Source organism: Argentina silus (genome assembly GCF_951799395.1).
Source record: "Argentina silus genome assembly, chromosome: 22".
Taxonomy (NCBI): domain Eukaryota; kingdom Metazoa; phylum Chordata; class Actinopteri; order Argentiniformes; family Argentinidae; genus Argentina; species Argentina silus.
The window spans coordinates 8,557,875-8,629,963 of record NC_139676.1 but is presented as its reverse complement, the minus strand read 5'-3'; the positions used below and the strand labels follow the sequence as shown (position 1 = coordinate 8,629,963).

The 72,089-nt window shown below is 41.3% G+C and overlaps 1 protein-coding gene across 1 annotated transcript; it reads right to left on the bottom strand.

Moving 5' to 3' along the window:
• Positions 1 to 14,843: 14,843 nt before the first annotated feature.
• Positions 14,844 to 70,133, bottom strand: sorcs3a (sortilin related VPS10 domain containing receptor 3a). The gene is made up of 25 exons (XM_083694209.1): positions 70,050 to 70,133; positions 62,859 to 63,017; positions 47,282 to 47,355; positions 45,861 to 45,925; positions 44,922 to 45,040; positions 41,422 to 41,511; positions 40,801 to 40,980; positions 37,700 to 37,846; positions 36,070 to 36,172; positions 34,811 to 34,887; positions 34,390 to 34,481; positions 33,052 to 33,159; positions 32,546 to 32,663; positions 32,262 to 32,395; positions 30,631 to 30,744; positions 28,768 to 28,939; positions 24,845 to 25,031; positions 23,103 to 23,236; positions 22,784 to 22,907; positions 22,163 to 22,275; positions 18,837 to 18,968; positions 18,440 to 18,539; positions 16,438 to 16,543; positions 15,413 to 15,573; positions 14,844 to 14,951 (listed from the first exon to the last, which is right to left on the bottom strand). Exons 1-25 carry the CDS (start codon positions 70,116 to 70,118, stop codon positions 14,893 to 14,895), a joined length of 2,937 nt encoding a protein of 978 aa, XP_083550335.1. The 5' UTR covers positions 70,119 to 70,133; the 3' UTR covers positions 14,844 to 14,892.
• Between the last annotated feature and the right edge of the window lie 1,956 nt (positions 70,134 to 72,089).

Genomic DNA, 72,089 nt, shown 5'->3' with positions numbered 1-72,089 from the left:
AGCTACCGAAGGGCCCCTGCTGGACCAGAACACCAGTTGTTTCTATAATCAGACGGCCTCTAAGCAGGGGACAGCGGTCCACGTGCGCTGCCAACTGTCAGTCTCCACAGCTGCAGTGTAGAGGCCATGTTGGCTCCCCGCAGGGGGCGGCCATGTCCGCTCAACTTGTGAAATCACATCTGCTAGGACCAGTGGTTGAAACTCCGACTTACACAGCATCTCCCAGCAGGACCCCTGTTGCCCTTTTTTCTCTCGTAATTATGTATATCCATCTATGTTCACTACAGGCACACCAGACTCCAGGCTAGTCGTGGTAATGCTTCGAACGTCGGGGGGAGAAAATCTCGGCTTTGGGCATTTGATTTGAATTAATATGAGGTCATTGGCCCATTGGTCTGAGGGTTTGTGACATAGCATCTGCATCTGATCCCAAGCAATTAGAAGCAAGTGTTCACTGCTGACAAACAATTACTAGTGTTTTTTTTTGTTTTTTTTTTGTTTACCTCTTTATAATGACAAAGTGCAGAGTTAGCCACCTCCACAAGGGGAATCCATGGGGGCAATAGACTAGATATTGAATTCTTCATGGAAGTGTCATGAATGTAGAGTGAGTCGCAGTGCATGCTCAAGTTAATGTGCTATTTGGGGTAATTCCGTCCACATTCTACGACCACCTCGTTAGCAGCTGATGAAGTACTCAATAATCCATAGCTAATCAGCAGCAGAGGGTGAGATGAGAGAATCATGAATGCCAGGATCATATATGGGCAAAGTGTGGTGGTCCTTACAGCAGTGTTGTCATGTCGCTGTTAATATACAGTTTGTCTAGCAATGGGAAGCAAAGTTATAGTTATACTCATTTAAATACCTTTGAGTGCTTTTCTCTTTCCCACAAAAGGGAGATTGGGGTTAACTTTCTTATGATGCTTCCAGCAACTGCAACACTCAACCGCACACACTCTAAATAACCTCTATTGCAGCCTCACACGCAATTAAAACATCCGAAATAACTTTTTGTGTTTATCTTTTTATGCATCTTAATATGTGCCTCCACTCCTCTTTGAAGTAGGTGCTTACCACCTGACGGCCGAGGCTCATTCTCCACTTAATGAATGAATCACCTTGTAAAATATGGTAGACACACTATTGATGAAATGGAAATGGGAATGCTGACCTGGCAGCATCGCTCAACTCCGAGATTAATTACCAATTTGGGACCCTATGTCCCTCTTATCAGTCTATCCCTGGCGATAACTCAAAAGACTAATTAATTTTCATTTAGCACTTTTATTTTGACTCTTAATCACACTGAAATATCACTGACATCAGGGTGTTTCACTCTTTTTCTCAACAGCCAGTGTATTGAAGTTTAGACTTCTGCAGGTAAGAGAAAACTGAATCTGCACAACAATGTGTTGCTGTGGAGGTTGTGGAAATGTGACATCTTTGTAAGTTTTATGAATGGACTGCCTGCATTTTTACATTATCTAATACCATAAATGCGTATGCATTGAAATGATCTAATACATTCAAAAAGAAAGGAGAAAGTTAAACCATACTTTCTGAAAAAATAGGGAACCAATTTCACAATCCAGAATGTATGTCAATAAGCGAACCATGCATGACTTGAGGAAAGCTCAATATAACTGATTAAATGAACTGATTGCTTCCAAAAAAGATAAATGTCCACATGGTATGACTCAACAAATTACCCAACTGCTTTGATGTGCCTTTTGGCGGAAATGGCTGACAGCATGCTTGCTATGCGCAGGTAATAACGATGGGGACATAAAAGTAGATGGGAAAAACAGTAGGTCCCACTGGAGACATTAGTCATACACACAGATGACAAGCCAAACCAAATGAGCTGTGAACAGGGGCAGATGTCCCTGCTGTTGCACAGAGAACTCTGGACTTGGGGATACAAGGGGGCATATTAGTACACTTTAGACTAGATTATGCAAAACTATTAGATGTTCTGCAGTGGGAGAGCAAAGTGGTGCGTCGAGGCAAGGGAGGGTGAATCGGTGAGAGAGTCCTCATTACTTTGTCTCCGACATGACAGATGTGTCTCAGAAATAGCCCGTCCTCTAAGTGCTAGAAAATAGATTTTTTTTTACTCAAAGTTTGTACAGTGTTCCATCCCCGAGACTCTGAAGGAGCATGACAATAACAAAGTGTTGAGAATAGACCTGAAAGTATGTATTGTTCATGACTGGAAGCAATTGAGCGAACACAAAACAAACAAAAAAACAACATTGGAGCGCATAACTACAGGTAAACAAACAACTGTATATCGGGCAGTTTGATCTTGTATCATAAAACACTTCTTATTTTAAGAAAAAAAAGAGAAAAAAAAGAAAAGTGATTTATGCTGGACGCATCCACAGACACTCCACAGAAATTGTAACTGTTGAGATTGAGTCGATTAAATATTTAGCTTCTTTTTTGCTTCAACTGTGAAACATGTATTGTATTCCCTGGTGTCTAGGATTATGCACTGTCAGTTTGCATGTAGTGACAGCCCACCTCGGCCTTTCATCCTGTGGACCCATGATGATGCTCTGTACTCCTGTCATGAAGTGCTTAAAACGTCCACTCACAGCTGTACAAAAAGGGAGCGCCCGCCCTTTGATTCTAGCATAGCCTAATCTCAGATACGGCATAATAGCTTAGAAGTATGACAAAAATTGCATTAGAGTATCGGGACACTACATTATACAGCCTTCAGCATTTCCAGCAGTTCAAGAAACGCACTGTTCAAATGTGCTCATACATATCACTGCATTTAAATAGCATTGACTTTTATTTAAGTTTTTGCCATTCTGAGGCGACGGATTGAGTGAATAACATCTCCCACAGACTCCTGGGGGGGGGGATAATCAATACTGACTCATCCACTTGTCTGTCCAAATATGGCTTTGGCCAAATAGAGTATTTCAGCCAATTCAAGAGGCTGCTAAGTGACTGGACTTTTATAGTCTGTTTCTAGTCAATCAATCCATGAATGAGTTCCATCTGTGAACCCTTTTTGTAATTAATTCAACTGCCCAGTAAGCCCCCGGGAGACGCTATTTTGTCAGAGAGGAAATAAAACTTAATTGACCTTTACGCTGATATTTGGACCGAGCCAGATTGTTCTGTAAGCTTTTAAGCTGTCCTATCCCTGTTGTTTTGTGTCGATTTGAGTAACCGTAAATGAGCAACAGAGACAAAGAGGGACAGAAAGACAGTTCACCGCAGTCATGCAAACAGGTCAACAGTATTTTGGAGAGCTAGCTGTATGGAAAAAGACCTCTCTGTGTGCCTGTGTGTCTCTTGAGTCGCTCAACACTTGAAACATGAAATTTGAAAACTTGAAACTTGAAAGATGAAACAAATGCCATCGCTTCTCCACTCCATGTGCTGTGGAAAGCAAATGATAACCTTAAATACTCTGTTTCCTGAGCAGGGTCACAGTCTAGATCAACAAGGCCTGTGCGCTACTTCAATTGTATGCGATCTCAACTCCACATCAAACTACCCAACCCCTTCAAAAAATACATTTGGCACCCCAGACTTAGCATCCATTTTTTTCAGAGGTGCAAAGCATCAAGGACAAGCATCCATTTCCAAGGGAGGGGAAGGAATACAGCAGGTTGCCTTCTTCCATGAAATTCCAGATGCTTCATTAGAGGGTTGATGTCTTTCATCATCATTATTCTTTCATGTGATTCTGTCGGGCACACAGCATCTGCACTCCGCAAGCTATGTTTGTTATTTATGTAAATCGGTTTACATCAAAAACCAAATAAACAGGTTTTTTTAAATACTCTGGAATATTCAGCCATGGTCAAAGTCATGAGGTGAAAGATAACAGCCTTACTAAAAAAAAAAAAATGTAAAAAACCTTTTATTTTCTGTTGATTAAATCCAGCATAATGCACATTTCCAATTTCAATGATTGTGACAAAATAACTTAATTGCCAATTGTTACTGCCCATAGATATGCCACTGTACCTGTTTGTAATGATGATGATCAATATGATATATGATTTATTGTTTATTGTTGATTACTTAGACAGTTCAAACATGGCTTGCTTGAATATTGATGATATTTGATTATCTGTGTCTTTGAGTATCATCACATAAAAAGTGGTACATTTCAAATAATGCCAAAAGTAAATAATGTTCAACTTGATATGAAGTCAAGCATGATAATGAATCATTGTTGTTGATGCAATCTGGAGCTTTTTCATCTCTTAGCAAATTAACATTTCTATTTTCCATCCATTGTTGATGAGAAGTATGAACAGGTGTCTGAGGGCTGAGATCAAAGGCATATCAGGATGACAACATCTTGACACCTAGTGGCAGATGTATGAGATACTAACCCCCCCCCCAAAAAACACACACACACACACACACACACACACACACACACACACACACACACACACACACACACACCCTGAACAGGTGAGCAGAGTTTGACAGGTGCACAAACTTAAAATACTCAGGGACGACTTAGAGGCTTCTAATACATGCTACACGTCTACTGCTATCAATAGCTTTTGCATCAAAGCTTGCAAATAAACCAACTAAGGCCTTTCCAACAATAGTTATTTCATCACAACACAACTTTTTAGACCTACACTCACCGAACACACACATGTTTGATACCAATCCCTATTCCATTCCATGCATTACAATGAGCCCGTCCTCCGATTGCTACCTCCACGAGCCTCCCATGTTATATACCTATGTAGTATCTAGAATGTGTACTATGTGTAACTCCGAACCCTCTCCCAGGGTATCTGATATAACTGAAGATACTTAATACAGCTTCATTTCTGTGGTTCTTCAAAGCTTTGAGTTTGGGCCTTTACTGTTCTGCACAGGGATTTTGGGAGATCCAGTTTCTCCTGGGCACTACTTTCATCCGTTCTGCAACTAGTTAACTGGATACAGTTAAGCTCAGACTTTGTTGGTAAATAAATATACTCTACAGCAAGTCTTTGAGTAGTTATCTTCAATGGCGCAGGTGCATTGGATTATAATGTACTTCACATACATATTCAAAAGTATCTTTGCTACTGTACTGTGTTTGATGTCTGACACTGGGATATATTTTAATGGCGTAGAAACCAGCCTTAGCGGAAACGCGGACACCTGCGCGGGGTGCTGGCGGTGGCGCTGTGGGGTGTGTGTGATATATTAGTGATACTTTCAAGCTTGCATTTTTCAGCTCACCTGATGATACTTTACCTGCTCATTGTCATGAACATGCCTCAAAATCCACCCACCTGAGTGCAGGCAGGATATCGCTTCAGCACTGTGGTATGTTTACCATTCACCGCCGCCACAAACTGCCAATTTGCCTGCGATTGGACTTGCATCCATTTTGCACTGGATGAAATTAGAGCCTAACATGTTACAACCATCGGCAGAAGTACTCTAGTCTACCCTGTTCACTCCTCTGTGAGGTGAATTTCTACATCTAAAACCTCAATCTTGAATTTTCATCGTGATCAATAAGAACAAGTGGCGTATAACTTAAAGGTGCAACCTTGCATCATTTTTTTTAAGGAGCTCAATGATCTGAATACAGAATGACACAATTGCTTCAGACAGATTCCATATGGTCTTTTTAGAGAGGGCAGAATTGAAAATGAAAGCACAGATGCTGTTTTAATACATTTGGGGATCACACTTCATCACCAAGTTTTAAAACTGCCAAGAAATACCAATACATTGACTGCACTGTTGTTCGGTGCAGGCTGACAACCCCAACTTACATATGGTAACAACCCTGTATAAGGCCCGTTGGCATCACCGACAAGTGATTTAACTCTCGAAGGGCAGTACTGTAGTTTGCGAGGGCGGCTGGCAAACAGAATGTCATGAGTTTGATCCTTGCTTAGGGCAAGCTACTCTACCCCACTGTTTGCTACAATATAGAATCAGTTATGTTCTCTCTCGGAGGTGAGTCAAATCAAACTGTCCTGTGTCCCCATGGTACTGTATGTGCAGCAGGGGAGACTGGTGGAGGAAGAAATCGGCTCATTGTAATGCGTGGAACGGAATAGGAATGGTATCAAACAAACATGTTCCATCCCATGCATTCCAAATTCTACCTCCACCAGCCTCCCCTGATGTGCAGCAATAGTATGCTCTGTATTTGATGTCTACTGCATAATTGTTGCTTGTCACAAGCAGTATAGTATCAGCTCCCTATTTTCTTTCATATTTTAATGAATCTGTTATTACAGTAGCACTTATCGTAGTATTATAGTAACCCTTCAATGAAACATCCTCCATATACTGTTAAAAGAACCATGTTCACTCACTACTTCCACCACTACATCCCTTCCACACATACAGTTAATCCTTAGATTGACCGAACAGGAAATTAACAACTTTAACATGTTTCCCTCAGTTTCCGCCTCCTCTTAAATGATCAAATTATGAATATGCCTCAATATACATACCGTACGGTTATCTTTTAATGGATATTGCTAATCCAAATATCTAAATTAAGATCAGTCAAATCATATTGACAATAATCCCAATATCTCCCTAAAGGATCCTCCATATCTCACGTATTCATCTATTTCCTCAATCTGTCCAGTGATGTTGAACCTTCAGCTCAGCCTTGCATTATTTTGACCCTGGTATTTTGGGGTCAGAAAGTGACTGTCTGACTCGGCCAATTATATAAAAGTAACTTCATCATTTGAAACTGGATTTCGTTTTTTTGTTCATGATTGAATGATAATTGCTCAGAAATGTATCCCCATGTTGGACTGGCGCCATCTTCCCCATCCCTCGCAAAACCAGTAGTAAATCAAGGGAGTGGCATATCTCTGGTGTATACAATATCTGGTGAAACTGCATTAGCATCCGATAGCAGCATATCATAACAACCTGTGATAGCGTGTAAAGGCAAAAAAGTAATCAATCAAATTGATTGAACGGGAATGCCAGAGTGCGACTGATAATCATACCACCACTCTGTCTACAGCGTTAGTGTCAGATAAAAGCGGCAGGAGAGATGTAAGCCTAAGCGAACAGTACCATACCGTACTAAAGTGGTTTCCCAAACACGTCCCCCCTGTGAGTATAAACACCTCAACGGATTGGATGATGATGCAACCTTTTTTTCTGTGAGTTTTACCTAAATATGGTACAATGATAAATATTCAGCCTTTGAATTAGGACAAATAGCCCCCGGCCTGTTGTGCTAACTGATCAAAAATGCCTGCATATCTGACAGCTCCATTTCGACGCAAGGTAGACGATGCATATTTATAATTTCCATCTGCTGAGAGTGTAAAACCATGAATAAATAAACAAGATATTTCAATTGTTTTTCTTTTTATATAAGAGGCGCTGATATACATATATATGATGTATCATAATACAGTTTATAAGCTTTTATGATTTTATGCTAAACTAGAGATATTGTTCAAATGACGTGGACAGTGGATTGTCTCTGTTCAGGCTGTCGGAAGATCCAAGAAGGAATATTGAAGATTCTCACTTTTCATCTTTTTTTTTTTTTTGCAAGATTATCTTTTATCCTGATTTACTGCAGAGCAGGAAAGTTTCAGACGGGAAGCCTCATTTAGTGCGTTTGATGTCAAACTTATTCCAACATGACAGTATTACAAAGGTCAGTGTCCATCCTCCCCCTCTCCTAAGTGTTTGTGAAACTCTTGAGTGAGCGGAATGCTTTTGATCGAGCTAAGTGCCTCTGTTTATATAATGCGCTTTCTAAATGTGATTTTGTGGTATATTTAATAAATGGATTATTATTATAACGATATGCATAATCCTTATGCTAATGGATTCCTCTCTCTATCCAGTCCTGTGGGATGTAAAACAATGGAAAGCTGTCCTCTATCCGTCTTGCTTTATAGCATAGGAAAATAACCCAGAGTCAGAGTCAATTACTGATACTCCAGGAGTTCCTTTTTCTCCCCTGAATCATTTTTTTTTTGCCATGTCTACGTCAGTCCCTTGCCAACTGTGACACAATACATGTGCAGGGTAAGATGATGACCTTGCAATTTCAAGAAAGTTCAAGCCTCATTACATAACTTTTAAAACTGAGCTTCAGGATTCTTAGAGAAGAATGTAGCAGTGGTTTTTCAAGGTGAAACCGGAGGACTATAGTGTAAGCTCCTAGAGCTGATGCCTAACCTTTAGCTCAGGTGGCTAACACAGTGCTACCAAGGTTCAAAACCTGATCAGTAACACTAACCTCAGGGTATTCTTTATTCTTGAATGTCCACACACCTCACCTGGTGAACAAATGATGATTGGTTGCTTGTTAAATTGGAACATTGTTGGATTGTGGCAGCACAGTGGGACCATTTCAACATGCATTGCATTCAGTGTCTGATTGATTGTGAACAAATTTATTTCTCTGAATTTCAAAACATTATTATTATTAGTTCACATGTGGCTGATGATGAAGAACAGATGGGTCGGAGGGTAGCTATTATAAAAATCGTTTACGACAGAAAACGATGTCGACATCAGCATGTTCATTATGCTACCCACAATCAACCACAAGCATCATAAAACCCATTTCTGGGGCCCAGGGTGGTCGTTCAAAATGAACCTCTTCAATCACCATCACACCTCTTCTTTAATGTCATACAAACAAGATGGAGTATCAGCATTCTCTCGTGTTTGAGCTCTAAGCTCAGCTCACACTGGAGTAATGCACGGCACTAGATACAGCCTAGGCCTACGCCTCTTTCCTCCAATCCACCTAGGTCTATCAGTAATACTCACCCAGGGTTAGAGTATGTGTTTGGGGTTCTGAGAGACCTGTAATACATTGTGCCCGGCTCCCAAGGTGAAAGGGAGAGACAGGACACAAGATTAATCCAATCCCTGGTATAATGAGCCTCCTCTCAGCTCTTTCCCTCGTGAATAAAGACAAATGGTTCCTGTGTGTGCCAGGCTTGCCATCCAACATATCCATTCCATGTCCGAACCGCCATCTGCCAACAACAACGCCACAAACAGGCGAAAGTGAAATCAACTGTAATCGAAGGAGGCCCCTATTAAGTGACAGACGACTTTCATAGTCTGCTGAAAGGCAATCCCATGGGCAGGGGGGTTTCTGAGATGACAATGCTGTCGTCGTTTCTGACAAGGGTCTTTTATCAAGCACAACAAAAATATTCTGCTTCTTACAAGCTCGAGAAAGAAGAAGAAAATAAGCACCCCACTTAGACGTTGTTCATTGCTGATGTTGGTACAGTCGTTGTGGAGGTAACACACAGAAGCCATCAAATTAGAGGGAAGTTACCTGTCAGGGACCAGAGAATAGAGAAGGAGCAGATCAGAGTGGTGCTGCCATCGATAATACCGTGAAGTCATCCTGTCGCATTGGTGATAATTAAACCGATGCTCGAGGGAATACCTCTCCCCTATTCTGAATATTAAAGGCCTCAAGTGTCTGACAAACAGTAGTGACTAACAAGAAATATATATTTTGGAATGAGAGGCAATATCTTCGAACTAGCCAAGAATGACTAGTATACATATATGTCATGCAATTTAATATAAAACACCTCTTTCAACTTGTTTACGAGCTCATCCTTATATTAATTAAATGAAAAAAATTATATACGTCTCATTGTAAAGGGAACTCATTGACATATTATATTGTCATAGGGTGGAGCTGAAATACACAAACCGTCTAACCATTTAACACTTCAACATGACAGCAATTGATCACATAAATCACACAAATCATGCAAAAAGCCAACATTTTCTTGCTACATTAGCTTTAGCTGTAGCCACTTTGCTAATAACACAGCCATCACATAAAACATATACTGATACAGTAGGTTATAGGTCCTCTAATGTATTACACACAGTAGGTCCTACATAGCAGACAGGAAAACAGCGGGACATTATTCTCCTGCCTCATGCTGTGCATTGTCTGAATGCCTGCAGCTGTGCTAGGAACTGATGGGTGATTTACACAGGGTGCTGGGGAGTGTATTGTGTACACGTTAGCTGCAAGCTCTGCTTGTGTATAATGCTCACTGTTCAGCCCCAAGCAGGTGTAATGTATCAAGGTTTGTTTAGTCACAGCGAGCTGTCAGACAGTCTGCCGTGATGCGTTAGCTTCCTAACGACTCCAGCAGCTGATGAAGTCGAAGGGACAAACGGTGTAAAGATAAAGGTGTGTAAAGGTGTAAGGGTAAAGGTGAAGGGTAAAGGTGTGTGAGTGAGCTGGACTGTTTTCGTAGCCTCATTCAACATAGCCATGTGACCCTTATGAGTCAGGACCATGTCCTGCGTCCACACTCCAGACAGTCAGCAACATATTTTCACACTTTTTACTATAAATGTACCTGTATGACTGGAACATATCGTATTAACATTGTTAAAAAAGAGGTTTATATGCATTCTGGTTAAAGTGTTTAGAGTATTATTGGTCTGCAACTTGTGTATCAACACATGGTTAGAGAGGGCACTGACTACGTCGTCTTCCTGGTGCTAGGGGACGGAACTACAAGAGATGAATTCCTCAGGTGCCTAATTATGAGGAACACACACACACACACACACACACACACACACACACACACTATGTCATAATAACAGTAGTTTAATATGCAGTGTAGATCACCTCACCTCAACATCCCAGAGTTTATAAGAATTCACTTACAAAAAGAAAAATGCTTTGATGTACAAAAATACATTTATTTGAAACAATTTCAAAATGACAGTTTCTTTACCGTAGAAATATTGAAATAAAGATTAAACGGAACATTACTGATGATGCATGCATTTGGAGGTTTTGTGCAATGATGAGTACTACAACGGTTTGCCCTCAGAAACATAATGTTCTATTCGAATTTAAATTTTTACAATCTTGATCTCCCTTAAGATTTCAGAGACAACCTGTATCTTATTATATTATTATAGAGCTGTCAAAGTTAACGTCTTAATTGCTGCGATTAAAATAAATTCCAAAATGCATGTTTGTTTTTTTTACGTTAACACAATTTCCCCAGTTTGACCCAGTTGGTACCATCGTTTTATTTTCGCTGAGCGCATGCATGCAACAACGGAGAAGGACAGGTGACCAGACACTGATTAAAGTGCCTTTAACCTTATGGAATTTAGTCAAGGGGTTTTCAAAAGCCGCTCTATGTGTTTATGATGATCAATTCAACAAGGCACTGTGCACATTCACTAATATTGATCAACAGTCGGTGGTTATTTCTTGCAGCAGGTGATTTGTAGATTAGTGATTCTGTGCAGTGCCTTGTTCAAAGTGACCATCAAAAGGAAAGGCTGTCTCGGAGGGAAACAGACCTGCAAGCTGTCCCAGGGCAGATGCTCAAAGGACAGTAGTCTTGCTGCAGCAATCACGTTGCGTGTACTGTCTGTGCTCACTATGTGTCTTCTACAGTATGTCCCATTCCTTACATTTTGATATAGGCCTATAGTTTTTGTCATAGGCTCAAGAGATTTGGCAGTTCCTATAGCACATTAATTCAATCCGAAACGTGGGGGACTTACTGTTCCCTTTGAATTTGTGTTGTTGTTGTGACTTAGCTGAGACAATCTCTGCATCCCTTCCCCACAGTAGCTTGCTGTGTTGAAGACCATGGATATGGAGGAGTAGATACAAGTACGATTTTTGTTTTATTTATGTAATTTAACCTTATTCAACCAGTTAGAGGTTCATAGACATCTGATGCAGATTATTGTTGTGTTGTCTCCCCTACAACCCAATGTAGAGGTTGTTTATTTTCAGTGAAAACATCTTTCATTAGGTCTAAATTTGACCAAACGATTAACCTCAGCAAACCATGCGATTAACTCAATTAATTATTTTAATCGTTTGACAGCCCTACCTATTAAACAGTTCAGCATTGTACAAAACAGTCATCAAACCATCTAAATTTAATCAGATGGAGAGCAAACAATTCAAGAAAAAACTCCAAACAGTAAAACAATACACTACTGTATCTACACCAATAAATAAGAACTCAAACTTGATGGTAATACTGTACATCTCCATTACTTAAAAAAATAAAAATAAATCTGCAGCCACACAGTAGAAGAGAACTTTGTTTTAGAGTCACTTTTACTTCTCTGGGGTGTCTAAGGAATTTAACAGTGTTGATGATCAATGACTAGAGGAAAAAAAAAAATGCCAATACGTGTTTCTCTCGCTCATGGAGGTGACAGGAGCTGGAGGCACTACGAATGGGATGGATGTCCGTACTCTTCTCCTATAATGGTCCCACATTCTGTTCTATTTTACCAGAGATCCAGGAGTAATAAGAGAATTATAGATGCAGATGAACTCTACATGACCTTAGCACAGCTTTGTATGGCAGTGTGGATTGCCTTAGGACCCGGTGGTGAGGTGACAACAAAATGCGCTAATGACTTCTTATCTGTCACACCCCGTAATCCCGTCGTCGCTTTAATAAGTATCCGAACAAAGCCTGCATGACATTGAGAACATCGTTGTGAACAAAAACAAAAGGGTGCATAACCATCAGTGACGATGATGCGATTATCACCAACAAAACAAAACGGTTGTTTCGGTATTTAGAGTGATTAGTGAGAAACTAAACCTTTAAAACTATGTCAGTGAGTAGAGTTACGTGCTGAATTCAGTACAGCATGCTGGGTTATCCCAGCATGGGGGCGTTTGGTGCTTAACCATCTGACCGTCTCTGCTCATCGTTAAGACTGGTTACACCTGCTGCCAGGAGAGCATACATTGCATGCCGACTCGGAGCCGCTGGCAGCTTTCGGAGGACGGCAGTATAGGGTGCACAGCAACGAAGGAGAGTGGCATGCAAGGGCTGTTGTGTTGCACAACGTCGGGAAATTGACGCGAATCATGACTCAACAGTTGGGGCTGTAAATGAACCCGACTGCGGAGGGTAAACAGTGAGATAATAGTATTCAAATGGATGCAACCGTCTAAATGACTGTCTTGGGGTATGTTTATTTTGTACCATTGTTACCATAGGAAATCACTGGAAAAAAGCTGACCGGAAAGGTTTTGTTCTTGATTTGAGTGGAGATACTGTATGTGTGAAAGAGAGGTTGAAGAGAGATTATCATGGAACTCTATGAGAGTCAATAGGCTTTACACAGATAAAACACTCTAATACTCCATGAATAGATGCCAGCAACAGGACGTGATGTACAACTCATTGCAACGAAAACAAATACATCAAGCTACGTGTCCTTGTCATACTGATGTCTATTGTACAATGTGCTTAACATCAGTAAATGAAATGACATTAACAGTCATGATATTAGTTTAAATCTTGAGATTTCGACACACAATGGTCATCTAATCATAATTGCAGTCAGAATTGCTCTCTCCTATTCAGATTCCAAGGGCAAACGGTTGAAACACTCTCATTATGTTCATGGCTAATGCTGTCTATTACAAAGAGTTTAACTGTTGGGATGCATTTAAAAATCAGTGTTCATCCCACTTTTGATGTCTTATGTCTTTTATTCAATTTCAAGCAGGTTAACCTGGTTATTTAACCTGGTTATTTAACCTGGTTATGTAGAATATGATACTCATCTTAATATTAAATAAACTCTTGATACAAGACAGCGTTTGCCATAAATCAACGAAATTAAAGGATATGAGAGTCTATATATATACTGTATGTAAAAATGACTAAGCTCTCTTGATGAATTAATAGAAAATAACTATTTACAACACTTGCTTATCTACAACACATAAATTGTGTTCTCGATAATAACATGCACAAGTCAAGGACCTCATTAAAACAAATTAATTTGGAATTTTTAAAGTCAAGTCTTACTTTTTAACACTCTTAAAACTGATAACAGACATGATCAGATGTCCTGTCTTCGCCATTGTACTTTTACTACAAGCATGTGGAAATTAAGTATACATATAGTATATACAGAGATAACAGAACCAAAGATAATATAGTACATTTTGATAATATTCCCTGTCAGATCGAAGACTCAGACATGATGGCCCATATATAGACAATAACAACATACCTTTTAAAAAGCAAACTTTAAAGGCCCACATTTGTCACGTTGACGTTTTTTTAGCTGATATATGACATCCTGGTGGTGCACAATGTTATTGCACAATGATTCAAGTCCAAAAATTGCCATTTAGGTCAAAGTATGTGTATTTTCGCTATACATTCTATTTTCTTAGCTCCTCCTATAACGATTTCCCACATGCTGTGGCGTATGACATTTCTTACAGCTATACAGCTCAGAAGTGTGACGTGGATAGCCTGTTTGTAACATTAACGCCCACTGCACCCAGAGTCAAATATAACCCTCCGAACCCCGTTTACTCTACGCTTTTTTGCGACTAAGTCAAACAACCTTTCAACACATTTGATTGAGAATTGCTCCTAGCTATATCTGGTGCTACTTTCCCAAATAGCTCCTTAAATGACTAGGGTCACCACTCTGTGCTTCCGTTCTTTGAGTATGTTTACAAGAAAAGCCAGGAAGCGAAACTGGCTGGCGTGGGCCTTTAAGAAATGTACATAACTCTCTTCATAGGTTTTGATAAAAGCACAATAAATCAGAAAATTACAGAATTAAAAACAAACATTACTCTGCAAACGAAATTGGGTTTGTACTGTACTGTAGCTTAAACTTTTGTAAAACTTTGGAGGGGGTTTTCTTCATAATTATAAACTGTTTCATTGAGTGGGTTTAGATTTGCAGCATAGATGAAACAAGACACCCATGCAAAGCTGTATAAATGAGGTCCTTAAAAAACTATTAACATCAACTGTGTTTGAGAATTACAAAATAAAAGTAAGATAACCCCCCAAAAATGTCAATACTTCTGTTCTGTACACATTGTAACATTCCCTTGTTTTACACACTAGTACAGTTGGGAATCTCCCTTGTGCTCTCGCAGGCGTTTACGATTCCCCCTGGTGATAGAGAAAAAACAACAGAAGAAGAAAGTGATTTAGTCTAGCATAGACGTTTTCATGATTGTTAAATTAATAACTTTTTTGACATTGACACCTTGTGTTAATTACCGAGTTTCCAAAACAATGTATTATCAAAAGCGCTCAAGCTACTTAATGTGAGAGAAAGTAGTTTCTGACCCATTCATTGTTCGCTTCTTTGTTATTGTTTTTAAGAAGCTATTGTATCTCCCTTCTTAATTAACATTCATTCTGTAGACTTGTCCATCAAATGTCTCTCAAAGGTATACTGCACGTCTTTCTACATGAACACTTAGATGTTCATAAATGCCAAAATACCATGTATTAATAGTTTGTACACTACTTAGTAATAGTGATAGTTAATCAATGCTTATTAGTACAAGTAATCAAGGTGTTACCAATGACTCATGAGCAGATATTACACAAAGCTTGTCTCTTACGTTTGACCCTGGCATCAAGTTCCTTCTCCATAAGTTCTTTGGGCGTGGAGAACTCACTGAGGGTGATTTTAGGCGTGCTGTCGCTCTGACTGACCGAGCCAATCATCTCCTGTTCTTTCTCCTGATTCACCTCTGCGTATATGTTAATCCATGGAATTTTTCTAGAGATTGGAAGGGATATTAAAACAACACGTTACAATAGGGATTAGTTAGGCTCTTTAATGATGGTGATCAGAGCAGATTCATAGTCAAAGATGTTGGTCATTCGTCAAAGACGTACAAATGTTGTTCAGGGTTGGGATGAATGAACTCATTTTGTCTCAGATCCACAGATTGCAGTGTGTGAAATACAGTATGCTATTTTTTGTTCTCAAGCCAGAAAAAATATTGTCTAATTAATTGCTTCCTGCATGATATAACTCCACAACTTTGGTGGATAGATCTGAGTGTAGTCCCACTTGGGTTCTGCTTCCTCTTTTCAACTTCTCAACCATATACAGTACAGTAGTACATTACTGTTGCAGTTCTAATTTCTAAGAAATCATCTTTTCGCATCTATATTCATAATAAAAAATGTGTTTTATCAAGTCGCCCTCCAATCTATTTCAAATTACTCCACATTTTGTTATTTAATTGTTTTGCCTTGTCAAGTGTGACATCTCAATAAATATGTTTCCTATTTGGATTAATGAGAAAAATCCCATATTTATAATTGATGGCAACTTTTTCCCGCAGACTTTTCAGGGAGAATCATTTTGAGTACAAATAAATTATTCATTTTACATTTGAGGCACAGCAACAGCATACTAAGGAATTTAATGATATATTTTTTTCCTCAACATTTCATCACTGATTCACACATGTGCCTCATGCATTCAAATCAAGCTGGAATATGTGTGGAAATTAAAAATGAAAATGTCAGGCATACGATCAGTTCATCATTGATTGATGCAGATTAAATGCTTAAAACCTAATGATTAGAGATGTACTGTGTGGTGGTTAGAGATAATCACACAGGAATTCACCTCTTGAATTTGTAGATTAGAAACACAGCTAAGCCCAGGAACACTACTGATAGAAGCATCAGCATGGCTGAACTGCTGTGTCTTGGGCTGGAATCCACCAAGGGTGCTGTAAAAGAAGGTAGGGGATGTCGTTAAAAACAACACTTAGCATATGTCATATCCCTAACGACAATTATCGGCTAGTTTTTCACAAGAATGATAACCTTATCACAATAATCATCCTACATGGGCTACATAAGAGTAAGTGCATAATATTCTGTAGTTGAATTAAATTGTTTTTCAAATTGCATTATACTGTTCCACAGTGTTCCATAAACAGTACATAGTCGAGCTATAGGGAGGCAACAGTGGGAAACAATTCCATTTCAATGGCTCCGATACAACATCTCAGAGCATTGCGTCTCATTTGGTCCCTAATGTAGGCCCACGACAACAGGTCTGGGGATGACTCAAGAGCCAAGTGTATTCAGCAGTAAATAAATCCCGCTATGGATTATGGGTAGATCCAAGGCAATGATTGTACATTATGAAAAACTGCTCTTGTTTTTAATATCCCATATTTTAAAGGCTGTGCTAGCGTGAAATTGCAATTTCTAATGGATGCATTTAGAAACTAAAAGCCATCTGCTTAAAACAAGCAAAGCAATATTCATATCCAGAGGTATGTCAATGTTAAAATATGGTAAAAAAATATGTTTTTTTTTTACAATGACAACTGTACCAAACACACCGGAGCACTTACTGAGCAGAACATGGTAATATGCGGTACAGATTATACTGCTCCTCACCGCCTTTTTCTCTCTCCCTGAGGAACTCCAATGACTTTGAAAATGGGAATTAATATCTATCATCAAAAGGTAACACACAGTATATTTCCTTCCTTAGCTTCAGCTACAGCTCCGTGAGGGAGACCAGTGACGGCAGTGACCTTTCCAAAGCAGCTTGAAGGCTTTTCAGACCTTTTCTTGGGTGAAATATGAAGAGGGATCCAGCTGGTTGCCCTCGCCGCCACACACAGGCATACGTTACAGTCCTGCAAGCGCCACGCCCCACCTACGATATACCTGCCGCTTTAAGGCTCAGACAGCTAGCCCCCAAGGGTATATAGTTTCACAGGGGATTGCATGGCTAATGGAACCTGGCAGCCATATACTGTAAGACCCTGTCAAAGTTTCAACCACTACTATGACCAGGAAGAAAGCTTTGGCCAACCACCTCCATCCTTTGAGTTTTAGCCTGTCTGATGATAAATGTAGGTTTGTGGATACAAATAAAATAAAAAAAAACAGAAGTACTGGTCTATTGTAGCTCTTCATCAATTCGATACTGTCAAAGTGAATCTTTCCCATGAGGAAGCTGTTGGAGCTTTTTTTTGGAGGTTAAAATATAACAATTGCAGCCAAGATTTACTATCTTTTCATCTCATATTCAGCCAGCTATCAAACTACATACCCCTGTTCCTCTTCTCAAGGACTAAATAATCAACATAATTATACTCCAGCATAACACTCATTTTGTGGATGGATGGCTGTAAAAGACATAGACCAGATGCTGGCATTTTGATGGCAGATATAAAAGATACTTTGTCTCAAGGAGCTTTACTTAATAGTGAAACTCCTCAACACACTCCCAAATGTTTCTACAGTAGACTCACATGAATGGTGATGGTGGCAGACTCACATGAATGTTAATTGGTGAATACAGATTGTGTAGCTTCTGCCAATAAAATGCGGTTTTATAAAGTAGTAAGTGTTGGTAAATTATATGACTTCACAGTAGTTTGCAGTTGTGTATGTATGTATGCATGTCTGTATGTCTATATGTATGTATTCATGTATGTCGGTAGGTAGGTAGGTACGTTTGTATGTACTTGTGTGCATGCATGCGTGTATGCATGTACGTATGGATGCATGTATGTATGTACTGCATAATTTCTCTAGAAGTACATACATTATTATCTCTTCACGAACAGAAAAAAGTAATTTAAACAGTTGGTCCTTACCCAAAGTTAACTGTGTGATGTAAACAATTACTCTCGCTCCTGGCCTGAGCTCAAATTCCACCAGATTCTGGTTCAGAGCACTGACAAGTATCTCAGAGATCTGTGGAGCGGATTCAGCATGTTTTAGTGAAACAGTTAAGTCACAGTTTACAACACTCCCAGACAAACTGAATAATAGAATAACAGTTGCTGTTTCATCATGGGCCCCATAAAATTGGCCGTCTCACACGTTGACAGTGTAATTTTCACCTGCACTCACTAGAGATAATACAATTTCATAGTTTCGTGGGAGGATAATCCAGTGAGGATCCTGTGAAATGTGTCTTGACAATGCAATTATCCCGAACATAAATGTATATGTCAAATTGGTTTGGTGTCCAATCAAGGTGCCCCATACCTGCTCTAGCTCCTCCTCGCTCTTTTTCCTGCCCTCTGATTGGTTCTTGTGTGGTAAAAGGAACAGCTCAGCAGCTGTTGGAACACCTGGGAACACTGCAACCAATAGCTGCTCCTCTGGAAAGTCTGACACCTGTGACAATGGCCAATCAGAAAGTCATAAGTAAAGTACTTGTAATAAACATAAAACCTCCTTTCAGAAAGAAGGACACTCAAAGGAAAATGTAGACTCATTTACACTGCATCATTATTCTTGCTGTGATTCTCTGTTGAAGGTCTGAAATTGTCTAGACGTTAGACTCAAGGGAAGAAACATACCTTGGACTTTCACTCAAACATTAAAAGTGGTAAAGCTGTTTCACTAGGTAGCATCACACTGTCCTTGGATAGAGCTCCGTACACTTTCTTGAGATTACACTCACATACTACATATGCTGTAAAATCAGTAACACATACAGGCACAGTAATCAGCAGCAGAATGTCAAAGAGTCCAAAAAGAGGTGAGGGGAAAATAATAACATAGCCTTGAGCTCCACCAGCACATTTTAAAAAAAAAACAATTCAACCCCCAGGCACACAATGCAAAGATAGTCACAAAACCAACACAGGACAATCCATGGTAACAGCCTTATAAATACCATCAAAGTTGAGTGTTGAAGACTCTCACTGTAAAAATGTGACACTCTTTTTTCAAATCTGAACCTCAATGTTTTGCTCAAGGTTATTTCTTTCTTCCCATGTCTCTGATGGGAAAAGTATGTTTTGCCAAACAACTGTGTAATCTGTGTGCCTTTAAAAAATTTACTATTTAATGTTTTGCCTGTAAAACGTAATGCCCTTTAACCACTTCAGACTAACGAGGCAAGCAAAGTCAGACCGGTGATGAGTGACCCTGAGATGTTTTTATGTGTTTCTCTATGGCCAGTGTGGACAATAAAGTAGGGTACACTCGAAGCACATCAATTATCAAGCAAGAGGTAGAGAGGTAGAGAGGGAGAGAGGGAGAGAGGGATGGGGAACAGGGGTAGTAATAGGGATGGTGTGTGTGTGTGTGTGTGTGTGTGTGTGTGTGTGTGTGTGTGTGTGTGTGTGTGTGTGTGTGTGTGCAATAGGCAATAGCCCCTCAAAAAAATCAATGCACTCAGACCCATGTTTGCTCTCTCGTTGCGATCACTCATTAGTTTAAAAAGCCTCCTGGCCGCGTCGCTACGGAGTGCTCCGTTTTATGCCCTCCAAACTCATTGCTGGATTGAAAAATCAAATTGAGGTTAGAGGAGGGGACTTAGGTGACTCAGGCAGGGTGAGTGTTTGGGAACTGGGGTTTGGAGGGGGGGTGGAGAAGGGGTAGTTTGGCTGAGCACAGACCTCTGCAGTGTGGTGTGTCTTCTAGATTTCGTACTTTCATACGACCGAAAAGGCTTCGGAATGACTCCAAAAAATCTTTTGCGATCCTAAATAAGCAGGAGCAATCACCACTGTTGAAATGTCTGGTTCATAACTCTGTTTTTCAGTCCTTATATGGTATATTACATGGTATGGCGTGATTTCATCTTCCCAGACACAATATCAGAATATTGTGGTGACAAAAAAGAGTGGGTGATTCATGACCCATTATAGGGAATAGGTTCCGATACACTGTTGTAGTTTCACTGTGGAGTGGTTGGGAACACAGGCAGGCAGTACAATCCAGTGGAGGCTGGTGGAAGTAGAAATCAGAGGACAGGCTCATTGTAATCCTTGGAATGTAATCAGGAAGGTCTCAAACACCACGTGTGAGACTGTACCAGGGGAGGCTGCTGGAGAGAGTGTACCAGGGGAGGCTGGTGGAGGCAGAAATCGGAAATGCATTACAATGAGCCCTGTCCTCTGATTTCTGCCTCCACCAGCCTCCCCTGGTACACTCTCTCCACCCGCCTCACCTGGTACCCTCTCTCCACCCGCCTCACCTGGTACACTCTCTCCACCCGCCTCACCTGGAACACTCTCTCCACCAGCCTCCCCTGGTACACTCTCTCAGGGGAGGACACGAGGACACACACCAACATTACTGCGCCATACAGAGCAGTGCATTAACGCGGCAGAGAAGAGACGGGGGAGTCATGAACATACAAAATGCTAACAATTTGACCCTGTGCTCTAAGAGCCTCCGCCGCCTTTGACCAACGGGGGAGGAAGCCGGAAAACGATCGGATGGACAAATAACCTCTATTAATGAACTTCCATATAAAACCCCATAACTGACAGGGAAGCAGACATGGTGCAGAGTGCAGCCTTAGCCTTCAGTGTTCAGCTCAACAGAGCTGTGTAGTGCGAGAGGGGCCTGCAGTTAAATGGACCTTGACTTTAACTGCCAGTTGATGCCCTTTTCTCCTCTTTTCTTGTGGGCAGTTGCTTACCATGAGAACAGACAAAAGTATAGGCATCATCTTGAATCATCACCTCTTCTGAAAAAAAGAGTCTAAAAATAATACAAATAAATAAATAACGGGACCTCATGTCGTGTCAGGCTTTAAACGAATCGATGAATAGATCGTAATGCTGTTCCCTTTCAGTGCTGCTGGTGGGTCTCAACGGCGACACGTTCCTCACATTTTTCCATTCAGGCTTACAATTAGTTTCCCACTAGAATGGAGTCACAAGCTTTACATTTTCTTGGTGCCTCTCAGTTCATACAATTCAATTGCCCTCTTCTGGATGAACAGTATATGATTATTTTGTGATAGAGTGCCAGATATTCATTGGGAAGCCTTGACCCTGCTCTCTGACGAGCTACACATTCCTCCTCTGCAGGCTCCCAGCATCGGCTCTCTCATGTTTAATCCACTGCAGAGACGAGGGGGACATGACATGGCTACACGCTAACACGCTGTCCACCTCAGCAGCAGCATGTGGGAAAGAAGTAACACTTGACAATGACATTTGAGCTCATCGCGCACACACACACGCACACACACACACACACATGCACACGCACACACGCACGCACACAGGCACGCACGCATGCACGCACACACACACACACACACACACACACACACACACACACACACACACACACACACACACACACACACACACTCACACACACCACCCCTGCCACAACAGATCCCATTCCGGCGAATTCTGAAGCATTTCATTGCTGACTTCTGAAAATAAGGCATTAGTGCTCATCAAGTTGTCTCTGGGGAGGCAAGCAGCAGCGGAGCCTCCGCACCTGTGTGATAATGAATCACAGAACAGCCCGAGGGCGTGAGCAGAGCGGAGCGGCGGAAGAAAAAGAAAAAAACCAGAGAGAGGTAAAAAGGAGGGAGAGAAATTCACACTTACTTGGAGCAGAGCCTTCTTAATTACTCTCCCCACATCCTGTCTCCACTCAGGGATGTCAGGGTTGTACTCGTCCAGATTAGGGGAGAAAGATAAAAGGAGCGATTTGAAGAATTCTGTCAAAGAGAGGCGGGGAAGAGCCCACCGTTAATACAGTCTGATCCGGAAGCGTTGCGTTCAAAGAGCCCAACCGACTGTCATTGGCTCTAGTTGAAGTTACTGTCAACACTTTAACCAAAGCCTACAGGTGTATGACGTAATAAGATGTCAGTCGTTGTGATTCATTGTAAGACATGCCATAAGCATGTGCTGCCCTACTTGTAATGTGTTAGCATGATCTCACGATCATCCTGAGTTATCCATCAGCCATCAAATGACAAAACACATTCTAGGTGATCGTGAAACATGAAGGGGGTTCGTTCATACATGCTTAAAACGATCGTAAAAGATTACACAAATGAATCACCATTCTATATAACTGGCAAACGCCCTTTTCATGTACTGACATATTCAAATGTGGCGTATCCTCATAACTGAGGTAATTGCTGTTGAAGTTAGATTAGATTGATGAGAAGACAGGACAATGTGTCAAATAGAGAGTGACACAAAGCAGCTAGCGCCTACCTTGCACTGCTATGGCCTTCGTGTCCTGCAGTATGGCGCTGGCAGAGGACACCTGTACCGTGACCGTATTCATTCCCTCACTGGTAAAGGTGTAGGAGATGCTCCCGTCTAGAGTAATCACTGGCTGGAAATAAACCAAAAACAAGAAATATGGATTTCCACCATTGTATCCAGTCATATGTACTTCTTCACCTCCTAAACCAACAGTTTATGAAATATGCCGTTGACAACAATACTGTACGAGTTGTAACTGTAAAGCAGCGATGACTAATGTAATAATAGTAGAGGATAAATATCATTTTTTATCAGGCAGTTTTACCTCAGTGCTGTTCCCCAGCCACCAGAAGTAGGTGACGGTCCGTGAGTGGCTGGGCCAGACCACGGCTGTGAGGTTCACTTCCTTGTTCTTGATGACCACGTAGGGAGCCAGCAGCTGAATGCGCTCCACAGGACCTGAGGCGACCACAGACGACCACATAATGGTTCAAACTCAACAAGAGGATTGGATTATCATTAAAACACATAGGGGCGGTTTCTCAGACCCAGATTACAGAACGTCTACTGCACCTGTGGACTAGAAAGGATGTACAACGGAGATTCCTTTAGTTCAGGACTAAGGCTTAATCTGAAACCAGCCTTCTGGGACCAGTCCACGAGAGATGACGGATGTGCAGGCCTATGTTCTAGCCAAGAACTAACACATCAAATTAAATGAATTGTGGCAAACATTGGAAACCAATAGTAGTTGATTGTTTGTAACGGGTGTGTCAGTGTTGGGATGCATGCCAAAAAGCTTTCCAGGATCAAAGCTATAGAAGCCTGATTTAATTAGATAAGAAGATGACATTTTATTGAAAAGCAAGTGTCATATTCTATAACTTTGATGGAATTTTAGATTTCAAGAGCCAGGTTTATAAAGGAGGGGCGTATCACTCTAACCATTCTAAAATTAGAAAATGTCTCATGTTGACATGATGCCTGGTCAGTAATAACTGTATCTCCATGCGTAAAGCCTAATAGAAGCTGACAGGAATATATGTGGCATTACAGTAATCTTGGGGGTAAAGTTTCCTCCAGCAGTCGAGGTGGAACACAGTATTTTCACAGCAAAACTTCAGCTAAAGGTTGTGTGCCTCGGCGGTCTGGCATGTACGTCTCGCCTGGGCCTCTGTTAACGCTCATCCTATTTTACTGTAACTAATCTTTATCCTGGCTTTGCAGCGTGTGTGTGTGTGTGTGTGTGTGTGTGTGTGTGTGTGTGTGTGTGTGTGTGTGTGTGTGTGTGTGTGCGAGTGACTCACTTGGACTAGCTCCCTATATACTGTGTTTGGGTGTTAAAAAATGTTCAGCTGGGAAATCTGAGGCGTGCTTGGCGCATCGCCGAAAGCATCACCGAAAGCATCACCTACACTCTCTCCGTCTCGTCAATTACCTAAAAATGTAACACACTGTGGAGAGACACACCAGAATCACTGCCATCAACATATCAAAGTACCCTGATTGAGAGCACACGAGCAAGCGGCGAGGGACAACATTTAAATGGCACCTTACAAATGGATGAAAGCTTTCCATCCGAATCAGGAGACGAGGGGCAATTCAATTCGCAGCACTGCAAAAAGCTAGCCTAATTCTTGAGGGATTTTTTTTTAATATAAGCAGTTTTTCATTCATGGTATAATCATGGTATAATTTTCTTGACATTTTGCCACTTAATCATTTCATGCTGAAAGGACATTGAGTGCATCAATGTGATGTACCATGTGTGGAAAAAGTACTGCCAAGGTGGTAATTAGCTGAAATGTACAGTTAGTGCACTCCACAATCTCAGTTTCAGCCCACATTGTGGCCATACTATAACATATATTTAGTAAATTGAGGGGCAGGCATCCGCAGACATAGCTACATTCTGTGATAACTGCCTCCACCTCTGTAAAAACTGCCCCTACAACAAATTCAAATAACTCATCGGTTGCAGTGGCAGTTACTCAGTCACGTCATCATTGACGGAGACAGAAATTGAGGAGTCCTCCTTTAAGGTTGGCAGCAGCGGTTGGCACTTACAGGTAACGTGCAGAAAGAGCATGGTGCTTTCGGATCCTAGGCTGTTCTCCGCAAGGGCCACCACACGGAATATCCCAGCTGTCTTATAAACATGCCGGATGCCGTCCTCCGTCCAGCTCAGGTTGGAGTAGGACACGGCGATACCATCCCCGAAGTCCAGCTGGATGTTGGTCTTCATAGAGTCACCCTGCAAGATGACAGCAGCTTGTTAAAGGAGCTGGGCCTACGTTTGTTGGAAAACTGCCATCTGAAGAGACAGCCAGCAGAGACAGAAAGGCGAAAATCCACTCTCCTAGAAAAAAATGCACTCTCCTGGAACGCCATGAGTAACACCATGTTTATATGCAAAGCAATTGTCGGGTAGGACACTTCATTTTAGAAAGCTCTTTTTCCGGACAAAGACTGTGTTCGTTAATTAATTATTTCTTTCAAAGGATGTCATTCCCTGATTGCTCTCGATTAAAGATTGTCATTAGAACCATTAGGAAGCTTTTAGAAAGCTTGAATGTTACATACTGGACCTTTCAGTCTCAAGTAAAAAGGGATATGGTATGAAAATGATAATTCTATTTTAGTTCGGCACTTATGAAATTGGATATTAAAATGAATAGTCGAATCAATATTATACATAAATAAAATAAAACGTCCAAACTAATGCCAAAGATTTAATTCAGAACACCTCAACTCAAACTAAAATGATAAAAAAAAGCTGAATTTAATCTAATTGATTTTTGCTAAGTGGCCTACGTGATTATCACTGGTAAAACTGGAGTTCAGTAGTGCTCAGTACCCAGGGCTCAGCAGGCATAGGCACAGGCAGGCCAGCATCATTATTTGCTTTTGTCAAAAGTCCAACAGCTGCTGTTGTGACACCTCTACATTAGCGTGCATCCTGAGCCTGACATGTTACATAACACCAGTGGGAGTGTGTGTTCCCGTGGTGTGTGTGTGTGTGTGTGTGTGTGTGTGTGTGTGTGAGAGAGAGAGAGAGAGAGAGAGAGAGAGAGAGAGAGAGAGAGAGAGTGAGAGGGAGAGAGAGAGACAGAAAGGTAGAGTCTACGTTGTAATCAACAGACACTGGGGTGGCAGGTGCTAGAGTCAACGGACTGTCGGCTAACAAGCACGCACACACACACACACACACACACACACACACACACACACACACACACACACACACACACACACACACACACACACACACACCCCCACACACACACACACACACACACACACACACACACACAGAGTCAGGACTAGCCAAAACAGAGCATCACATTCAGCCTCACTGTTTGTTGTGCCTGCTAATGCTAGTGTGTGTGTGTGTGTGTGTGTGTGTGTGTGTGTGTGTGTGTGTGTGTGTGTGTACGTATGCGAGGTGCGTGTGTGTGTGTGTGTGTGTGTGTGTGTGTGTGTGTGTGTGAGGCCCATGCTATCTGCATGCTGTCTGGAGCTCCTCTGAGAGTTACATCTGGCACATCCCTAGGATCAACACACCACAAGTGTTGGTTGCTCCAGCTGCCACCGAGCCCCAAATCCGTGCTTATCCCCCAACCCTGCGAGTGCAAACTCCCAGCCTCCCCGTGGCACATTGTAGCGCAATGCAATTGGGATATTCATTTGTTACACTGCATTAGCGCGGGGGGCTTCGCCCGAAATGCACAATGACAAAATGCTTAAAAAAAAAACATTCTTTATTTTCCTCTCCCTCTCCCTCTCCTCTCCTTCCTCCCTCGCTAGCTGTTTCGCATCTTTTCAAGCGCCGTGGAGTGTGAAAACAGGCGAGGTTGGCTGCGTGTGGTGGAGCTTCTGGGGACATTTCATGCCACTTTGCCCGGAAAATTATAACTTGAATACGTTGAATAAGAAAAGGCTGAAGAAAGGACTGAACAGCGCGTTGTATTGTTGAGCTCTGGTAATGGCGGCCTGAGCACTGTGTGCCAGGACCAACATAAGACTATTAGGACCTCGGTGGCGTCGATGTCACTCAGCTTTTGTTGGTGTCCGTTGTTCGCTCTCTGTTAGCGCTGGTTTTTTCTATCGGGCACCATGGGATTTGTAATCTGCATAGGAGTGATACTGGCCTACAGGCTAAATGTCATTCTTTGTGTTTGTGTCTGCTTTCAGGGCCTCTGGATCCAAACACATTATGGCCTAAGCCTCTCGCTCTGGACAGGAGTGACGGTTGCCAACAAAAGGCTCTGTTGTACAGGCACGGACACAGGGCTGAATACAGTACACCTGTTCAGGTGAATGTCACTGCACACAAATGCTGTCATTGGTAGGATGGCGATGATGTCATGTTGACAGGGAGTGTTGGTACAGACCAGGGGGAGGCTGGTGGAGGTAGAAATCAGAGGACGGGCTCATTGTAATGCATAGAACTGAATAAGTAAAGGTATCCAACATTCCATTTCATGCATTATATGTCCGTCCTCCGATTTCTACCTCCACCAGCCTCCTCTGGTACAGACACAAATGATAGTTTATTACTGTTCTCCTAAAATGATATTCTATCATTATACAAATTCTAGCAATGTTTAGATTGGATAGGAATGGATTGGAGTGAATCATTGTGCAAAAAGTACTCAAAGTACTTCTGAGGTAAGATATACACAGCAGGGAACTGTCATTGACTGACTCAAACAATTCTATCTTTGCAATTTGAGAGTTGAGAGTTGTTACATTCATGTTTCGAGCACAGGAGAATTGAAAGTACTGAAAGTATATATGGGTAACTCAAAATTAACAAGCTGTGCCTCTAGGTTGCTCTCATCCATTTTGCATGAGTTTTGCATCCCTTTTGCATTGAGTTATGAGATATTCAAAAAGACAAAAAATAACAATCTTAATTAAACCCAATTACACAGTATAATCTAAGGTTAATCCGAGGTTACTTTTGATGAAACTTTAAATGTGACAGTTTAGATCCTTTCCTTAAAACCTCTGACTTTTTTCCTTTTTATTTTCTTTCCCTTTTTTTTTTTAGCCTTTTTCCTTTTTTTTCTTTCCCTATTTCATCCCCCAAACCGCCATGCGCTCGTACATACCGCACATTAAATATTTAGGGCCATTTGCTCTCCCCAAGAAATACTGCCATCGCGGGCTTCATGAATATAAATTAAAGTCAAATTCAACGGGAGGATTTTCCGAATGCATAAGACCGCCGACACCATGAGGATTCTTATCGCATCGCTTTTTTCCCCTGCTTTCCCTCTATCAGGCGATCCCTCTCCTAATGAAAGAAATAGGCCTCATTTCCTCAACTCATCACACTGTAATATGACAACTGGGCCTGGGCAAGACCCCCAGAGAGAGACACTTACCTCTGGCTACAGTGGAGGAGAAAGCGACATTGCTACCGCTGGAACCACAACCCGTGCACTACAGTAATATCAATGGAACATATTCCACCTGAATTTCATGTGCCCTAATAGAACACTGTCTGGGGAGAAGGCCCCGGAAGGCCCCGGCCTGCTGCTACCGTTACCACTACCCCGCGTCTCTCACTCCATAACAAGGGTTTCGAGAGACGTCGCGCTGTGAGGTCTTTAGCTGGATCTGTCTCTAGCCTCGGGCCTGTAGCTGTGAGTGGGTGATGTCGTGTGCGTTGACACTTTTCAACTTTAAGGGAGTTTGTATATTAGCTGAAGGAAGCGTCCATATGCAGTTCATCATATGGTTTCATCTGCCTGGGATAACGATCTTGTCATACATAAAACACATAATACTCCACTCCACAACCTAATAGGACAGCAGTTGTAGACCACATGCACAACATTACTACCGTATCCATGCATAACAATACAACACATATTGATTTTCGTTTGACCTCATTTGAAGGTAAAACTCAATATATAAACTCGCTATATAACAGGCATTCATCTGGGCTGTTAGGGATGCAATTTTGGCTCATTGCCCACCTCATCCAAATGAACCCGGAAGGTGACGTTGGTGGCCAGGTTGGCAGTGAGTTTGCCATCACTGGTGGCGAGGGAGAGGCCTTTAGGAGCTCTGTTGGGACACTGCTGCTTCCTTGCCGTGTACATATCCTTCACTCCTTTGGTGCAGTTGTTCGACACCACTTTACGGTACCTTGGAAAGATACAAGGAATTAAAAAACATTGGGGGGGGGGGGGGGTGCTTGGTAACTGAATTTTTTAACTACAATAACTAGAATTTTGTAAACTTTGGAATGAGTGTGTTAATGAAGGATGGCTTGTAACCTCAGCTGTCCTAAGAGATCCTGATGTGTGTGTCTGACAGGACGGTATCTCACTCAGTATAGACCTCATGTCTGCTCTGACTCGGGCCAAAACACTATTGACACTAAAGCTGTGTCAGAGGCCTGGACACCTTACAGTGCTGGTAGATCACGGAAACTTATGCATACAGAGAGATCGACAACATTGTATTTACTGGGAATTAAACATAGCTAAACCCACAGCAGTAAGCTATTAGTAAGATGTTATCGCTCTAAAACTGGTGTTGACAGAGTAGAGTAGATGAGCACCTGGAGAAGCTAGGGTGTGTGGTGAGGACAATGTTCTTTGACTTGTCAAATGCATTTAATACCATACAACCCCACCTGCTGGTCCAAAAGCTAAAGGACATTCATTTAACCCCACACATGATCAAATGGATTATAAACGACCTGACCAAGAGACCACAGTTCGTCAGACTGAAATAGGCAGTTTCAGATCTGAGTTGTACAAACACGGTGCTCCACAAGGGACAGTCCTGTCACCTTTCCTGTTTACTCTCTACACTAATGACTTCACACACATCAATCAAATGAGCTACCCACAGAAATTCTCTGATGCCATAGTAAGCTGTGTTAGGGAAGTAGATGAAGCTCATCACAGGGCAACTTGAATGTACCGAAAACCAAAACTAGTGGTAGATTTAAGGACAAAGATGTTTTTATCCCATTTTTATTAATGGTGAAGGGATTGGCACTGTTGACTCCTAGAAGTACTTGGGGGTTATAGTGGACAAAAAGCTGAAATGGAAGGAGAATTATCAAAGCGTTAGTAAATGTATATGACAAAATGCTTCACATGTTCTATAGCAGTGTTGTGGCTAGTGTGTTGAGCTATACCATTGTGTGTTGGAATGGGAACGTAGCTAAGGAGGACATGAACAAGCTGGACAAGATCATAAAGAAAGCAAGTGCTACAATCGGTTGCAGTTTGGAGTGAATGCAGGACATGTTCATAAAAAGGACTCACATCATCAAGACTCACATCATCATGAACAATGTCACATTTCCACTACACAGCACTCTAATGCAGTACAAAAGCAGCTTCAGTTGCAGGTTCATCCTGCCCAGCTGCACTAAAAAGAGGTTTAAACAGTTGTTTTTACTCACAGCCATGAAACTGTTTTTAATGAGTGTAAATGACTCATTGATGGATGATGCTTCATAATATGAATGTTGTTGTTGCTTGTTTTCCCCAGAAGGATAGACAACAGCATCATTTTCTTTTTAAAATGACCTCTATCAGGTGCTTTCAGATATCCTATTATGTTTCTTATCATGTATTTGTCAGTGTTTTGTGTTTTGTCCTTGTAATTTATTGATGATGCAGAGTGTTGAAGTAAATCCCCTTTGGGATCAATAAAGTACTACTCTACTCTACTCATTAAACATTCAATGCTCCAGAAATGTCATAGACTGCCACACAGAAAAGAGGTACAAAAACAAAAAAACAGAAAATTAAGAAAACCTGAAAAAATGTAAAATACAAAAATACTGTACAGTACAGTATGTGCACTCTACTCACCCCGTGCTGTTGAGATAGTTCTGTCCTTGACTGCAGCTTCTTGACACAATGGAGGGGTTGAACCAGAATGCTGGCCGGCAGTTCCCATCTCCCCGCCGCTCAAAGCCATAATCACTATCACATAACAAAGCACATACCGCATGATCAATAACTACATTCATAAAGGACATACTATCACTGTAATGTAAGATCTCTCTTGTCCTATCCCCTTAGCACACATCAAGGAACCTTTTTTAAGCATAGTCCTTATGTATTCTTATCTAGCATCTTTATTATATATTGATTTAGCTGCAGTTGACAAATGTACTAGATCAGCAATAGGCAGTTGGCCCCCCGAGGCTATATGCTAGGGTCTGCTGACTCCCACTGCTGTCGTCCAATCAGGTGTTGATTTACATCACCTAAAGCAGGTTAGGCAAGTGCCCCTTCTAATAATGGTGATGACATTGATTTATCAATTAATTAGCGGGCCAGAAACAAACAATACCAACAAACCCTGTGGGTGAGTCGCCTGGCCCGACGTGATTAGGAACCTCCCCCGATTCATTGACAAGCAGTCAAGTGGAATTATGGTGTTATATTTGGTCAGGATAAACAGTTAAACAGGTTCTAACGAGAGTATGGTGTCCAGTTTGGAACATTACAGTGCTACAGATTCAAAGTGTTTTGGTTGTATGTACTGTCTCTTCATTTATCATTTGCCCCTACTTGTCAAGCACTATTTCTGCAATCGGCAATTGCTGGTCTCAGCCAGATAATATCCCTCTTTTGAATCAAACCCCTGGACCTTCTGTAGGCTATAGCATAATAGAACATCAGGACAGTTTGCGCCCTCTTACGCAATGGTAATCAGTAAACATTTCAGCAATGCCTTTGGTATATACACTTCAAAGTCAATTAAAAGTTGTGTTGTTATTCAATCTGAATGGGAATGTTTTTAAAAGACCCGTTTTTTGTATTCAACTGTCTATCACCAGCTGCAGAGAGACAGAGTGATAGAGAGAGACGTGGTCAAAAATTACTGAAATGAATCATTCAGCCACCCAAAAATAATTAAAACAAACTATCACAGTCTAATGGATGCCAATTAAAACTCATACAGCCTGACCTTTAGCAGAGAATATTTACATACAAATGTACCATTGCTTTTTTGTTCACGGCCTTTTCAAGATAAAAAAAACAGTCAGCAATTAGTCATTTGCATACAAATTGAAATTATTTACCCCCCTCATCTTCTCAACGTTATTATAAACATAGCGAGCAAGCAGACAGACGTTAGGAGCAAATTGCGTAAAATAAACCCCAAACTTATCTGATTATTGGAAAACTGCCACCCCTAATGGACTAAATGAATGTGTCTTAGAAATAGCATATAAACTACAGAATTGTCTTAAAAACAAGATAGACAAAGCATCTAACCAATTCATGGTCTCGCTTTCAGAGGCATGTGACGTAACAGTACCTTTAGAGAAAAGACGTTCTGTTCTTGTCACAAAAGATATGCTTCTAAATACATACTACGACTGAAGATTAGACTAACTGCTTTTGTTATGAAAGATGTGCTAGGTAACAGAGAGAGAGAGAAGAATTACTAACATTTTATATTTGAACAAAACCACAAAACCACTTACCATTCAAAGTCATGGGCGCGACAGATACACGTCTCAGCTGAGAGGATTTTGGCATAGTCTTTTCCCAGCATGCAGTAGTTTCCAGGCCTGCGTTTCATATAAATTTGCTTCTGGCCCATCACACAAGGTTCACCCTGTAGAAACACAAACAGCTGGATATTAAAACATACAGGGCATGGGAATAGGATTATCAGATATCCTTGTTAAATGTCCACCTAATATACAGTACCAGAAAGCCCAAACATCTTGAGTTTACTCAAACAGCCCTTTGAAAAAGTCTGAACCTGGTTGTGCAGGTGCCAGGTCTGATAATCCTCTTCTGTACATCTCCTGTTGAAGATGGATTTGTAGTCGATTTTGATGAGCTGCCATTCAGATCGATGACTGAAGTGTCCAAAGAACCTGGAAAAGTGTGAGGAGCATGGGCTTACTGTTACTGCCTAAATCACACTTTCAATGGATATTCTCTATAGAAAAAATATTTTTCATGGCTTAATTTAGGTCCAAGAAGCTAGCTCTATGAGCCTTCTTTTTAATGAACATAGATGTCCTATCTGTAGAAATATCAACAAAAATCCCTTTTCCCCACAAACAATACATACTGAAGACGATATAAAATGACAAGGATTGTCTGTACAAGTCTATGAGTAATTGAACTGTCTGTGTTAATACGTCCACTTAATCCATCTATCAAATGGGCCTTCAGTCACACAACAGTGACAGTGTGCCCTAAAAAAAAACTGAACAGAGAAAAGAAAAACATGTCACCCTCTCCTCCACCTCTACTCACGTCATGATCTGGTTCTCTGTCCCGGCCTCCACCAGAACCCCATCCACGAACAGAGGCACCAAAGAGAAGCTGTGCCGGCTCCACTGTCTCCCCTCGTCAAAACTGACCCTGTGTGTGTCAAAACACATTCACATCACGGCAAATGACAACTGGGGAAAAAACAACACTCTCAATTACACGATGAGGCTGTGAGGGGGCTCTTCCGGGATCAGAATGAGTGAATACTTTCAATAGACGAGACACTGAATCTCAGGTTGCGTGGTACGGTAATTAACTACTGTAGCTTTCTGTTGAATAGAAATGAACAAATTAAAATCTCTTACTATCAAAGCAGGGATGAAAAAAAGCCTGATTCAAACAAAAATAAAAAGGTGGGAAAAACAGGTTTTAGTGCCTGAAGGGAAAACCATGTTACAGGTCTTCGGCAGAGTCTACAGTGGGGTGCAAAAAACACAGAAAAAACCCCCACAACAAAACCAGAATAGAACTGTTTCATGTTTTAACGACTACAGGGAGGAGGAAGAAAAAGGGAGGAGGAAGAAAAAAAACTTTCATCCAGGAGGCCTTAGCTCTATTGATTCTGACAGCTTATCAACATCGCTGCAGCAGTGAGAACAACTAGAGTACCTGTGTGTGACAAGGTTCAGAACAACATGAATCCTACACTAGGATGCAAGAAAGCGTCCCTTGTTGCCGCAATACCTCTGTTCCCTTCATCTGGCTAAAAGCACTGACAACAGACAAAAGTGTTGACATGCATCCATTAAAAGGATTCAGGCCAGGGAGATCTTTCATGTCGCACTCGCTGGAAGGGAGATGATTGCCTTCCTACGTACAGTTTGAGATAACACAGGCTTCTGCGTGCTGTGCTCCTCAAACCGGTGCACTTAAATCGTTTATGAGACAAAAAAACAGCAGGGTACACTCCACTGGTCCTAAAACTAATTTCAAAATTGTAAAGAAATTGATCTAAGAAGAGATCTGGTCTCACATGGATTAGTCGTCACTGAGGCAAAACATGGGCGCCCCAATTTGGAGAGGATGGTAATGTGTTAATGTAAAACACTAAAGGGGGTCCTTGACTGTGGAACATACACTGGAAGAGAGGAAACCACTATCTCCTTATTAGAAACGTTCAAGCTACTTTTTATATATTTTTCTAGGATCTAAGTAATACCACTTATCACTGCGAAAGCTGTATTGAACCAACACATAAGATTATCTTTTATCTCGACGCCCGTAAGTGCGATGCAAATCGTAGGCTATTAAATGGTACAATAAATAGTTAGCCAAGCCAGATATATTATTTAAATTACTTCTAACGATGGATAAACCTACCATAGATGCCTGGTGGGCACTGTTGGTTGTTTCACAGCTACGAGGGCCCCTCCTTTATCCAGAAACCACACATTGTGCTCCTCCTCAAAAATCTGCATCAGGACACAACAACAATCGCATAGTTACAATATTTACAGATACAGTATAACATCCTGAAGTTATACACTAATGGTTTAATGATAACGATGCCTAAGTTGATGTGTAGGTTCTATTGAAGTATTCAAATACCTGTGTTATTACGATGTTGTGACCTGTGAGCCATAGCCTATATGTCCATAATAACCTAACGAATATTGAAAGTATTGCATGACCTAGTTCTACGTCTTTGGTTTTGAGCATATCAACCTTCATTACTAAATATTGCTATTTCCTTCCACAGACACAACAGCAATTTATTACCAAATGCAGTTTTCAAATTCACCTGTCTCCAGTTATTTCCAGCATCAGATGAGATGAACATTCCAACGTTGTTGTAAGAAAGCTCAGGGCCAATGTTCCCTGTGGTAAAAAAAATACAACAAAGCATTTGTAGCTGGAAAAGCAAACAACATTCAAAATCAGATGCAAAACACAAGAACAGAGAATGAAAAGAAATGAAAGAAAAGAAATGCACTCATTAATGCTTAATGTGAATATTTTTGTGTTGTTGCTTTTTCGAAGCAATGACTCAACATGTACTCTGTGAGCATACAGCCTCAACTTTGTTGTTCCGAACTGATATCCCAACCACTGCTTTCTATCAGGGGCGTGTTTTGATCTGGAGTGTGTTTATCACGTATATGAATTGATCTCTGCACCACAGCTGACGTGTGTGAAGGCGCAGGGGTGAATGAATCATGGCCCCAACGCAGAGGCTTGTGTACGATATTATGACGAAGTGTGACTTTGTGTAAAATAAAACCCGGAAGACTACACCTGCGACCGAAGATAACAACAGAAGTGTAATAGTGTGCCTGTGGCAGAGCCAGCACAGTTACTGTAAACAGATCAGTGTGGCTTAAGGAAGTCTGCTAACACAGCTCCAGTGGGAAACAGGGACAAACTACTATTTCAGTGACATAACTGGTATCAGTTTGACTACAAACATACGTACAAAGAGCAGATGGATGTCGGCCATTTTGGAGCTTGAATACAGTTACAAAAAGTTGCAGCTTTTTCCTCTTTCAGTAATATATACGTAGACCCTAGGCTCTATTACCCTGTGAGTTGTGTGGGTGCAGTTTTTTGTAACAGTCAACCCAGTTTTAACTATTCAAAGTCACTCACTCTAGCCCTCACGGCGAAACATTGCACACACATGTTTTAGGATTTCACATCAAATTCATAATACCCATTGTCACAGTTTAAGCCATGCCCCTGTAGACTGGGAAGAATTGATGTTCACAATCTCTCCCTATCTGCAAGCATGACCAATGTCATTACACCTTATTTATATGTAAATTCAACCAACCAATCTGAATACAAAGCCGTTATAATACATATTCCCTGTCACAACCAACCGTGTTACACCCCCATAATAACACATTTTAGCAACTGCAACTGATAAACTCTTATGGTGTTATTGTAGCTTTGCCTCAGATGACAGGTTGCCATTGCACATACAAATCTGTTCCTAATTCACTTAACTGTATAAATAAAGGTTAAATAACACATAGAAATAGAATGTTCCTATTTTATCACCTGTGGCCACTATGATGCCGGGCGCTGAGTTCTTGGTGGATATGCTGCCAGACAGGTAAGGGTTCTCTGATGTTTGTAGCTGCAGATGGAGAGAACAGAAAGGCTGGGGGGGAGGGGGAGACATGACACACTCCATTTAGTTTGACGAAGCCTTTATACAACTGCTCAATTACTAAAATGTTACATGGAATACATTTGGAAGTTGAGACCACACAACTACTGTGCATGATTCCAATGTAATGCTAGCAGAAAAAAAATGGAAACTATGGCAACATGAACAATACCTAGATAATGGAGAAGATCAAAGAGCAGAGCAGCGTTCTCCTTTTCAGTAGAAGATTTTAGAATTACGATGATCATGTTGTGCAGTGTGTAGCACTCAACAGACAACCACAGAAAAACATGAACTACACTGACATGCAAGTAAGCCAGTTTCTTTGGCCTTCAACAAAGTGCCATGCTTTCATAGATTGGTTTAATTGGCTTTATATGACTCATTAATGAAAAAAACAGGGAGGATTTTCTATAAAAGCATGAAGTCAAGTCTTGAGGGCAACACAACAAAAGACAATTATATCGGTTCACAGACCAGAAAAAAAATGTGTTCACTTTCATCTTTTCAATTGATAGCATGACATTGCTGGGAGGACACCAAGGGCAACAGGATTTAACTCGGTAATCAAAAAGAAATCTGTGACGGTAATTAAAATGTCACACGAATACACAATCATATTCAGCCTGTAACCCACCCCACGCAGCTGCAATTGCCTCTTAAACAGCATGAACTCCAGCTAATGTCTCAACACAATATCTATAATAGTCCTCCTTTTTTATGCGTTCAAAGGGATAGAAGAAGAGATGAGACACCTACTGAACAAATAAACATGAGGAGTGTATTCGGTGAGCATTATTTTCACCTCTGTGTTACATCTGAAACGTGATTACACGTTTACCCTTTTTCATTACGATGTGTAAACATTCTACCTTCACGAAGTTACCTAACGCAACTCTTATCACATAGTATGTACTGTACATTGAGTCCCAAACGTTCGATTACCGGCATAGCAAGATCTCACTTCCGTCCTCCCTGGTATTTTAGCATTACACACATTGAATGTCATCCATTGTAACAACACATTACACCAGTGATCCTCACTCCTGATCCTGGAGAGCTGCATCGCTGCAGGCTTTTGTCCCAGCTCAGCAGGGACACACCTGATTCAGCTAATCAAGCTTTTCAAGATCAGTTGATTAGTTCAATCAGGTTCGATAGTGCTAGGCTGGGAGACGAGCAGCTGGACCCACCGCGGCGCTCCAGGACCAGGCTTGCCAGGACTCCTCCTGTACCTTACCAGCAGAGTGAATATCATTCCTCTCCTGTATATTAACAGTATACAGTTAATATTAACCTATAATAATATGAATGTTATTTAGCTGACGCTTTTATCCAAAGCGACTTACATTGCAGTGAGTGCATACATTTGTTCAGTATATATGGTCCCAGCAGGAATCAAACCCACAACCTTAGCATTCTTAACACCATGCTCTACCAACTGAGCCACAGAGGACCACCTCTCCTACATCTTACCAGTATACAGCAGAGTTAATATCATCCTCTGCAATATCTTACCAGTATACAGTGGATGTCCTCCCCAGCCAGGTCTGAGGCCGGGGCCTGCAGTAACCTCCAGTCACGGCCCTTGTTGTAGGTGATATAGGTCTTCACCTGGTTCTCTATCCTCTTGTTAGCGATCAGCATCCCTTTAATGCCTGCTACCTAGGAGAAATGGACACATGCATGGCTGCATCTCAAATGGCACCCTACTGAATATTCCCAATGTAGTGCACTACTTTTGGCTTGAGCCCCATGTGGTTCTGTCTCAAACGACACCCCCAATTCCCCATATCCATATCCAACTATGATGACTGTGACGATAACGATTGTACGGTATTGGATAGGGTCGTATTGTTGTGCTGACACAGATCATCATGTCTCTGAATGTTGAGAGTATGCAATGTTTTCTGTATCTTTATGTCCCTTCTGTATTTATTGTCTTTTTTTGTGCAGGGGTGGTTTCTCCCCTTGGGGGATGAATAAAGTTGATCTAATCTAATCTATTCTACTGTAGTTAGGGTTGTCGCGGTAACCGTGCTAACGCACCACAGCAGTTGTGTCAAGCCACGTTTTATTATTTGTCACTTCCTCCATCATTTTTAGTCACGCACCCCTAAACATATACAGTGTTGGATGATAACTGTTGAAACTGTTGATAACTGTTCTGATAACTGTTGAAAAGCTGAGAATATCAACTTTCTAACGATGCAGAATGATGAGAGCCTATTAAAAGATTGAGTGTTACTGATTTCAAACCGCGACAGCCCTGAATGTACTTATATGTTATACACAATATTGCACGACTTTTCAGTCCTGTGTGGTTCCATTTCAAATGATATCCTATTCCTATTCCCTAGTGCAGTGCACTACTATTGACCAGAGCCCAGAAGTGATGCACTACATGGGGGAGTAGGGTGTCATTTCAGACGTATAGCCCCTTGCTATATGGACTCTCAAACAAGACAAAAGACATCTAACAAGCTGTTTAATCCCCCAAATAACAGTTGTCTGGCAGACATCACAAAACCAGTCACCTTCTCTTTTAATTGTTCTCTCTTATTGCTTCTTCTAGTTCTTCTTCTTCTTCTCTTTCATGTTGTTGCAACTTAAATGGTGACCATTTAAAACTTGACACCTCGACATGACACCCTCTCCCAGAGACACCCTCCAGAGCTATCAGCCTTCTAGTTAGCTAGCTATCCCCCCCCCCCCCCCCACCCACACACACACACACACACCTCAAACACACAGACACACACACACACACACACACACACACACACACACACACACACACACACACACACACACACACACACATATGGATGGAGGGAAAGGCCTGCTGCTGATGACCTGCTTTAAATAAGATGGGTTGCCACGGTGAAGGGCTCCAGAAGTATGCTTTTTCCCCCGAAGGGCCCGTCCGTATAAGTGGCACTAATAGGCAGTGCGTTTGACATCGTCATAGAAACTCTGGATGGACACGGCTAATGAGGACCACCACTCCCTCCCCTTACCGGATCTGTCAATCACTGTGGTAATTATTTATTGGCCCCCCCCCCCGGCCCCCCTCCTCATCTACCCTCAATCCACACTACCACCCGCCACCCACACTCCCTTCCTTTCTTCCTTCCTCTGAAGTGAAGGGTACAGAGATCTCCACTCTGTGGGAGGATAACGTAGATCAGATTGTATTAAAGGAACCTCAAACTACTGCCTTTGCCACCGGCCGTAACACCACTTGGTTCAGTACGTCCTGTGATACGACTCCTGACGTTGATTATCAAAATGATCGTTACTGTCAACGTTTCAGTCATTCAGTCAACAGTGACATCTAGCAATGTAAACCATAGGCCTACGCTGTATACTATGTTTATGTGTGAATCAGAGATCAATCTAAACAGACACAACATCAAAATGTACAGTAAGTGTGTGTGAGAGAGTGGATGGTGTGTGTGTGTGTGTGTGGTGCGCATGCGTGTGTGGTGCGTGGGCGTGTGTATGTGTGTGTGTGTGCTGTCACACCACTATGACAAACGACCAACAGAAACCATAGCCGTTCCTCAGTAGCCTACCCTCGTCCTGCAGTACATGTATACAGTACATGCACTCTGTCTCCCTGCAGGCAGCATATTAAAATGTTTCAATATGCATTAATGAAGCTTTCCGCAATCTATTAGTGATATGGATCCGCTGCTGAATCAGAGCTCCTGGGGTTTAAAACGTTGGCAGGGAAGGGAAGGAAAACTAACAGGAGAGCATCATGACCACTACCATTAACTAAATCATCCAGGACTCACATCCACTCACCGCGCCCTTGTTCAAAAGCTATTTATAGCCCTCAGAGAAAAGGAGAACAAAAAAAATGAAGAGACGGTGCTTTATTTTCTCCCTTGGGTTTTAAAGTATTTGATTTGGTACCACTCATTGTCTAAGGAAAGTCAGATGTTGTGCGATTGTCCATGTACAGGTTCATACCTCTGGGAGAGGGATTGTATTAAAAATCGACCCAAATGACCAACTAGCATGAACTCAGAAGAACAAGTGTTGATTGAAAAAGGATTCTACCAGGTTGAATCCAAATTACACTTAAACTTGTGAATTGCTCCGACAAGCTTAACAATGGTGAATGGGAACCATTATCTACGAGGAAATAACACCATTGATTTGAGGCAAGCGGAGAATACTGTGCTGACGGGCATTGATGAATACTTAGAGTCGAGGGGTTAGATGAGGGAACAGGCCAGTGCTTTCACTGTCCCCTCTGTTCTCCTGTTGCGCTGAGAGCTCTTAGCCAATGACTGTCGTCTCTCTGAGTCTTCAGAGTCCCCCAAGCCTCTGAAGCTAAACACTCCAGGGTGTGACAACAATAAATGGGACTGTTAGAAAGTGCTTTGGTCAAAGTTGTCTGTACTACTCCTGCCGGCAGTGAGGCGGCTCTAGAGAATAGTCTGTCTCTTCCTAAAAACACCGATTAAAGTGGTACTTCAAATGTATATTGGATATATCATTGTGGTTTACATTGTTTGAACTATGGGGGGTGGGGGGGGGGGGTACTCCACAATGAATGTTAATGTGGTAGAGCACAATCGCTACGAGCAGACAGACATAGCTACCTCGTAAAGATCGAGCATCTGGTTCCCCCCGAGGCCGCGGGTGGTCTTGACGTTCTCCATGGCCAGGGTAAAGAGGATCCCCCGCGTGTCGGACAGGTAGAGGTTATAGGTGTCATTCTGGTTCCACTCCTGCACGGCGGCGAAGACCTGGTGCTCGTCGGTGCTGACGATGTGCAGGTCCTGTGTGGCGGAGAGGGAGAAGATTAGAGGCAGTTATGATTGGACGACAGGGGGGTTAGGGGATTATAACAAGCTGACAACGTTAAGTTTGGTCACAGGATCAGGTGTGCCGAGTGAATACTGAACAGTAAGTCACTTTCAGACTTGACACTCTGAGCAGCTTATAGGACTGCACTGGGAAGACCAGTGTAGTGATGCTATAGTTACATATGCCGTAGCTATAGCAACAAAATGTGTTTGAAGGAGTGAGATGAAAGCGTACATTGTTGGATCACTTTTATGATTATGATATCAGTATTGAGCTACAGTATGATACTGATCTATAGTATGTTTCTCATCTGTTCATCTATTAATTAATGATCTATTATTATCGTTTGATTGATAAATGAGTTCAACAATCTCAAGGCAGGTGTTTGACAGTCTGAGGTGGCTATGGCTTACTTTTGGCAGGGAGTATTTGGGCAGTTTGATGCGTAGGAATGGATCCCTCTGATAGGACACATAGTAGCTGGCCTGTCCTGCTGTGGTTACCTGTAACACAGAGAACCTGGTTAACAATCTCTTTGTTTTTCCACGCATTGCTTGTAAGTGCTGCAACATCTTTACCTCATTTTTGAATACACACATTGACCATTCAAATCAAACTGTTAGACTCGCTTTATCACTGCTCTGTGGTTCATCTCCAGGGATAGTCATTCATATCAGTCTGTGGGTTGGGAGTCTTTGACATCAAGAAGGGCTTATCATTGTTTTTTTATTTGTATATAAATTAAAAAATGTTGCTTTTATGGCAGACACGCTCTCCAGAGTACCAAACCAGGTCCCAAACTTGACTAACCCTCAAAGTTCCACACATTTCATCTGAACGAGGCAAATTGGCCTTTGGTTTCTGTGCCCCGCGTACTTGGAACGACCTTCAAAACGTACTCAAATTCGATTATCCTGTATCTATCAGTGAATTCATGATCATGATCAATTATCTGTTATCCGGGGTATGTATGTGTTTATTGTTCATGTTGTAAGCAGGGCTCCCCTGAAAAAGAGTCCTTGGCCTCAGTGGGATACCCTGCATAAGTAATGGTTTAATAAAATATCCATTCATTTGTTATGAATCCAGTTTGCACAGAAAGCACGTATAGCCTATCGATCATGTATGTTGCTATCTTTGCCCGAGAGGACAATCAAGACACATGTGATGCATAAGGAATCTGAGTTGCTATTTCCAGACTATTTCTATTGAAAGGAATCTCCTGGCTAGCATTCAGAGGATGCCGCTCTTCCCCCAGATGTCGATGCCCTTTGTGGGTTTCGAGGTGGACTTTGGTAAATATCTTGTAGGACAATCAATAGCCTCATTATTCTTTGTCAAGAGAAATCTTTAACTCTCCCAACCATTGCTCACTCCCTGTCTCAGGGAAAGTCATCCCTAATGATGCCGGCCTCCTCTCCACAAACAACGGAATGGTTAGCCTATGCAGTACAAACACAGGAACGGGGAGTGTGTTAGAGAACCTGTCATCAGAACCACTATGCTACCCTATCAGGCTAGCAAAACGACGCTCGCTCTCTCTCGCACACAAGAAAAGTGAGATTCCCTCCCCAGCGTCGGCTGGGGAGCCATTTAATCCACTTCCCCTTCATAATTTCATTAATCGAGAATTTCCACAAAACAAGCTGCTGCTGTTCGGTTGGGGAGCGGAATAGGCTTCATTATTGTATGACAGAAGCAATCACTCCTCTCATAGTGGGCTTCTAAGTGCACTGTTGAATAGGAGGCTGAGAGAGAGCGGGGGGGAGTGGTAGGAAAGTAGTGGAGAGGGTGAGAGAGAGAGAGAGAGAGAGAGAGAAAGGGAGGGAGAGAGAGGGAGAGAGAGAGAGAGAGAGAGAGGGAGAGAGAGAGAGAAGCAGTGGGTTGACTGTGAGCTCTCCAGAACAGTCCCACAAGCAATCGAGTGAAGAAGCCAGAGATCGATGGCCGAGTAGCCAGAGGCGGTTTGAACCTAAAGAGAAATTGGGATGATTGATTTTTCTCCCTTTTCAGGTTCCGTCATCTGAAACGTAACGCGGGAAAACACGGAGATGCCTGAATTGAGAAGGAGGTTTAGGTTGAGTGATTGTGGGTTTGCTTAAAAGACTTCCATGAGGTCAAGCATGGTTGAGAGATCTCTGGACCACGGATTTAACCTGCCAGGATATCACGGCACGGGATAGACGTTGCCCATTAGTACAGATCTGGGTTCAGCTTACTCTGAGCTAGTCCTGGCCTGAACTATTAAGGGGGGGTGGGCCTGTGAAACTGACAATACATCAGTATTCAGTATTCCTCATTGAAATCAATTACGAAAAACCTATTTTTACGTGGCAAAAGACTAGATGAAAACGGACTAAATAGACAGAAATCTATAACTAAATGAAAACGTAGTTCACTAAAACGAGAGGAGCCAAAATTATCTCTGTGACTAAAATCAGATTAAAGAGTTTTTGGAGAGATGGAGGTGTTATTTGCTTGGTCTAATCAAAAGCATGCATGAGATTATCCGAATTGTAACACTTTTTCATTGCAACATTGTTATTGGTAAGAAAAATGAATACCATACCCAGGTCATTTACAAGTCAGAAGAGAATCATGCCATCGGATGTTATGCTAAAAAATATGTTAATAGGAGAAGCTATATGTTTGCGCACACGGGAGTCAGTGATTTATGTTTACTGTGGGCAGTGTTGGGGAAGCTACTCTAAATTACCAATTACTTTACAAGGGAAAAGTTTAACTACCGTACACTAAAGCTACCCCTGAGAGAAATATGGTTTGTCAAACTAAAGCTACTTTACAAAAGAAGGGGCAAAAATTAACACTTCCTTAGATCAGTGTCAAGCGGCTTCTTCATCATATTCCTATATACATCATTATCCTGACTTATAAGCTATCGTCCTGCTATTTAACCATTGCTAGCGAGCGTGCTAAAGCCCCAAGTGATCCAAGCTAGTGATCTGCCATGCCAGGTTAGTGTCATGTATCATGTGCTCAAAGTGGAGAAGACGTTCGGGCAGCACTCAGACACTTCAAACACTCAGGAGACCTTTAGAGTTAAATTTGGATAAAAGTTAGTTTGTGCTGGACTGGTGAGAAGATAATTATTCCTATTTTTTATTCCTGTTGGCTTTTAAATGCATGCATCCTCATTTGCACAATGTCAAAGGAAATAATATTCAGGCTGGAGAGAAAATTAAATATACCCCCAAAAATTGCACTGGCATTACTTAGAATTCAGGGCATTACAATTTCAGATTTTCTCTCACACAAATGATGATTAATATGACATACTGTGCGCCATCTAGGATGAATATAAAACTCCTCCACATCTCCACTCTGTAAAAGAGCATGCAGACTCTCATTGGAGGTTAGAATGTACACGGTTTGCATATTTTCCATCCAGTATGTCACGCAACACGTCTTCCGTAGCCTACATGATATACAGCACCATTTTATATAGAATGTGTCTCTACTGTCTTTCTGACCATGGTGAAGAGGGAAATAAAATATCCAAACAGCAACTGTTTATTGTTCTGAAACATTAATCCCGGTAAGTACCACAACACGTGAACCAATTCTCAGCTTGCAAAACAAAACAATTAAAAAACCTGCTGTTGTCTACACATGTATCTGTTGTATTTGGTACTGGTGTCTTTAAAAAAAGAAATATTATATGATTATGAATAACAACAAGGTAGTTCCACCATGCCATGTACCCACAGGCACTTGAGAATAAACCTGTTGTTGGGTGCCGCTCGGCTGTGGGAAACAAATGCAAATTCCCTCGTAGCCAAACCAAGTAAGCATAACACATAACATATCATTCAAGGTTAATGATGTGCATCCCTCGCAATGCATCATGGTCTACGTTGAATGTGGTCCAATCAGTTCTCTGGTGATAGCCTACCTGGATGAACATGTAGTCATCTTGGACCACCAAGGAGCTGATGTCGATGTACCCGGGGAACGGGTAGTTCCTGTTGGCCTCAGAACACATCTGAGCTCGGCAGGTTACATACTGGGCACCTGCAGGAGAATTTTTTAAAATATGTCTGGAATATGTCTAGAATATGAATTGTGGTTACCAGCTGTGTGTTTGTGTGTTTTGACTATCTGAGGAATGTTCTATGGTTTGTCATTGACATAGTGATATGGAGCTACTAACACATGTAACATTTGATATACTGATTGTATATAATAGCCAGTTATACATTTAATCATGTTTTTCATGTTCAAGGCAACCATTTCAAGGCAACTGTTTTCTACGTGTGATAAATGAATTCGCTTCTTACTCCATAATGTCTTCCCACAGTCCATTGACACCACAGACTGACATATCTACCTAACTATCACCTCCTGTATAGAGAAAAACGAGGTGTGATCTCTGAGTGAGTCGAGAAGCTCCGACAACACGAGGTAGGATAAACAATTTCACCTATGGAAGACCTTGGTGGTAATGCCATTTAGAGTTATGGAGCTGACATTCAGAGAGGGAGATGGATAAGAAGGAAAGGCCATATTAATGAAGTATCATGCACCACATTTATCAGTGGGGTAATCCAGTCCAGGACCCCAGAGACACGCTCTAAACCCAGGGTGGAATTTATTCCTCAACAGACTCCCTCTCTTCTCTCTGCCTCTATCTCTTCACTGGCTTTTCTCTGTTTTGGTTTGATAATTGGACTGGGGATGTTCTGTTTGTGTGTGTGTGTGTGTGTGGGCGGGTGCGTGCATGCGCGCGTGTGTGTGTGTGGGAGGGTGGTTTTGTGTGTGTGTGTGTGTGTGTGTGTGCGTGTGTGCGTGCGTGTGTACAGTATGTGTACGTGTGTGTGCTCTCATTACTCACGTCCATCAGGGGTGTGTGCCTCCATGTGGACCAGATCTGACTCCTTGTCTAGACCCGTTACAGACCTGGGTTAAGGAGGAGGAGGAGGAGAGAATGATGGGGAGGAGAGAAGGAGGGAGGAGGAGAGTAAGAGGGAATAACAGATGAAGGAAGATGAGTCTCAGCAGGGGTTATTCAGCTCCAGTTATAGATGTCTCCTTTCAGCATTAGCTTAGCGATGAGAATAAACCAGCGACGGGTTTTTGTGTGTGCAAGAAAAGTTTTCCCCGAAAGTGCCACAAGTGTCACATATGGGCACGCAAGAACATGCAACTGTGGGCTTGTTTTCCGACCAAAAACTGCTCCCTGTCATGAAAATGTAAAGACTTAGAAATAGAAATGTGATTTCAAGCTCTGACAAGGCTGCACATATACTGCAGACCACCACATATACTGTTTGCACCACAATATCATGTTGGTGCATTACATTTTACAGTACATTGGACAAATATTGTTTTCCTATTGTGGTGGGGGTGGTGGTGGTGGTGGTGGTGGTGGTGGTGGTGGGGGGGGGGGGGGGGGGGGGGTATTTCATTCCCTCTAAGGCTGATAAAGCCATTATCTGAGTTCAGCCAAGTGGAGGGGCCCTTAATGCAAGGTCCAGAGTTGAAATGTCCTTGAAGGGGCCAGGGCATTCTACAGCGGCGCGGGGCAAGTCGAGGATGGATGAACCACATTATTTAGGATTATAGAACAACACAACGAAAGTAGCCCCAAGATTTATGCAAGTAACTGTGGACATAGCCCGTGGCGGACCGTACTGTACCATCCTATCCTAGACAAGTGTCTCGGAGAAGCAATGAGCTGGAATAGATTTGGGCTTACGTTTGTGATGAGTGTGCATTTCCCAGACAGGAAGGGCACTTCGGGGGGGAGAGAGAGAAGGGGAGCTGGCTAACGTGATTGGAAAAGAAGCGGCAGGGACTTCCTGGGTGCGTTGTTAGTTATGCCACCGGGCAAGATCAAATTGTATGTACGAATGTATATATTTGCTATTTCCTCGCCTTTCGATGAACCTTTCGAATCATGATTGTTTATTGTGCAATTGCTTGGTATCAGTGCAGAGGTATTCGAGAAATCAACCGGAAAGTGATGCAAGGGGAAGTTGAATGCTAAGTGTGATACGATGGAGGTGGATGAGATTAATTCTAGTCCGATTGTATCAACTCTCGAAAGAGTGTCCACCAACATCGTTACTCATTCAAGGGCGGGCTTGTTCAAACACATCAATATCCTTCACATCTCCTGCACACAGAACATGAACAACACTTCCCGCAAATGCTGCACGGCAATAGCCGACCAAACAACGTAAAGATAAGGTGGATAGAGAAGAAGAAAAGAGTAGAAGAAAGGAGAAAGGCAAGAAAAGAAACATGACTCACCAGTAGAATCTGTTCGGAGTCACATGCTCGTGAACGAGCTGCCATTTTCTGCCAAAGTCCAAGGAGCTGTACAACTGTGAAAAAAAACAAAAAACAAAACATAAACGACAGAAAATGCATCAGTATAGCTGGCTAGTTAGTGTGGGGGAATAAGCAGGTTTGTCTTTCCTCTCTGCTTTGGTTCGGCTCGATGTCCTGATTGGGCCCAATTAGTGCCGTTGATTTAGATTTTATTAAAGGGACACTGGGCTTGAGTCATGGCTAGATAATGCTGGAGAAGAAGATTGTCTGAGGCAATAAAGCATGCTAGGGAGATAGGGGCTGACATAGCTTTAAACCACCATCATCATTATAGCTAGGCCATTCATGCTAATATATCGGTGCCCATAGTGACCTTCCAACAGTATTTTCTTTTCGCACACACACGGACAAAGACCAAGTGACACACACACACACACACACACACACACACACACACACACACACACACACACACACACACACACACACCTCATTACAGCTAGGCCAATCATGTTAACATATGGGCAGCCATAGTGGCCTTCCTATTTCCCTTCCCCATTGCAAATGAGCGCGAGGTGGAGATAAACCACCCCGAGCGAGAGAAAAGTACTCAGTGAAAAATAGGTTTGACATTAAGATGGCGACGCTTTGCCTTGAACAGCAAAACCTGGCGGGCGGAATCCACACAACCAAATAAATAAGAGCAGAGCTTTTAGAAGACGATAACCATGACCGTGACTTGAGGAAACACTTCCGTTTTCTTTTTGTGTACCCCCCCCCCCCCCTCCCCCCCTCTGTGAAAGAATCCACAGCAAAAGAGTTACGGTAAATTAATAATTTATACAAGTATTAGAGAAATATATTGGCTTGTTTACGAGGCGCTGTACAGTGCAGTGTGGAGCCCATGGCCTAATTTCTGTGGTCTAATTACATTTCCTAGTGCCTGGGCACACAATTAATGACAGGGGTGCATTTTCCCCTATTACACTGATGGATGCTGCGGATGCTATTTACTGCTTCCTGCTGGGTGTGTGTGTATTGTTCTTTTTGGTCCTACCGGCAGAGTTGGTGGCCTCAGTCAACTATGCTAATGTTTTACCTTTTACCCAAACAAATATGACATTTAGTTTGATTAAAGGATGCACATTTTTCTAGTTGAGGCACATTTCTTTTTTCTTTTCCCTAGAAACAGGTATTTGGGTCAGCAGCTGCTGCTCTGCTGTTTACGTCGTTTGATACTCCAAGACAAATATGTGACTTGGGTGAGCTTCTGTGTTGTTGTTCGATGGCTGGCTAAACTGGACCTGTAGGATGTGTTGTTGACAGTGGTTTGGCTTCACTTTTGGCACAGGAATATCTCAATCAGACAATCACACAATCAACACATTGATTAATGTATCTTGTACCATACAGTACATTGTTATGTTCAGCACCCCCTTAATGGATAGCCATAAAAATACCATATCATAAAAATATGTTATGAACAAAACGGCATACACGGTTGTGCTCTCTTTTCATGCGGTCCCTTTGAATACATATTTCCCCCGTGCCCAAAACACGTGCTGAACTACCTACTTTAAATCCAGTATAACACTTATAATAACAACATGAGCCTAATGTGTTTTAATTACTTTGCACCAAACCTGATCTACAGTACACCAGCAAACCTCAATAAATAGCAGGCCCATTTCCCGCTCCCGGTGGAGCCAGTGGTAGAAGACAGGGAGGCGGGCAGGCAGGCAGGCAGGCAGGCAGGCAGACACAGGGAGGCGGGCAGGCAGGGCCTCTCATCACTCCGGACAGTGACATACGATGCCACTGGCTAAGCTCAAGCTGCACACATTCATCAGCTCAATGACATCTTAAATTCGAAAGCTTCGGAGCTGTCACAAAGTGAGCTTCATAGTTTCCCACTCACATCGATAAATCAAAAACCCACAGCGGCCGCCGCAGACGTACGTACAGAGGTAGTCGCTGATGGAGCTTGTTTGGTGACAGCAACGAGAGTCGCCGGAGTCTCCTGCTAAATGGGGATTGAAGTATTGAAGGGGGCATGTTGGTTAAACTCATCTATTTATGTTGATAGAGGGGTTTTTCAAAAACACATTTTAAAAAATGTGTGTACATGCTGTACTATCTCTCATGACACCTTTATGGGTAAGTACAAGTGAGTCTACGTGTTGTGTCCAACCTGCAGTAGCCTGTTTCCACAATGAGCCAACCGTTTACTAGGAAAAAAGAGATGGACAAAGACAGCGGTGTGTTTGTTTTGATTAAGGTAACAATGGACTGTACATGTAGTACTTGAAACCACGTCAAAACATTAGTTATGTGTCGGAGAACAAAAACATCCAACAGCGTGCAGGAGCAACAGAGGCCGTCGCACAGTGTGTGTCAGCATCTTCATCTAAGGAATAATTATGTTATTATGCTATACACACCTCCCATTCATGACAACAACAGCTTTGACGTGTTCTGTAGTCAAACAGTTTACAGTATGCCTCCATCTTAAAGGACAACATAAAGAGGTCACCAACAATCCCAAATCCAGAGTTTATCGCTTGTTACCAGACATTGGTCAAAAACTGTTTTTAAATACGTTTTCTTGAGCCTGCCTATGTCTATACTTGCGCCCGATGGGTGTTGCTTTAACTTTTGGAACTATTCCATTAGCTACATTTTGCCAGGCAAACTCAATCAAGCACAGCTAAGTATTTCAAATCATTTCAAATACTATTTGAACCTGGGTCTGCTTCTTACCACACAGAACCTTCACCTTAGTATCTTGGCTGTACAGAACCATGTATTGCACACAAATACTGCACATCACGATAAGTCTTAGTCTTTCCGCAAACCTCATCTGCTTCTGTACTATGAGCAACACCTGCTTATGAACAAATACTACCACAGAGTTATGGTGGTAGACTAATATGATATGACTAATTAGCCTGCCACACTGTCCACCGCAGGGGAGGCTGAAGGAGGTCGAAATCGGAGGATGGGCTCATTGTAATGCATGGACTGTAATGAGGAATGGTATCAAATACATTACAATGAGAGCCCATCCCTGATTTCTACCTCCACCAGCCTCCACTGGGCCCCCCTTTCTAGAGGATGATTGTCACAGACATTAGGATCATTTAACATCACATCGTGCAGATGTACACTGTGAGCCAAGAACAAGCCTTTAGCTAAACGTGCCTGTCAGACAAAAGACAGGTGGCAAAATGCGTTTGACTTGTGCCTCCAATTAGGAACAGGAGGCCCCATCTACAGTTTGCTAGAGGGCAACCATCAACAGCACTTATTTGATTAACTCCAAGACTCACAAATTAAATACAGCACACTAACTGGGAGGGGAAATAAGCATTTCCAAGCCAATAGAGAGTTTGAGTGTGGCAATGTCACACCTTTTACTGGTACCACATATTGGACTTACTACATTTGGTGCAGGGTTTCATAAACAGTTTCTTTCTGCAGTATATTTTTGTTAATGCTCTTGATTCTATTTCTTTTGGAGCTATTGCCCTGTGGTTAAAGTAATGCCCTAAACCACGATGATATCTTTGAAAACACTGCAATATCTATGTCGTCATATCTATGAAATAATGCAGTCACACAAATGTTAGCTGAGGTTGTACTTGTACTGCTCCTGTTCATTCTCTATCATCTGAACCCTGTAAGCTAGCTACTGCACTGACCGCGATCTATTTCCCCCCAACACAAAAGCCCTATTCATTAACAGCAAAACAGTGCCATACAACATCAAATAATCTCCTAAGAGCGGAACAGGACTTAGAGTTATGGAAATGATAACTGCTGCATTATAGCCCCTGTGTCCCGAACAATTACTATAAGTCACTTTTACAACTGCTAATTAAGCTTCCTATAAATTCCTGATGCATTTATGTACAGTAAATCAAACAGATTCTGTTGACATCGCCTTGGCTGAGCCAATGGGGTGGTGGGGGGGGGGGGGGGGGGGACTCGTTTTTTCTGGAACAGTGGTGTGGTGTGTGCATGTGTCCGCGCACGTGCGTGTGTGTGTGTAGAGACGATCCTATGGAGGGGGGTATAAGGAAGTGTATGCAAATGAACCATCTGGATTGTTTGAACTGCGGGCTACCAGGGAATACGGGGGTCTGCTCCGCAGCACAATCTCACCCGCATCACTTGTCCTTCTTGAATAGTCTATAGAAATAGGACTCTTTATGTACAGTTCAGGGGGAATACTGATACCAAGTGATGAACTCATGAGGCTACACAAGCCTTTTTGTCTTGGTTGGTAAAAAAACAAATGTTGAAAATTAAATTAAACCTGATGATATCGATTTCTGTTCTGTTTGGTTGGTGCCCTACCCTCTCTGGAGTTAGGCTGACTTGTGAAAATGTGTTGCATCATGCATGAGCTTTACAAGGGCAATCTGTAATTGGTACGTACATCTTTTGAATTTTAAATTCATGATTCTGTATATAGCCACTGATTATTGAAGAATCTAACTTATGTTATACATGCCCCCTGAGCTTAGATCAACTGCCTTACCCCATCAGAACCCCAAATATAAGCTTGTTTTACTCCATTGTCAATGCAATTGTAAACAAACCAATGTATAGCTCCAAAACATGGTTAAAACTATAATGTTGATCTCACAGATGGTCAGTCGTTGCATCCATTGCTGGCTGCTAAATGTACTCCCACCATAATATAACTGAATTTTCTTCATTATTTCGCTTTCCACATCATCCCAGAAACGGAGACAGTGTGTAAGACTGCGCAGTTTAGACTTATTTTCAAAAACAGTTATTTTTTAGCTATATTAGCGACTGGTCACAGTTAGCCATGTTACTTATACTAGCGCACATCTTGAATATGAAATATAAAATGTTTTATCACGCTCAACAATCTGGTTAAAAAGCTGTATTTCCAGTATCCTATTGAGCTTTCGATGCAAGCTTGCTATGTTTGTCTCCAGATATTTTCATCGTCATGGTATTCTTTGATTGTGATGCATCCCACTTTACTAGAGTATTCATAATAATGTGCCTTACAACCGCCGAGGGGAAGCAAACAAAGCTATATGTATATCCAATCAAGGTACTCACAAACACAATTCTTTGTAATAATTATATGTTCTGCGCCAACCATTTCTCAGAACCATTATCAGATAATTTCTTCAGATACATTAGGAGCACAATACCACGTAAAAATCATCTCTTACTAGGGTACCCTCTCCATAGCAAACAATTATCTCGTGCTATCATCAACTTCACACTCTAATTGAGAGCACTCAAGTTAAACGTATACCAATTCCCTCTTGTATCGCTGTGTGACAATGAAAATACACCCCAACCGCCACCTCCCTCCCTCAACCCACTTCCCTCAATGGAAGCTTAATGTGGTACATCTGTACCGCCTCAGCTAAATAACGAATGATGGCAGGCTCTCAAATGGCGGTACACAACTGTTCAGTGCTTAAAAAAGTCACCAAATGTGTCGGTCTCTGGTGGGGTATGATGGCTGTGAGCTCAGGCATCTATTCCGCACCATTGGCCACGCTCTACAAAGCATCAACAACAAACAACATAGCTAATGCCTGGAAAACTAGCAGTCTTTTACATGTAGTGGTGTAAAAAGAGTATTTGAAAGGATTCATATTATATTTAAATCCCGTTTTTCTTCGGATACACATCACTTTTGCATAACTGGACTGTTTGAAAAAAAAAAAAAATACTGCTGATTTTGTCGGCATTGCTTTTCAAGTTAGTAATTAATGATGATTACTCTGTGAAGTGCCACAGAGAACATACAAAGGAAAAGACACAATTAGCTCCATTGTTAAAGGCCAGGTGGGGGTCTTGTATAGCCAGGGTCATGTGTTTCATATTAAAGTCCATCTGAAGGTGTCCTGAGAGGACCTGCTGGGCCCAGTGAACCGTCGCCAGAGCAACCTGTCTCAGCACAGTGACAAGTGTGCTGAGCACTAAAGATACCTGCCATCTGGAGAGTCAGTGAGCTGAGAAATTCACTGCAGCAGCTGAGGAGCCATTTTGGCTCTGGCTCAACAGCACCTTGCAGGGTTCCGGCTTTGGTCTCCTATTGTATGAGGGAGGGGATGCACTGCAGTGATGAGGTGGATGAGCCATTTTGGATCAGGACCAGCGTCACCTTCTATGATACTGTAGATCATGGAGAGGGATGCGTTGTTTTTGTTGTTGAGGAAACATTTTGGCTCAACACACAACAATGCCCGGCTCAGATACGGATCATAATTGGAGAGATGGACTACAGAGGAGGGGAAGCCATTTTGTCTCATGATCAATTGTACCTTTGCAGGATCAGGTTATAGAGAGTGGTGTACTGCTGGTGTGGAGAAAGCATTTTGTAATACAGTAAGGTGCAGCCCAATGCAGGGTCTGTAAGCTAACACAAGATGACCTTTGTTGGATAAGATACAGTATACTACTGTTCTTAGAGGTTTAAATTAGGCCTATATGCATTTCCTCTGCTAACTGAAGCACCACAAGGGCTCCACTCATCAGCAAAATGTTTTATTCTGTATTACTCTACACTTGTGCATCTATTCAAGGATAGTAGTAGTGTCATAAATCTGAGTTTTTTTTAGTTTTTTTTTAACGAAGAATCGGTTTTGAGCAGCAAACAGGTGTCAGCTGGGGATTACAATGACAAGAGATGATCCCATAAGCGAGCACTCAGGGATACACATTCACTGACTGCTATTAGACAAGGATTGAATTAAACCAGCTTATCTGAAGGAGACTCTCCAGCACTGAGGCCTATCCACAGAAGGCAATATCACACGTATAACCATTATTACACAGAATGGAAAATGCTAATTTTTTTTTATGGAGTCAATGCAAATGAAGAAAAAAAAAAAAGAGAAGGAACAACTAAATCCGGAATAATGTGTATTTTTCTCTCCCTCCTCCCCCTGAATGCTTTATTGAGACTGATGTCCCTATTGCATTTCGGCAAACGTTTAGTGCAGATACGATTCTGCAAGAAATAATTAACAGCATACATTTGCATCATTAGGGTGGATTAAGTCAAACAATGTTTGCATATTGAAGGACTAGAGGGACTGTGTGGCTCTGAACGAGGCAGCTATGCCATTTTCTCCTTTTCCGGGATATAGCTCCCCTTAGGAGCAGGGATCGGAGTAAATGCTCCATTATACTTGTAAGCGCAACACTCAGACACATTTATTTTCCGTTTTTTTTTTTTAGAAACAAAACAATGGCTAAATGTCGGAGAGCCCACTGGAACAAAACAATGGGAAATGTCGGAGAGTCTACTGGAACAAAAGAAGGACCAAATGTCGGAGAGTCGGCTGGAGCAGGTTAATGAAAGAGAGAGAGAGAGAGTGAAGCCTTGAAAACACAATAACAGATATGTTATGTTCTTTCTTTCCGATTATGGCTGCTAACACCTTAGCGATTAGCACTTTTTAACACCTCCCCTGAGCCTACTCCAATCATAACTTACAAAAGTTATTTGCCCATTTTCCTCGACAGAGCATTTTCCTATTTCCCAGACTAGCTCACCAGACTGCTAATACCCTCCCAAATCCTAAGACTCTGACAGACAGAGCAAGCTTATCCAGATGTGCCTCCACCTGTACGATCCCTGCAAAACACCTTGAGAAGCAGAACTATCCTCCAGGCAATTTTCATGCCCTTGAAGTGTATGGGGCCTGGTCTGAAGTCTTGTTCACAACTAAATCTGAATAGGGGTCTATCGCTCTCTTTGGGGGCGAGAAACAATGAGATAGATCTTGGCTGTTTTATTTTTTATTTCTCGACCACTTGGCCTCAATGCCTTCCCACACAAGCACCCTGTGGTTCCCTAAAATCACTGTTCTTATACTTCCAGGTCACCTTGCTTTCTCTTAAGTAAGTATATACCGGTAGTTGGGTACCACCTCCATTAACCTGCTCCTGTTCCAGCCAGGTTTCAAATGATAGTTTATTCAATGAATAACAGCATGAAAGAAAAGGTTTTCTGCCTTTCCCTAGCACTGTGACTGACAATGACACTTATTTTTTTACTTACAATGACAATCAACATATAGTTGATTCACTCACTTAGGCAAATATACTTACTGTTAGTTGCTTTGAATAAAAGTGTCTGCTAAATGACTTAAATGTAAATGTAAAATAACACATGCAGTACTACTTATTACTATGAGATATTAGAAACATTGGAAACATCAACTTAGAGACTTAGAGATGTTGCTATATATATATATTATATTTTATCAATTAGTATTCCCTTTAAGAGTTGATGAGTTGAAGAAAATGAGTTGATATGAAAATATGAAAATGATGTCTGTTTACGTCTCTCTGGAAATTAATGATATAAAAAAGCTGTTGTTATGGTGACAACCATCTTGCAGTGGGCTCCAACGTGACTCCATAACAACACGTCCTCTTAGGGAATAAACTGCAACAACATTAAACCCAAAACTGAGACGGCCTTGTCGACTGTAGTCGGCCATCACCATTACTCAACAGCAAGAGTAATTCAACTCACCCCATTACTCGAACGACAACAATATGGCATCGGGACGTCATTAGAGAAAAAAATGATAAAGAGCTTACAGGAACGAGATTGGATTTGAACAAGTGCTACTGTCCTAAGGGTATGCAGTGATGCTCCGTCGGTAGATAGGTATAGGCTGCATAATGATGAGACACTTAGTTTCACTAGTGCTCAGATTTATGGGCTCCAAGGCAAGTTACGATCATTAGGGGAATTGTAGGGGAGAGGGAACGGGGGGTACGACTAGGCGCGGGAGGTGGTGGAAATTACATGGAGGTTTTCTGGTAACGCAGCATTTTTGAAGGATAAATCTTTGATCCTCCCGTGCCTGTTTGTGCAATGGCATTTTCTAATGGAGAACTCCCTATCATTTCACACTCCAATTAGTAAATTACCAGTGTTTGTCCAAAGTAGCCAATCTCGGGGGCAGTAATAAACAAACAGGTTTGTGCAGGACTGTCTTATTGGTATGTATGTAAAAGAAAATACACAGAGCACATGAACATGCAAATGAAAGAGATCTGCAGTTTCTTGATTATGTTTGCTGTAAACTGGCCAGGGACATAATTGCTCCCGTGTGTATTCATAGCGGCCATTCACTAGATGTACTGGATTTGAGGCTTGAGAAAGAAAAGCATACAATTTGCTTTCTGTCCAAATGACATCATTAAAGGGTGATTGTGACAGTGGATGATTGCTCTCAAGGCGAAACATTTGAAAGCATTTCTGTTTGAAGGCATTCTGGGGATACTTGGCATATCCAGTGTGGGCTTTTAGCACAGACAAACCACTGTTTTTCTCTGCAATTCTCGGCTATCGACAAAGTAACGTCAACCCCACACAACATCGACAGTCTCGAAAAAGGATCCAAATTGATAATCCTCTATTTCAAATAGATTATGAGGAAACCAGTATTCCTGGCTAGCCGCTTCAAACGACAACAAATACAAATGGGATTCAAAACATCCCTGCCCCCCCCCTTCAGTATTAGTCTCTCCACTTTCCAAACAGATAAACAAAAATGTCGTCCAACTCATCAAAATGCAGATCTGGTCATATTAGTGACATACAAAGTTTCGAAAAGGACAACAAAACACTAGAGTATAAACTGTTGGCTAAGAGGCGGGTTGAGAGTAGGTCAAGACTGTAGAGGTGGATCCGTCAAGTTCCTGTCCTCCTCTTCCCCCCACAGACACATTGGAAGGATGGCAGTGAAATCCAGCTGATCCTATTTGCAAAAGTAAATGTCAGGCTTGTCTATGGAGCCGATACACACTCTCTGACTCCTCGCTGGGAGAGAGTGGGGGGAGGAGTGGGGGCGGGAACTCAAAAGGAGAGGCAGGGGACAAGCAGAGGGAGGGAGGGAGAGAGAGAGAGAGAGTGAAATAAAGTGTCAAATCACCGTCACTGTGAGCTTAGGGAAGGGGACATATGCAAACGATAAAAGTGTCTTCTCTTGATAAAAGATAGAAAGTAAAGGCGAATAAGTTTGATGAAAAAAGTGATTTTAACGCAGCGTGTCAGACTACGTGTTAGATTGTGCGGAATGAACGAAGTGGGAATAGTCTGCAGGCCTGTTGGAAGCAGATAAACAAACTGACAAACAGATCAACCTATATCAGTTTGTCCAACGCTGCAGAACATTGGATGTCAAAATAACACTCTAACTGGTATAAACGGTTTATTTAATAAGAATTCACTCATCCCTCATCAATATCAAATTTTCTTCATTCTTAAGTTCATCTTTTGTACTCTCGCCCTGTCTGCCTGTTTCTATATAGCTCTCCCTCTGACACACACACACACACACACACACACACACACACACACACACACACACACACACACACCTCTGACAAGAAAGCTTACTGACAGCCTCTACACCTCGAGGAGACCAGTGGTCATGTAAAAAACACATAAAGGTTATGACGCCGTTGAAATATCAAAGCCTTCAGGTGGTGATATGAATTCTAAATGCACCCAGAGGATGTGTGCTAAGCACTAAGGGTAAGGAGGGCAGCTCTTAATCCACACCAGGGCCTTGGAGGGTAATTTGACTCACATCTGGGTTTTGGATGATATAGAGTAGGTGGGAAAGAAAGCCCATCCTAAAGCAAAATTGTGCTTAACTTCCGCTGTATATGTAGTCTGTGGGTATCACACAAGTAATATGGTAGCACTGTGGGTGCCAAAATCACTAGGGATTTACTTGGAAGTGATACGGTAAAAGTTGTAATTACCTTAGTTACCTACAGTGCCTTCAGAAAGGATTCAGACCTCTTCACTTCACTTTTCCCACATTTTGTTGTGTTATAGACTCAATTTAGAAATATATAAAATGTAAAAAATGTTGCCAGCAATCCACACACAATACCCCAGAATGACAAAGCGAAAACAGGTTTTTGGAAATTTCAGTAAATGTATTAAAATTGTAATACACAAATACCTCATGTACATAAGTATTCAGACCCTTTGCTATGACACTCTTAAAATTAGCTAAAATGCAAAAAATGTCATCAACAAATCACTCAATAAGTTGAATTGAGTCCATCTTAACGCAATGATAATAGTTCATGTAATTTTGGAATTAATATCTTTGTTTTTATAGGGTCTCTGATTTGCATAGGAATCAATTACACACTGTGTGGATCAGGTTGTCATTACAAACTGAGCAAATGGAGAGGAACAAAACTCAGGAATGCGACCCTGAGGCCTGGGGAGACTTACAAAGTTGAATGGTGGAGAGGAAAAAGCACAGTCGGTGGGACATCATCTCAGTCACTCTACAAAATTGGTGTATAACCAAGTGGCCAAAAAGACTCCCTTAATGGAAAATAATCCATCTCATATGCATAATTGTGTTTGGAATTCAAGTGATACAGCAAAGAAAGTGGCTGGAAATGTGTTTATTTGGTTTTACTACAAAGCATTAAGTTTGGTGTAAATCCAGCACATGCTATGCCGTTTCTGCACCATCTCTCGTGTGAAGAATACTGATAGCTATGTTATGGGTATGTTTGTCACCGACAGGGACTGGAGAGTTTGTCAGGATCAAGAGAAAATTATGAAATTTGCTGAGTCGGTAGTGACATCCTAATCTATACAGTGTGTAATTGCTTCCTATGCAAATGAGACCCTATAAAAGAGACCCTATAAAAACAAAGAAATTCCAAAATTACATAACTATTATCCTTGCATAAAGATGGACTCAATTCAACTTATTGAGTGATTTGTTGATGACATGTTTGCATTTTAGCTCATTTTAAGAGTGTCATAGCAAAGGGTCTGAATACTTATGTACATGAGGTATTTCTGTATTTCAATTTTAATACATTTACTGACATTTTGAAGAAAAAAAAAGTGTTTTCGCTTTGTCATTCTGGGGTATTGTTTGTGAATTGATAGCAAATTCTTTTAATTTAATTCATTTTAAGTTGAGTCGATAACACAACAAAATGTGGAAAAAGTGAAGGGGTCTTTCCGAAGGCACTGTATGAATTAAACACTGTATGTGTTTATTTGGGATACATGACGCACCATACGCACTATTTGGAAAGAAAGAACCAGAAAGAAACAATTGTGACTATGCAATCTCCTACATGCTAGGGTAACTACCAGTAAAAAAAACAACGCTGTGAAATCAAATCAAGCGCTGCCACCAGGAGTAGGCCCAGACAACACGAGTCACCGTCTGCTTCTCTGTTGTTGACACGGACGCTCCTCATTCCTTAACACACACACACCTCCATCTGCTGTTTTGACAATAGAGTGACAACATATATCTGCCGCTCCGTTAAAAGTGCATCCCCATCTGTTCTGTATCTCCCCTTGCCGTGGCGCCCGCCACTTCACTGTATCCATAATTTCTCTTTGATTTCAGCCCTGTTCACTCTGTTTCATCATGCCGGTGATACCAAAAAACCTCCTTGCAACTCGACAGTGTTTGTGTGTGTGTGTGTGTGTGGGGGGGGGGGGGGGGGGGGGTGAGTGTGAGTGTGTGAATGTGTGTGTGTGTGTGTGTGTGTGTGTGTGTGTGTGTGTGTGTCTGTGTCTGTCTGTGTCTGTGTATGCGAGTGCATGCATTGGCGTGGGTGTATATCTGAATGTCTAAGCCACACGTACTGCCCCCAAAAACAGCCCCTTATGCAGTATCCAGAATGAACCTGGCTATGACAACCTCCCTCCACGACCGTTTAGTCCTGATCTATTGTATTATTACCGCCCTGCTCTGAGTGATCCATCCCTACTTGACTAATGACACTAATCCCTCTATCTGTAACAGGGCTACAAACCTAATGCCAAAGAGACCCTGATCAAATCCCAATATGTGCTATACTGTAGGGCAGTAACCTGTGATACTGCTACCTCCACAGCACGTCTGGCATTACTTATCCTTTCCCACGAGTGCCAGGAATGACAAATAAGCACGTAATGAATATTTGCTTGAAACAGGGCTTGTGTAGTTGCTCGTAATACAATTGTGGAGCAGCACGAATCTGAGTAAATTGTATTGTAAATGGGCTAGTTGTAAATGGACTAGTCTTAACGAAACTAGACGAAAAATCCAATATGTCAGTGTTTTAAGTGTTGATTCTGATGCAATAGGCTGAGTTTAGATTGACATTTCTCTGTTTCTGTATGTCTGTACGACCCAATGCAAGGCATGTTGGGAAGTCGACAGGGCGGGACAGGGGTGGAGGATTGGGGGGAGGATAGGCAGATTATTAACATATTGGGAAGACAAAGGTATGTCAATCATCTGGGGGTTTTTCTCTGACATACCAAAAACAAATTGGTTTGAACAACAGAAATCTGAGTACTGATACTGTGTTATTGTAGATGGGTGTTGCTAAGGTTGAATAAGCTTCAGGATGATGATAGGCTTCATGCGATAGATACCGTACATAGACCAGCAAAACAACCTCCTGTCATGTGTCTCAATTCTGTGTTCAAAATATTATATAAAAATGTTTTGGGTTAAACTGTCTGCGCTTCAAAAAGCCGAAACCACATATTCCCATGAGACAACAGTGATTACAATAGAGTACTGTACTGTACACTTGAACTCTAAAGTGTCCCAACTGAACGTTTAGATTAACATATCCTTTACAACAATCTATTTGGAAGCCATGGCCTTGTCTCTCATGTTGAACGAGGTACAAGGTAGGTATGTAAATATCAGCTTCCTGATGGGGAAGGAGTCTCACAGTCTCTCTCTGTTGGAACTATGTGGAACATGTGTTCTTTAAAACATTTGCTTGGCATATCCCTTGAGACTTCGACCACAGCTACACCAACTCCACATATCTATGACTAAACAGTCAAAAATACCATCTTCACTTCAGCTTTGAAGCGAGGGCAGGGAGGTTCCCCTCATGAATAACTGAAGGAACCAAACAACTCCAGGCTCTTGTCAAAAGATTTTGAGACAAACAGCTCTGATACCCAGTCAATTAAGGAGCTTCAAAAGCTCTGAAGACTCTAGTTTTTCTCCAATATTTTCTCCAATATTTTACTCCAGTACTTTTTGAGAAGTGTCTCAGCATTTTACATAAGGCAATCACTTGGCAGTGCTGTACTGCATTGAATCCCAAGAAACGGGCCACTGAACAATTGCGTCAATGGGTGGTAATTATCTTCTTGCTGTCCACACATTCACACAGTGATGAGAGTCAGGAAAGGTCACACAGGTTCCAGACCCAGGAATAGAAACGTTTACTCAAGACAAAGACTGACCTGAAAAAAAGGACTTGTGACAGAAAGTCGAATAGTACGAAACTTGAGACATGGCCAGTGTGAAACATCCAAAAATAGTGTAGCTGCAGAACAGACTTTTAAAGTTGTGCTAGTGGTGATTCTCAATGTAATATACAGCATATCTCATCTGTTCATCAAATTGGATTCGGGGATGCATCTGTGCTTTAAGAACGACACTGATGTTATCAGAATAAGTCCCTGTACACAGAAACACATCATATTTTCAAATGGAATTTTACCAGAGGTTTTCAACTAAATTTGTAGAGGGTGTACAGTTCAGTACATGTATGTTTTTGTTCCAGCCCAGCACTAACACACTCGCTATAACTATTCCACGTATTACGGATCTCAATCACGACCTTGATAAGAGATCGATTGATTAGATAAAGTGTACTATTGGGCTGGAACAAAAAACGACACACACACACACACACACACCCACACATTGAGTTGGAGACCCCAGATCTACAGGATGCCCTGCCGAGGAGGCTCTCTGTTACTAACTCATGCAGTGACAGCCTCTGGTGGGGTGTTTTCATTGTTATGATTGATACTGGGCTCTGTTAGACCCCTAAGGTGTCAGTCATCTCCCTCCTCCACCAGACTTCCCACTGAGTGGCCGCCATTTTGGCTCTGGGGTCAGACTCATTGACCATAATGGAGGGGCCTTTACAGGATATGGGATGTGACCTGGGTGTGAATATGGGGTACAGAGCTCCCCACAGAGTGAGACAGCCCTGTGAAGGTTACAGACAAGAATACTGGTCTAGCAACTGCATAGTCACTATTTTGTTGGCAAGATAATGATGCTTAAGGGAATGGCTGTACCAGTAAGTAAATTCATATTCTGTGGATTTGATATCTTTACCTGCACCCAAGGACGGTTTTGTGGTGATGTTCCATTGTAGTTACAAGTGTTGTTGCTATACATTTGCATGTAATTACATTGTTAAGATAAAAAGTCAATGTCAATGGTTATGTCTAGTTGTTAAAAAACGGAAAAAAAAAGATAATTGATCGTGTGATTAAAGTGTAGGGAAAAATAAACAATAATCAATAAATCAATTATCCAACTTCAAGAAGGAAAACCAATGGTAATGAGGAGAGACATAGCAATACAGAAAAAAAGAAACATACGATATGCTAAAAAAAAACTTCCATTCAACGCTTTATTCACCAAAGCACATAAAACAACCAACCATGGAGAAAAGAATGAAGATAAACTATAAAACCTCTCACCTTCTGATCATGGCTGTAGGCGAGAGCCCAATCCTCCTTGGACGGATGGAACAGAAGGCTTAGGATGTAGAAGCTGAGGCGGTACTTCTGATAGCTCGCACCCTCGTCTGAGCTGATGAGCACGCTGCTCTCAAACTCAGGGTCGGTCAGCACCATTATCTGAGAGTGAGAGATGGAGAAGGGGAGGTGGGGAGAGAGGGGGGATGGAGAGAGAGAGAGAGAGAGAAGGGTGAGGTGCAGTGTCAGCACAACAGGCCATATTGTTTGGCATACGTCAAGCTGCCACTGGGCAAACAACTTCACTTTGTTCTCAACTTCATTTGACAAATGTACCTCTTGCCTCGGTTGCTATGGTTTTTTGGCCTTTTTTAGTGCACTCTGAGGGCGACTCGTCACCCCCCCCCCCTCAAAAAGATTCCTCCTAATGAGATGTTTGTTCTGAAGGTCACTGAGCTCTGTAATAGTGCTTTGTGTTTTACTTGAAAGCATTGTACAAAAAGATGGACCTAAACAATGTTGCCTCTACCACCCATGACTACAGAATGCAATTAGTTCTAAACAACATGTAATCCCATGATAAGAGATAAAGCATCATCGCAATTATGAATTATCACTTTGTGGAATTCTCTGTCCTATTCTCTATGAGTGGGAGGAATCCTAATTTCATGCATAGAAAAATACAGACAAGACAATACTTTTATTTGGTCATATTATAATGAAATTCAAATGAAAATGTAAATTTCAGGGCTACATATTTGTTTGAGCTCACACAGAAACATATTTGCAAAATTAGTCTTTCAAGGAAGCAATAACTGAACCAGATCTGTACTACATTTTTCACATCTAGGGGCTATTGCTCTGACAGCTAGCTTAGCACAGTCATGCCAACTAAACCCAACAGAGATGCACGTACATAATTTAAACTCACAGCTGCTTCAAAGTTTGAGATCAAGTTTAACCTTGATCTCAATTGCAATGTACTGCAAAGGTCATCTCACTTTCTACTAGGGGTCAGTGAAATTGCATATTAGCTTAAACCATGTAAATGTATGATTTAGAGAGAGATATATAGAATATAAACCACATTATTTTGATACACACACTACTATGATATTTGATATGAATAAACAAGTTGCCCAGATCAAATTCCTACTCCTGGCAATATGGAAGTTAACTAGTTCTGATCACTGATCTATATACTATACCAAGATTTCTGCAGAGACACTGAGGTAATGTACATGTATATTTGTATTGTTTATTGAGTGCCTTTCGCCAGTGTAAACTTATTCCAAAAGGGGACAAGTTGCTAAATAGGTGAAGTGAGTTTCATGTGACTTCAATCACGGCGAGCAGATTTTAAGTTGCGAGACAAAAACCATTGTGCTGTGCTGTCTATGAGGCTAAGTTAGGGGGAAATTGATAGGATAATTATTCAATTGCAAACAAGCGTGTGGGCCATCTGTCTATAAAAATGATGGCGAGAGGGGAAAACTATGAGGCTATACCCATAATTAAACTATGAGGCTATACCCATAATTAAACTATGAGGCTATACCCTTAATTAAACTATGAGGCTATACCCATAATTAAACTATGAGGCTATACCCATAATTAAACTATGAGGCTATACCCATAATTAAACTATGAGGCTATACCCATAATTAAACTATGAGGCTATACCCATAATTAAACTATGAGGCTATACCCATAATTAGTCCATGATCTATTTTAAGAACCAATTTGAGCGCACGTCTAACATCGTTGTTTTGATGTTTTGTTATTTTGTGTCTTGTCGGTGTAGGTTCTAAGCCCCTAGTGGGTTTCCCCAAACTCACTTGCTTTGTTTTGCCTTGTGTCAAACTTTAGTTCTTTATTCCTTAGGCATCATTTTACATCCACATGTTTTACACTGGTTTTTATCTTATTTATTTATGTAGCCTAGTGAAAAATACTTTGGAATAAGGAGAGGGTCATTTCATAATTATATTCTCCTAATATAATGTTCCAATATCAATGTACATGTATGTACAGTTACTTATGTAATATTAATGAAATTAAATGTTCATAAGTACTTAAAAAAACGATTATTTTGTTTTAAGATTCCATGAAAGTACAAGTTAATTCATCTAAATGAAGAAAAACACAGTGTTGTTTAACACAGTAGTCAAGTATTAACACTGTGTCACCTTATTACTTTGTGACCATACAGTATCATGACCTTCTGGGTGTAGTATTCATATTGTTATATACTGTATTTCACTAGTAAATCAGACAAAGTAAATCAGACATTTGTATTTTGTATTACAGTTCATTACAGTACATTGAAATTTCTGTATTAAACATTTATACTGTGTGAAACCCAGGTCTTATTTCTCAAAGAGATCAATAGTTATCTCGATTAATGAGGCATACGCAGCTCATCTGGGAAAAGCAAATATGCTTTAGCGCTCAGATTTAATGCAATATGGCGTAACGTGACACCCGACTTTAATAATAATTAAACTACAAAACCATATTTCTGGGAGAAGAAAAAAAGAGAGAAAAGGGGGTTTGAGGGTAGTTCCACCATACAACCCAAATGGCTGTTTTTTCTCCTCAAGAGGATTTGAATTGGAAAAACAGCACCACATTTGTCAATGACAAAAATGCCACCCCTCTTTCCAAAACTTTAACTACGAAGCCTCCCTGGTGGTGATTTAGATAAATTGTTTTTCATTAAGGGCCAATAAACAGACTGTGGAATCCCAGCCAGGTTTTTTCAGTGGCCGGGCCTTCCAATCTTGCCATTCATTACCCGTCACTAGGGGGACAGAGAAGGCCCCCCCCATTTCTTGCAGTGTCTTAGGGCTTGTCAGATGCAATTTATAGTTTTTTAAGCTCTAATCATTTTCCATAATATTGTATTAAGCGACAGTGTTTATTATAGGGTGGGAAATTACATTTCACCTTGCATTTTTGATTCCTCTGTCAAGGCCTCCCACTTAGGGGAAAAGCACAAATGCTCGAAAGTCCTTGAAGGGTTCAACTGCTTCACCACCATCTCCTGCACTTTAATGAAAAACCTCGACAAGTATTTGGACACAGACCTCCTTTACATTTACTGTAATATACTTAATATTGAAATATGTCTCTTTCTATTTATGGCCTAATGTATTTATATTGTGTTCATGTACTGTTCGAGAACTGTGTAACCTTAGTCTCACTGCTGGATATTGCTTCCAATGCCTACTACCTACAGGAATTGATTTAAAAAGACATCTTATCCACTGTTTATGGTGAGAATAAAACGTATTGGAGAAGTAGGGAATCCATTAACTGCAAAGAACATCCATCTATTCTGAAACTGATTTAATTTTCTGCATGGTAAATTTATTTTATTTTGCCACATAAAATATTTCTGAATAAACCCTTATATCGTACGCTGTTTCTCTTACAAAGGTTGGACATGTCTTTGACAAGTACTCATAACTCAGCTAAAAGCCTTGTCATAACTCCACATTTTCTTTTAGTAGATTTAATCAATTTCTATTGGAGATTGTTTATGAGGACCCATATGGGTTTGGACGTGTCCATCTGTTGCTGGATCAGTTTTAAGCAACACTCAGGAGGGCTTATGTAATAGGGCACATAACTGTGAGTAACTTTCATGTCACTGCACACAAGCTCTCTGTGGATACATCATGGGCCTTCAACTCTTCATAGTTCAACTCTTTATAAAAAACACCATGAAGCCTTCATAAACTTCTGTAAGGCCTACATAGATGCTTCGCAAATAATTTATTTTCAGGCAAATGACAAACTATATAAAAGATGGCATTAGGGTTATGCCACATTTAGGTAATCACCATGCTGTGGGGATCTGTGATCTAACCCTTTTATGAATTGGTACTGTATGACATTTGTTCAGAAATGATTTGTGAAGCCTTTATGAAGCCTGACATTAAAAGGTTTAAAGTGTGGGCCAAATGGTGCAGTGAGTTAATGTCACTATAACAGAAGATGACAAAATCAAACCATAAGCATGTATGCATCACAAAAAAACAAATAACAACAAAGTAACAAAAAAACAACCATGATTGTAGTGACCAATTTCTAGCAAGACCTGAAACAGTGATTACTTTCCCCCTAAACCAGACAGACCAATAGCATTAGCAGGGTGATTACATTTTCTCACCGCACCCACTTGGCAATTGTAAACTAATGGGTCTAAGCTGAACTGAGGGAGTGAGCTGGGTAACAAAACAAAATCAATACACGTTGGAAGGGATAACCTCTTTTTGTTATCTCCCTGATGTTAAGCTAGTTCGGAGCACAAAGCTAATCGTCATGTGTGGAGCATCATGATGCTAAGCTAGTTCGGAGCACAAAGCTAATCGTCATGTGTGGCACAGGATCGTAGTTTTCATGTCAACTGACGGGCAGAAGCCTGCAGTGATTGAAGCTACCTGAGGACTAGAAACAAAGGGATGATGAGGACGTCCTGTTACTAATGGATCTTGTCAAAGGAGATCAATTGAGTTGAGTGTGTGAGTGAAGAGGTCCTGTATAAGGAGGAAAAGATCGGTCAATTCGCTGTGAATTGGGATATTAAAATGTAGAGAACACTACACACTGTATAACAACAGCATTATACTGTACTGTTAATCATTATCAAGACAGTGACTATTTTGCTTTAATCTCTATCATTATTAAATGTGTGTATTGTTAAGTCATTGATGACTATATTTAATTAGGGTATCTAATCAATTAAATCACTCAACCAATCAATCAATCAGAAAAGTGGACGTCAGTCAAAACGTGGAAAGAACCTTGAAATAGGATGAATCATGCATGGGAGAATTATTTATGGGTGTCTTTTGTAAACGCTTTAACCTAAATGTCACCACCATCATTCAAATGTATTATGCACTCTTATAAAAGGTCAAGGCTTCCACTTTTCACTGAGACAACAGGTGAGAATATTCTCAGTCACTTGAACAGAATCTTTTTTTATACACAAAAACATTGTAATACGAGTTGTAGGAAAAACACCCCCAGGGCATTAGATACACAAACACGTCCTCATGACGATATAGGATCATTACTGCTCTTCTCAACGGTGACAAGCGTCATGCTTTCCCTGTGCTAGACTCACAGATGCTAAACTTGGCTGTTCAAGCGTAAAAGAGAAACAAACACACACAAAAAAAAAAACATGTCTGCCTTACCAGGGAGGGTTCATCCATCCACTCAATGGGAAAATCAAAATAATGAGATAAGGGATATGTTGATGAGAGACTGTGATCAGAGACGGAGGTCAATGGCAGCTGCTTTGAACAAAACATGGCCTTAATGAGGACATGATACAGTGGCTTCTTGGATCTCGTGACTCCCTCAACAACAACATCATGGTCCCATGCTCTAGACATGAATCACCTGACTTGCAGCGATGGGTTTCTTCTCTATTTTCTCATTTACATTCACATTTACAGTTACATTTCATTTAGCAGACGCTTTTATCCAAAGCGACTTACAATTTGACTTACTTACAAGTACATTTGTCTAAGTAAGTGAATCAACTATACATCTGTCATCGTAAGTAAAACCTTCGAGAAGAATAAAATGCCATCGGCAGTCACAGTGTGAGAGAAAGGAAGAAAACAAGTTAAGGTTCTTTTTTTTCTCAAGTTCAGGTGATGTAATGTAGGGCGTTAGGGGGTGGAGAGGTCTGAGGAGGAGGAGCCCAGGTGTAGACTAAAGAGATGGGTCTTTAGTCTTCAGCAGAAGATAGTTGTGGGAAGCTCATTCCCAAACCAAAAACAAATTGTATATGGCGCACAGTAATGTATAGAGCCTTGTCAACATGGAATAATTTGCCAGCACTGCTTACTCAAGCAAACAACAAGACCAGTTTTAAAAAAAAAAAAAAAACATCTGAAGAAACATAGTGCCTCTCCTCCAGTCTGTGAGTCATTCTCTGTTTCTAGGTTTCTGACATTTTGATTTATTTTATTTTAATTTAATGTAGTCTTTAGTCTTTGCATTAATCTGTGTTTTTCTTGTCTATAACTTGTCTATAACTGTTCTGTACTTGTGTTTTACTGCCATGTGACACTGCCATGTGTTTTATGTTATGTGTGGATCCTAGGAAGAGTAGCTGCTGCATTAGCAACAGCTTGTGGGGATCCTAATAAACTAAATTAAACTACTCTCACTGCACAAACAAAACAAAACAAACACATCCTCAATGGAATAGCTGAAGAGGGAGATGACAGGGCTTTTCAAAATGGACTTGGGGACGATTGTTATCCCCAACCAAACAGGCTAGGAGATAGGAGAACAGCCACAGGATCAGGCCAAGGTATTACTCAGTCCCAGTCTGACCTGATTTAAAGCAGTCCACCCTTGGATCCCACAAACCCTCTTTCGTGAGAGGGATTTTCAGGGTCAGCAGCAGTGATCTAAGGACTGATTTGACTCTCCATAAGATTAGGGTGCTGGAAAGCCAGCTGTGGTTTTATGCTCACATTACCAACCTAGAAAAGTTTTCTTTGAAAGTTAGAGGAGGGACCTTAGCTTGGCCCTCAAAAAGAGTTCAGGCAAAACAGCCTTTTCCTTACCTCGTCGGTTGGAAAAGTCGGTACTTTTGAGAAAATAGAAGAACGAAAATGGAAACTGCTTAGAGAAGATGTACCTTTTTTTTTTTTTTTATTACTGTAGGTTTTATTACTGCTGCAGCATATATATATATATATATAGTTTACAGTATATATATATATATATATATATATATATTATTGTATTTTTTTGGGTATATATATATATTTATATATATTTTTGTATATCCTGCTAATAGGGCTAGTGGTAACAACTCATTCCTGTTCAGTAACACTGTAATTACTTTACAGTTATAACATTGTATCAACACATTATTACACAGAAACTCAGCAATTTCTTTGTAGTTGTCTTTCTAACCGTGTGTAGGGTAAGTGTTGAATCTATCCATACATGTAGATTAAGTCTAACTGAGATTTTACTTGCCACCATAGTTGAATTTTCAACTGGGTTTATTCTATAATCATACAACCAGGTATCAACAGGCAGTTTTGTCTCTAACCTTGTCATCATGTTTGTGTTTATTAGTATTCAGAAACATGAAAGTGAACATGAAAGAAACAAAAGCACTAACATGCTTTCTCAAAGAAGTCTTACCTTTCTCTTGTTGGATGGGCAGACATACAGGTAACTTAGCACAGACTTCGATCCCACTTTGTCATTCATTTTCTCATAGGTGGTCCCATAGTTGGTTGATCTGTAAATCAAGAAAATGTCTTTAGGCCCAGAGATTTACAGACATAGGCATACACATACAGTGCAGAGGTGAACATGCAGAAGCAATGTCTCCATCTTGACATTGAATTGAAATTCTTTATACTGTACCATGGCAGTAAATACTCCAATGAATGTACCTCTGGTGGTGCATAACTTTCTCCGCTTTCTCACTAAAGCAATCAACAACATGGGAACCTTCAAAGCACCAAATAGACCTACTGTATGAACAGTATGTAAAAATGTACCATATTGCAGAGCTAACAAACATTCCAATGTTACAGTATAAATCCCCTGGCTACAGAATAGGGGAGGTCAACAAATCACTGATGGCTACCAACATAAACCAACTATTCAGGAACGTCTTGGGACCTAACATATTGAATAATTAATGCTTTCCCAGGGACTAGTTAGAAATAAAATATGACAGATGCAAAAACATGTGGATGCTTGTGTATCCAGAGGGTTTAAATAATTCAGGCGCGGGAATGAGCCTGTTAGCTAACATAAACCCTGAAACACCACATTATCCATAACATCCAACAGACGACAGTACCACTGTCCCCCATGTAGTTGTTTTAAGGAAGAGCAGCCGTGTTCATGATTAGCTGCTTATTTCTGTCTGAGGTAAAAAAAAAAAGAAGAAAAAAAACACTCCCACTCCCACACAGCAACTCCCATTGCTATATGCAATCTGTGCTCTGAAGGGGCAGAAACAAAGGGAAAATTCCTTCTCATTTTTTCTCTTTTTTCGTCTTGCGACTGGTGCTGCTCCAGTAGTAATAGGTTTCAGTGAAATTACAATAAGATCTCTCTCATTCCGGTTCATTCCCTGAGTGGCTGGGAAAGACGGCCGCCATGATTACAAAGTACAATAACGAGACAGACAGTCACTGCATGAGGGCGTGCTGCTTCCACAGGATATTAAAAGAGAGTTAGGGGAAGGAAGGAGCTGGGGGTACTGAAGCTGATGGGAAAGGGAAGGCAAGGAAGGGAAGAGAGGGAGGGAGGGAGGGAGGGAGGGAGAGAGGGGGGATGTGTGGAACAGCCCCTGGGAACGGTCCTGAGGTTACATTGTCTGAGGTTCATGTGTCTGTGGTAGTGACATTATAGCTGAATAGAGTGCTGTATTGTGCTGCTTGAATGTCTTGTTAAGTGTAAATTGAAAATAGTCTGAGCTGCTGTGTTTAACGTATGCAATGTGCATCCATGTTACTTCTCCCTGGTCCCATAAAGAAAACAAATCTCCAGTTCCAGCACTATCAGATTAAATGGACCTGGCTCATATCCCACTTTTATCATAATACAGTACTCCATCACAGACTCAGCAAAATGATTAACACTTCCTAAATATGAGACTGTATGACTTATTCAATGTGGCATAGATAAAGAGATTAGACATAAGTCATGTTATAGGCTTCTCCTTCCTATTGGAGGTCTGGGGAGTGTTCACAGGCTCAGTGACATGTAACATCCTAAGTCTGAGGTCATGCTGTATGATTAATTCGGTCTTGCATAGATAAATGGATTGGCTTATCTAATCTACAAATCATCTCTGTTTTTCCACCACTAGTATGGCGAATGTTACGGCACAATCAGACATCAAATGCATACAATCATACCTTAAAACCATAGCGCACCGGCCTCTCATGGTTAGTCTGATTTCCCTTTTTCTGTTATTCCAAACTTAAACAACTACATATTCATGAGTGTCTGCAGGGAAGGAAGCTGTACTCATAATTAGCATGCAATTACAGTGTTTACCACGGCCCTAGCCATACAATAGGCGCTTTTCTTCTCTGTTGACAGGGGAGACATGTCTTTCTTCTCTGTCATTTCATTCCGATCAGCTCCTGTCCACCGAGACCGCTGTTTACCTGTTGTTTTGTCTGGTCGCGGTCTGGTGAAACGCAGTTGGGGGAG

Coding starts and splice junctions, on each gene's coding strand:
- sorcs3a (XM_083694209.1), bottom strand. CDS start 70,118: ATGAATGACAAAGTGGGATCGAAGTCTGTGCTAAGTTACCTGTATGTC. Junction 45,041..45,860: donor GGCACACACCCCTGATGGAC/GTGAGTAATGAG, acceptor ATTCTCCTGCAG/GTGCCCAGTATGTAACCTGC. Junction 18,969..22,162: donor TTAAGAAGGCTCTGCTCCAA/GTAAGTGTGAAT, acceptor CCATTGTCACAG/GTGTCAGACTTTCCAGAGGA.